The following is a 72,089-nucleotide window of genomic DNA, read 5'->3' as shown; positions in this document are numbered from 1 at the left end:
TTTTCAGAGGTATTTTGTGGAGCTTGTTTGCGAATTTGTAGCCCGAAGAAAAAGGTGGGGTAAGGCAACGAAAGTATATAGGTTGCGCTTCATCCCACTCTTTTTTGAATATGTTTTTTTCTTTTGTTTTTATCTGTTGTAGCTTCGTGCTCTCAAAATCATCCTCAAAGAATCAATGGATGTCAAAGGTCAGTTTAGTGAAATTCCGCATCACTCTGGAATATGTTTGGGAAATCAGTGTAGATGAAATCAGCCCCTGAAGATAAGCCACAGGGTTTAGAAGCAGAGGTTTCTTTTTCTCTGCTGTCAACACAACACGTGGGCCCACAAATAACTGTGCTACATTCCTGGATATTTTTGGAATTTCCATTTGGATGTTTCCTGTATTTTCTCATTCTGTGTGTTGTTTGTAGGCCACGCAGCTTCCTGGGACGCTGTACAACAAGTCAGTTTCTTAGATCATTTACTCTTCTCTTCTTTGCTTAAACCCCTCCACCACCACCACCACCCGCTCAGAAATCAACAGTGATTATTAAATTAGCTGCAGCGCGGAGCTTGGCTCGGCTCGCCAAATTGTCATTACGAATTCCTTTGATTCACTTTGACTGAAAGAGAGAAAAAGCTCATCCCTGCTCTGCGCTCCTGTGCTCTCTAGTGGCTTTAGAGAATCTCTTTTTTGGCAGGAAATTGAAAAGTTAAATTGTGTTGAACCTGCAACCTGCAGGCAGCTCGGTGGGACGCCTCTATCCCTTTAAACTCGGCATATATGGGGGGCAAGTGAGGGGTTTCAGAGCAGCTTTGTTGATGGGTTTATTTTTTTTTCCACCCCTCCACATTCTGGAAATTTATTTCTCTGTGTAGCCTTCTGTTTACATCATCCCTCTTCGCGAGCTTTAGAAAAATCTGTCTTTTCTCCTGCTTTTCAATGAAAGCCCATATTTTTTTCTCCTGCCGTGTGCCACATCCCCCAGAGCTCTCAGCTGTGTGCCCTATTTTTAGAGGAGCACTCTGGCAATTTAGCTGAACAATGTGCTGGAATCGCATCTTCGCTTCCATGTGATCTGGTGGGATGTTGAATACAGGCTCCGCATTTGCATTGTACGTATGCATCTCTGTGTGTGTAGCCTATATTTTCAGACATTAAGCCAAACTCCCTCCGGTATTGATACCGTAACATATTATTCACCATATGGTGGAAGCAAGGCTCGTAACATTTGGAGCAGTCTCACAAAACAAACAAAGAGATAACTACATGAAAGGATGCTTCTAGGAGTTGTCACACCTTTACCGTGCATCTCCCCTGATTTCCAGACTAACATATGCTCACACACGTTAAGAACAGAATGAAACAAGTTGGCATAAAGCAAGAGAAGCGAAGGAATCCCTTGAAATTAATTAATTTATGCACAAAACATGAATGAAATTGCAAAGAAAATGATGAGATGACAGTAAAATCAGTAGGATGTATGAGTGGAAAGAGATGAGAGATGAGATGAAACTTTTAAATGGAACAAAACAAAATTAATAATAGTAATAAAACTCTACAGGCTATGTACATATTTACATAAGAGGTAGACTTGCAGTATGTCAGACAGTACAGATGGGAACACAAAAGAGCTGAAAGCAAAAGCAAATGGCAAAAAAGAAAGTGGTTTGTGAATAGGAGCACATTCATTAAGATGGTTCTCATTTGCATTTTCATCATTTCATTTAAAAAACCTTGGATTGAGAATACGATGGAGGAAAAAAGCATGAAATGTCACGAAATAAACTTTAGTCATGGATGAAGTGTAAAAGTATTGGTGAAAAAGTTAGTGCAAATAACTGTAATGGAAACAGGTTTTTTTTTTAATGGGTGGACCAGTGAATGGATAAGGAGTAGGAATAGTAATTAGTAACTTTCTCGTTTTTAACCCTATAACGCCAAACGTATCATATTTGATACATGAGTTTTAAGCCCTCCACATGGTCTGTGTGATATTTTTTTTCTTGAAAAACCTGATGTATACAATTAGATACATGCAATACACAGATAATCCACCAGGGGGGAGGAATTCGTTCACCAGAGGCCTTTCCAGTGACACTAAAAGACTGTCATTAATGAGGAATGAGGAATGAGGAAGAACTTTGGCAGTTTTGAAAAGGAATTACCAATTTGTTAGACATGTTTGTGTTATATTATGTTTTTTTTTTTGTTCAAAAATAGTAATATTTAAGTATTGAGATCAGATGTATCAAATATGATACAAAATTGAAACTCATACATGGAAACTGATACTTGAAAAATTTTTTGGGTTGTTCAGAAAGACCAATAAAGACTCCAGTTTCAAGGAACTGGAATTTTCTGTCAGTTTTAATGTTTCAGGCTTTACAGGCTTAATAATCTACAAGAAATACACTTAAGCCATAAAGGCCCAAATATCCACCAGTGACCAAAATATCTGCTGATCTAAAATGTTTAATAACTGTTGATCCACTAATCCTATAAATACATGTAAATAATTGGTGTAAAATGCATTTTGTCATCTTTTCATGGTCATCAGATATGAACCATTCGGATGTTCAGAGGCTCCGTAGTTACCGTGGAAACACCGTCAGCTTCTACAACATTGATTCGCCAGTAAAACCCATGGACTTGGATCAATGACAGTGGATGGAGACACAGGGTTTATGTTCAGTTAATGATATATTTTACTGAAAAAATCATTTTTTCTAAAGTTTTCTCTGTTTTTGGTATGATAACCCTCAAATGTAATCTCAGCATGATGATTAAAGTATATGATCATTACATTAGATATAAGGAAATACCTGATTTTCACTGAAAAAAAAAATAGTGAAGATAATATTGTGATTAATAGTGATAAAACCCTTAAGAAAGGTTAAATAGAAAGAAAAATCCATTTGATAACTGCCACAGAAGTAGCACTGGGTCTGTATGGGTATGGGTTAACATCTCTACAACAATATTGCATTATAATGTCTGATGGGCAAATGTCTGATAAAGAAACTGATAAATAGGGGTAGAATTTACAACGTCACATCAGCAGTACATGGCCAAAAGTGAAAACCAACTTCAAGTTTACTATTTAACTGTTCCTATTTTCAGAATAGGCATAAGATGTTTATTCTACCTGGACTGAGACAATGAAATCAAGAGAGAAATCATCTCCATATTCTGTTTTAGCGCTGTGCCAGAGCTGGAGAAAAGACTATACTAGAATGTTAGAAAGCTCAGGGTTGTTTATATTTCATTGGTTCTGGGTGAACTGGAGCAGCACCTGTTCTATGTTAGCAGAGAAGGTGTATGACAGGAAGTGTGTGCAGTGACTAATACCTGTGGACCTAAATACAGCCACAGCAGTAGCCCACCCCCACCCACACCCCCGTCCACCAATCACCTGCTAGGAGGGGGGGAGCAAAACCCAACTAGAAGCACTCGGAGAGCGCAGACCTCCACCAAGGCTGATCAGTGGCCCCACCCCCCCACCCCTGATCACCACCAAAATTTAATCATTTCTTTCTTATCCCATTTCCAACAAACCCTGAAAATTTCATCCAAATCTGTCCATAACTTTTTGAGTTATGTTGCACACTAACGGACAGACAAACAAACAGACAGACAAACAAACAAACAAACCCTGGCAAAAACATAACCTCCTTGGCGGAGGTAACTAGATGGACCAGAGGACCATCACACTGTACGGAAAATGACTTTGTATCTGCTAAGGTGCACAATCTCAGAGCCACATGACTATATTAACACCCTGGTGAGGTTAATTAAATAGGAGCCTTGTTGTGTCCTATATATTAATGAAGGCAAGCTCAATTAACTGTGTAATTAGAAGTAGGGCTGGCATGTAAATTCACCTTCAGTGTATTGATTGTTGCTCTTTGATGCATGCGAACAGCAAAGAGGAGACAACACAATGATTAGGTATCGCTAAACCAACTTTTATTAATCTTTGGTACATTTTTTTTTTTAATTATACATTTACATAAACATGTACTTAGACATAAGGAACCACACAGACACAATACAAAAAAAAAAACAAATTATACAACAAACCTACAGACCTATTACACACAAAAAAAGAGAAAAAAACACAACAAAAAACAACAACAAAATAAATAATATTATCAAGTCCTCTTTACAATGCTCAAGGGCAAGATTCTCAAACTCATTTTCTTTCAGGGGCCACATTCTGCCCGATTTGATCGAAAGTGGGCCAGACCAGTAAAATAATAGCATAATAAACTATAAATAATGACAACTCCAAATTTTTGTCTTTGTTTTAGTGCAAAACCCACCCATTCAACTAGAAGCACTCGGAGACCGCAGACCTCCGCCAAGGCTGATCAGTGGCCCCCCCCGTGGGCCCCCCCACCCCCGATCACCACCAAAATTTAATCATTTCTTCCTTATCCCATTTCCAACAAACCCTGAAAATTTCATCAAAATCTGTCCATAACTTTTTGAGTTATGTTGCACACTAACGGACAGACAAACAGACAGACAGACAAACAAACCCTGGCAAAAACATAACCTCCTTGGCGGAGGTAATAATTATGAAAAGACTTATTTTAATAACAAAAAAGATGTGAATAACCTGAAAAAACTGACATTTCTTAAGAAAAATAAGTTCAATTTTCACAATATTATACCTCAACTTATCATTTCTACATGTGCATTATGGATCGGATCTACAAAGACACTAAACACTTAGTAACAGGCAGAAAATAGCTAAAATTGTGTTTAATTTTCTGTAGAAATTTCAGGTTTTTCATATTTGTTCAGGTTATTCACATTTTATTGTTACAGGATAGTTTCTAGATGTTAATGTTTTCATAATTTGATGTTATTTTTTGCACTAAAACAAAGAAAAATTTGAAGTTGTCATTATTTATAGGTATAATGTAATATTATTTTTTTCACACCAAAGAAAGAAGAAAATGTGAGGTCATTATTTTTTTTTGTAGGTTATTATATTATTATTTTACTATATTGGTCTGTATGTGGAACCGGAACTAAAATGAGTTCGACAGCCTTGACTGTGGAATTTTTGCACTTTGCAAATTCATCCCATGGGCCGCATTGGAACCTTTGGCGGGCCGCATTTGGCCCCCGGGCCACATGTTTGAGACCCCTGCTCAAGGGTGATTAAGAGTTAATATAATGTACACTAACAACAAATTTCTCCATCAAGAGGACATAGGAAACAGCAGGACACTTGTTGACAGTAGAGAAAAAAGGATTCCGTTGTTGATAAAACCAATTAATTTGTACACGAATGGAAAACTTAATCTTTTCCAACTTTAAAAAGAAAAGTAAATCATGCACCCATTGCACAAAAGTGGGTGGCAGAGGTTCCTTCCACTTAAAGAGAATCATACAACGGGCCAATAGTGTACAAAAAGCTATCGAGTCACTTTGGTTCATTTATTTGTGTATTTGGACCCTAATAGTTCATACAGTTTGAATTTGAACCCTCCAGGTGCTGCAAAACTATCTTTATGTTCATTTTGGCAAAAATCGAGTGGATTTCTACAACTAGTTGCGTCACAACATTTGCACATATAAGGTCAAGACTTTCGACGAACATTTCTCCGAGTACAACATAATTGTTTGTCAGCAGCAGCGGTTGTAGTAAAAACTGAAAATATGTCCAAACTTCGAGCCGATTACCTAAAATGTTCAGTTGTTGGTTGTATTAACGAACACAAGTGGCTGAACAAACAGACAAGGACGGTCAACAACCTGGAGAGGGTGGGGCATGAAGTGGCTGATTTGGATTTAAAGGGCCAGCGCTCAAAACCACCTTTCTGGTGTCATTACTCAGAAATAGGGCTGAAGATGGACCTGTGGAGTTGAATTAATGAAGAATTCAGACCCAAGCAGAGCATTTACAGTTTATGTAGACCACAGGGAAATGTTTGAAAATGCATAATTCCATTTATCTCACTCCTTTAAGGTTATAACTGTCTCTACCTGTAAACTATGTCTCTAAAATGAACAATACCCCTTGAAATTTGTTCCCCAAGAAAAGCTGTAAGTGTGCTTTCCCTCTGCTGAATGTGAATAAACACAGCAGGATTCTTTTTCAGGATATGCCAAATGCAAGCGAAGGCGGACACCGTACTCAGAGGAGTCCAACGTGGGAGGAAAGGTTTCTGATGAATGGGGGGAGAGCTATTAAAGTGACATTGACAAAAAGGTAGGAAGTGAGATTATCATCTGGAGGGGAGGGAGTGTATTAGAGGTGATAGCTTTGCCCTGCAGCAGGTGAAATGCACAGATCTGGGTGGAGTAAACGGCGAGCTGGGTCTTTAATCACCGGGTTGCCTCCACATGAACAGGGAGTTTAGAGCCAATGGGATTGTAGACGACTTTATATTTTTACCTGGACTTTCAGCAGTCCAGTACACTCGTGACAGCATTTCACAACACTTTCACACATGCTCAAATGTCTAAAGTTATCCAAGGACACAGGACTATGTATTTTTATCAGGGTTATTTACTGTTGACCTCAATTAATGAACGTGACACTGAAACAAATTGTGAAATTATTGTGTTGAAATTCAGTTTTTATTTAATAATACATTATAACCAGGCTCACAGTTTAAAGGGTCAAACTGCAAGATTGGTAGTGTAATTGAAGAAATGGAATGTAAATTGAATTAATGGTGTTTTCGTCATGCATTATGCATAATGTCACTGAAGTGATGGTCAGTGCTTGAGCTGTTTTCTAGTTGTTTTTTCTTGCCTTCTAAGAACCAGTTTGCTTTCCCATTGCTATTACATCATTACATTGCTGTACAGCTGTATTTTAGCTCCGTATTTCAAACACATTTTTCTTATAATTGGGTTATAGGTTAACTGGATTAGACAGACCAGACACTGAGCTTGTTCTGTTTTTTAATATGGCGGTTTTGGCTTTGACAGTCTCATCTCCAATCCTCGACATACACTGATGTAGCCCAGTAAAGATCTGGTGCCACTCTATAACCAGTTTCTCTGACTCTGAGCCAGTTCTTTAGAAACAAGAAAAGTAGGTTCCAGATTAGGCACTAGCCCTGAACTAGCCCTGGACCCACTTCAGTGAAAAATGGACACATATGCTGTGTTTCCACTATGTGGCACCGGCTCGGCTCGACTCAACCTGGGTACCAGATACTATTCTGGAGACCGTTTCCATTACAGGATAATACCGACTTTAGAGTACCTGGACGTCATAGTGACACGGCGTGTAACTTCCGTGACGTCTGCTCCGAGAGTTGTTGACAAACTTGCTCGTTATGTGTTGTCCAGTCAAGCTCACACTGAATTTTTTTGTCGGCCACCAAGAACAGAAATGTCTGAACCTCCTTGACTGACCACGGTGTAGTTTTGTGGGTTGCCATCATGTGAATTAGCCTACTTACTGTAAATTTTATTTAAACCTATTTACTGTAAACTTCCGAATTAGTTTTTTTTTTAAATGGCAGGTCGCATATTGATGACACAATGACGCAGAGACAACTCTCTGACCAATCAGTGATCTACAGTGTTTACATGTCATGTTTTAGTATCTCTTCCCCTGTTTTGGAACCTCAGCTGAGCAGATATAAAAAAACTAGTACCGGGTACCAGATTCCAGGTCCTTTTACATAATGGAAATGCAAAAAGGCCGAGTCGAGTCGAGCCGGTACCACGTAGTGGAAACGTGGCAATACAGTAGCTCCAAATGGACTTCCTCTTCCTTGTTCTGTTTTAAACTAGGTGGAATCCAGCATTAACCCTGCTACATCCTCCAGCAATATCAGAGAAATGTGTTCATTTTTTTAGCCGGTAAGAACAAGAACAAAGTTCGTTCTGGCCAGGACATTTCGAACTTCAGGAGGAAGTCAAGTGCTGAACATGTCGGAGGTCTTGGAAACGAGAAGAAATGTCTCTGTTCTCATGGAGTACCTAGCAGGCTTTAAGGTGCATTACCATCACCAACAGTATTTATATAATTGGACCAGGCAAAACAAACACTGACAATACAGAGAGCCTTTTGTGCTTTTCAGATTTTACGTGTGGCCATAGTGGAGGTGAAGGGTATTCAGTTGGCTGCATTCTGCAACGTTAGGTAGCGCTAAATACTACCCACTGAACCCTTAAGGGGGGTAATACTTTGCTAAACCCACTTTTATTAGTCTTTGGTTCATTTATTTGTGTATTTGGACCCTAATAGTTCATAAAGTTTGAATTTGAACCCTTCAGGTGCTTCAAAGCTATCTTTATATTCATTTTGTCAAAAATCGAGTGGATTTCTACAACCTGTTTTAATTCCTGCTTAATTTATTTCATATATAACTAGTTATGTCACAACATTTGCACATATAAGGTCAAGACTTCTGACGAACATTTCTCTTGAGTACGACATAATTGTTTGTCATCAGCAGCAGTTGTAGTAAAAACTGAAAATAGGTCCAAACTTCGAGCTAATTACCTAAAATGTTCAGTTGTTGGTTGAACTGGACAGAGCAGCACAGCCAACAACCTGGTGGGGGCAGGGCATGGAGGGGCTCATGTGCATTTAAAGGGCCAGCGCTCAAAACCACCTTTCTGGTGTCATTACTCAGAAATAGGGTTGAAGATGGACCTGTGGAGTTGAATTAATGAAGAATTCAGACCCAAGCAGAGCATTTACAGTTTATGTAGACCACAGGGAAATGTTTTAAAATGCATAATTCCATCTAAAAAAGCAAAATATCACTCCTTTAACACTACACACATTAGAAGCATTGAGCTGCCATTGGGAGCCAAAGTCAGATCTTCATCAGTATCGAGGTAAAAGAGAATTAACCCATGAAAACCTGTTTTTGATGGCAGGGCAGGGCCGTTGTGTTACAGTTTGTTTTGTGCTGGGAACTGATCATTTTTTGATGTTCACTAAATTAATTTCTAAGCTAAAGGTAACTAGTGTTGCTCCTGTAGAAAAGCACAAGAGGACGTGCGAGAACAAGAATTACAGCAAAGTGTATCATGGACGTAGTAATCTGAAAGTTCAAAAGTGTGAGCGGAGTTAACGTATTGCAGACAGACCTGTTTATATTTAGTTCTGCCAAAATATGGTTTGTTTTGGTGTTTTCTAACCTGTATTTTTTCATGTATTAAGCAGAGTGACAGAGGGGAAGCTTTCGTTTGATATGTTTCCAAGTGTCGCATCACCTTAACAACAGAGTGCCAACGTGTGCGTCAGTGTGTTTGCGAGTCGCATGAGCGCATGTGATGTCCTGCCACGGCAGATTCATGGATGTCTGTCAGGGAAGGTATAGTGCTATTCTGATTTATCCCATTTTAATCCAAAAAGCATGCATTTTCTAGCTTAAAGCACAGACACAAAAATATAAACTGTCACAACTTCCCTTTTGTGAGGCATCTTCTGTCTATATCCATATTTGTTACTGTCAGACTGGCACATCTGTGATGCAGACTGCTGCTTCTGTCAGGGAATCAGGACAAAGCAGTCAGCCGTTTCCCTGTAGGCATATATGTGCTTAGCTATTGACGATCTTTGAGTTTTTATATCAGTGTTACACACAAAGCCGTGTGTGTCAATGTGAGTGTAAGTAACGGGGACAGTATTTGCCTTCAGAGCATCGTTGATCCCCCTTGTGCTTCTGTCACAGTCCATCCTGTTTGTAGTGGATACTGGTCCTTTCTGAGCCAATCAAACGGCCGTTTACTTTGACGGAAGAAGAAAGTCAACAGTAAAATGACTAGTGTGTATCCTATGGCCAATGAGTGGCATCGGTGCTGATCACACATTTTTTATACATATTTTACAAATTAGCCATTTAGTGTTAGACAGCAATATCATAGATAGATAGATAGATAGATAGATAGATAGATAGATAGATAGATAGATAGATAGATAGATAGATAGATAGACTGATGTAAAATAATAACAGAAAAGAAAGAAATCTGACAAATCCGATAGACTGAAATGTCTAAACCAGGATTTTTTAAAAATATATTTAATTAAAGTAATTTAAAGTACATGTAAACACCATCAATTATTAGATTTTAATGGTCATCTGAACAGGCTCAGTGCATTTTCACATTAGTCCAAGTGTTTTTTGAAGAGGATAGACAGATTTTTTTTTTTAATATTATTGTGTTCATTGACTACATAATTAATTATTACTACATATATTATTCCAAAGTAATTCTTGAAAATAGATAGATAGATAGATAGATAGATAGATAGATAGATAGATAGATAGATAGATAGATAGATAGATAGATAGATAGATAGATAGATAGATAGATAGATAGATAGATAGATAGATAGATAGATTCTTTATTGTCATTGCATATGATTATACAATGAAATTTTGTTTGACAACAATCCCTGTCACAGCAGATAAAAGTATAAACACATAGAAAATAGACTTAAAGTATAAAAATATAAATATGTAAATAGTAAGTAAAGCTAAAACAGAATATATGAAAAATACAGAAATGACAATCTTTTGAAGCACAATCACATTTCATGGTCTGAAGCATCATTTTCTCACCACTTATGAAATAAACTTCTGTTTTTTCTCTAGTTTTTTTCTGGTTTCTGGAGGTTTTGACATGTGTAATGGTTTTGTGTTGTATCTGTCTAGAAATCTTACGTTTTTGCAGCATTTTCAACTATCATGACTATAGTATTGACAAAATCTAGAAGAAATGAACACTAGTGCATATATTCATGCACAAACAGCTGCAGTGTTTCCAATATTTACCCAGACTGTTGTATATTAGTTTATCACATCGCAGTTTTATGATAAGTCAACTCTAAAGCATCTGTTAAAATCAAACTAAGAATTCAGAAGCTGATGGACTTCCGGAGCTACAAAACAACACATTACATAAACTCTACAAACTAATGCAACCAAGCCCTTAAGTCTAAACAGAAGACACTTTTACACAGAGATATTGGAAAAAAGGTGAGATGGTGATCCCACCTTTTTTTCCACCATTGACTGATTTGCACAGCCAAGCCAAAGGAGTAACAGAGGTGACACAGGCTGGACTTTTACACAGCGGACCTGCGTTACAGAATCAATGGGGCGGTGATGCAGCACAGTGTATAGTGTAATGTATAACTTGCATGTTGGAAATACCCCAAGCATAGCGGTGTTGGCTCTCAAAACAACAATGGAGTCCCTAACCCTAACCCTAAAATGAGTTTGACACCGTTGCTCTAAAGCAAGAGTCTCAAACTCATTTTCTTTCAGGGGCCACATTCTGCCCGATTTGATCGAAAGTGGGCCAGACCAGTAAAATAATAGCATAATAAACGGTAAATAATGACAACTCCAACTTTTTGTCTTTGTTTTAGTGCAAAACCCACCCATTCAATTATGAAAATACTTACTTTAATAACAAAAAAGATGTGAATAACCTGAAAAAACTGAAATTTCTTTAGAAAAATAAGTTCAATTTTCACAATATTATACCTCAACTTATCATTTCTACATGTGCATTATGGATCGGATCTACAAAGACACTAAACACTTAGTAACAGGCAGAAAATAGCTAAAATTGTGCTTAATTTTCTTTAGAAATTTCAGGTTTTTCATATTTGTTCAGGTTATTCACATTTTATTGTTACAGGATAGTTTCTAAATGTTAATGTTTTCATAATTTGATGTTATTTTTTGCACTAAAACAAAGAAAAATTTGAAGTTGTCATTATTTATAGGTATAATGTAATATTATTTTTTTCACACCAAAGAAAGAAGAAAATGTGAGGTCATTATTTTTTTTTTGTAGGTTATTATATTATTATTTTACTATATTGGTCTGTATGTGGAACCGGAACTAAAATGAGTTCGACAGCCTTGACTGTGGAATTTTTGCACTTTGCAAATTCATCCCATGGGCCGCATTGGAACCTTTGGTAGGCCGCATTTGGCACCCGAGCCGCATGTTTGAGACCCCTGCTCTAAAGTATCTCGATAAACAGACTGAAATACGCAACTTGTGCTAGTGGGATTGATGCAACAAATCCATGGGTTAGTATAACACTGTCTGTGAATTACTGTAATTACACTGATAAACTGGCCGTTTAAAAGGAATGATCGCCGAGTAGAAACAATTTGACAGCGCTGCTATTTATTTTAATGACACAATCTGTCCAATTCCTCTGATGAAAAAATAATATGATGATGTTTTTAGCTTTGAAGTTAAAGCTGCAGGAGCCAAAATCAGGACAAAAAACCTCCACAGTTTGGAAATGCACACCGTCCTTGTCAATCTATACTTTTTACACAATCTCTGTTTTTTGTCATTTACATGCGGACAAGAGGGTCAAACATGTATTAATGTGGATGGGGCATTAATACGATATTCGAAAAGGTAATTCTATAGTTTTCCCCCATTGTCACTAAAAAAACTGAAGCACTGCAGCCTTGAGGGGATATTAAAAGTGGTCCGGACTCAAACAAACACTACTAGATGATGATACTTTAACACTGGATGACGGAAAAAAGAACTACTGGAGTCCATGAATAGTGACTTATTCAATCTGTAGATATTAACGGCTCATTCTAAGGTAGCAGAAACACGTTGGTTCTCATTTTGTGTGATTATGAATAAAAATCTGAATATTATATCCCATTTCAACATGTGTAAATCTCTCTAAAGTTCACACATTAGACCTTTCAACTATTTAACAGCATATAAATTAATTAAAATACGCTCAACCCTAAAGTTATACAGCAGTGAAATGCAAAATACAGATTAATTCAAAAGTAAAATAAATCCATATACAGCACATATAATCGTAAAACACTCACAAGGATCATTTTACGACAAAATGACTATACTTTAAGTACATGTAGCTGACAAGAATTGCATATTTTTATTTGAAGAACAGAGCTTTTACTGGTAGTGGAGTATTTTTACACTTAGGATGTCAACACTTCATCCACCACCAGATGCACAATCAAATTATATTAATATAATATTGATGGACATAGTGAAGAGGCACTTGGTACCAATTGAAAACCTCACCACCTTGGGCCTACAGGTGCTTTTGCTTCAAGTTCATTGTAAAAAACAAACCAAAAAAAAAAACAGTTTTGAAAATGACTCACAATAACAAAATAAGACATGGTACAAAAAACTGAACAGTAGTTATTGACCTTGTAGGAACCTTCAGTCTTCAATCCAGTACATTTCCTTTTCCCTTTGACATTTTTACATAGAGGCTGTCATCCCAAAATGAGAAAAAAAAAATTAAAAAATTAGATTATCTAGAAATAGAATAAAGTGAAAGGATAATCAAACAGGGTGCAGAGATAAAAAAGGTGAAAGACACAGGGCTATTCCACTGCACCCTGCATAATATATGTGATGTCCTTGTACAGAGCGGAAATTGTCTTTCTAAAAATATTAAAGGAATAAAAAGAAATGAGTCAGAACAGGCAGCTGGGAATAATTGCATGGACCGCACAACCCAAAAAATATAGGTTTTTTCTTTTGCTTTTCGTGAAACATTGAAAAAAATTGCATATTTAGGAGATTCGATCACGTCAAACTCCTCACTGAAGTTCGATATTTCATCATTATCCCCATGGTTTGGTTCAGTTAGGGGTCATATTTTGCTAAACCCACTTTTATTATTAGTCTTTGGTTCATTTATTTGTGTATTTGGACCCTAATAGTTCAAAAAGTTTGAATTTGAACCCTCCAGGTGCTGCAAAGCTATCTTTATATTCATTTTGACATAAATCAAGTGGATTTCTACAACCTGTTTCAATTCCTGCTTAATTTGCTACATTTTATAACTAGTTACATCACAACATTTCAAGGTCAAGACTTCTGATGAACATTTCTCCAAATACGCTGTAATTGTTTGTCAGCAGCACCGGTTGTAGTAAAAACTGAAAATATGTCCAAACTTCGAGTTAATTACCTAAAATGTTCAGTTGATGGTTGAACAGCACAGCCAACAACCTGGAAGGGGCGGGGCCTGAAGTGGCTCATGTGCATTTAAAGGGCCAGCGCTCAAAACGACCTTTCTGGTGTCATTACTCAGAAATAGGGTTGAAGATGGACCTGTGGAGTTGAATTAATGAAGAATTCACACCCAAACAGAGCATTTACAGTTTATATAGACCACAGGGAAATGTATGAAAATGCATAATTCCATTTTAAAAAAGCAAAATATCACTCCTTTAAGGTTCCCGTTTATGTGAATGATAATCTCACTAAAAGAACCAGCCTTTTCAGTAGCTTCATGTTGTTGTAAACCTGACAGATAATTGCACCAGTGCCATGCCAAGCTGCAAAAGTCACACTGACTCTGAAACAGTCAGACCTCTCACTGTGAATCCACACCTTTTGTATTATTCATTGACAGGGACACAAAAAGCTGTGTAAATTACTTCACAGATAAAAATATGTGTAAACCAATGTTATGATGCTCTATCCTGCCACGAACTCTATGACTCATTCCACATAAGTCCTTTATTTTAGTCATGATTTACATATGTTAATACTCAATAAGAAGGGCATAATAGAGACCTCGTTTACACCTTCTACTAAAAGTGTGATCTATGTCTGGATATGTTACCTGAGTGATAAATAGTCTCATCATGGCCTTTGCTTTGGTATTTTTAATGTGTTGTCATTTTCCCCTTTGAGATCGTATCTTTGTTCTCCTGATAAAAACCTGCATGAGTCATTTCAAGTGGTGGCAATTGATGTTATGATGTTGTCAGCATCATAATCTTGTTAAAACAAAAGCCACTTTTATCATGAGCATTTGCAGAATTATGCACCTTTTGCTCTAATGTTGAAGAGGTTCTATGTCGTATTGATCAGTGTATCTTTTGGTAATTGGATTCTCTTTTCAGAAACAAAAGAAAAACTAATGGTTAATTGATTTTTGTTTTTAAAATAGACAAATTAAAACTGAATTTCAAGACGATTTTCTTTTTCAGTGTCAAAACAGATAAACCAAATAAAAAAAAAAGTGATTTTTGTTTTCTTTTTCTAATAACAAAAAAGAAAGTTACTACCTGACAGAAATGGAAAAACTAACAGTTTGTTTGAAATCTGGAGTTCGTAGACATTTGTAGAGATAGTATGTCTACAATATCCAGATTTCGTATGAACTGGAAGATTTGTACAAACCCATCGTTTGTAAGAATATTTGTGACCTTGATGACATTAGTGCTCTTTCCTTGAAAATGACAACATCCGGTCTCAGAAAATAAAAAAAAAGGGTGTTTTTGGTCAGTTTTTCCCATTTTTGTTAGGTACTAACTTTGGTTTTTGGTATTAGACCAGGCCCAGATTACACCTTGGTGTTTGCTCTGCTGCTAGATTCAAAAGCGTTGCTAAGCAGCGTGTATCAAACATGTGACATTCCTGCAAATAAATGGCATGCTGTGTGGACAAATGTTTGAGCATATTGGAGGTATTTCCTCCCTTTGATGAAATGGAAGCTTTGCAAGTGTTACAAGTAGGGGTGTGTATTGGCAAGAATCTGGCGGTACTATACAAATCACAAGACTAGGATCACGATACGATATATTACAATACATCATGATACTGTTAAAAAGGCAATTTTTTGTTTGTTTCTTATTTTAAATGATTTTTTCCTGGAAGAATTTAATTACACCAGAAATATGCACAAATATTAAACACATTTTTATTTGATCAGAACAGGATCTGATGCTATATCACAAAATGTTCCTGTGTTAAAACTTAAATTATGTTTTACAGATATTACAGTTTAAGATCCTGTTCAAATGTTCATATTCTATTAGTTCATAACTAACATCATAACATTATTTTGTGCAATCCCAACAAAGGAACTAACATTATTGAATAAAAGAGTGTTAAATAATAAGTAAAAGAAAAAAGAAAACCAAAAATGAACCTCCACAGTATCTGCATTTGAATAAATACCAAAATATATTGATACACTACTTTTTAACATCAATACAGTATTGTGAAAAGAAATATCGCGATATATTGCAGAACCAATATTTTTTTACACCCCTAGTTACAAGTGGCCCTGGTGTCATCTTTTGCTTGAAATATAGACATACTTTGGAGCGTTTCTACCTCGATGCCATGTTGGCTACATTCTAAACCAAAACAATGCAGCGTACGTGTGACGTCATAACACATGTGCAACGAAGGCGGAATCAATAGTCGCTTTTCCATTGGATATCTGCGCAAAACTTTACCGATATTTACTAAATGTCAAAAAAACAGAAGTGCGTAATGTCGGTTTTTCCATCAAATCTCAAATGCGAGGATTTGTTTATTTATTATCGCAAGATGACACGAGAAGTCATTCCATAAACATGGCGATTTATAGATATATTCATTATTATTATATTTTACCCCTCTATCTCGTACTAAATTAAGAAATGATTGGGTTTCCTGGTGTGTCCACACATACCGCGACATGTTTCTTCTTCTTCTTCGCTTGTTGTAACGTACATCAACATCCGGTTTTTTAATTCACCTGACTCTAGTTGCGAAAAAAGGTCTCTACATTGCAGTTTATCGTGATATAAGATTTGCGCTACACCCAAAAAAAACACCTCTTGCCAGCACAAAAACTTTTAATTGAAAAATGAGACTTTTGGCAAAATTGTCATTTTTCCATTTGGTGTATTTTTATGTGCAAGTTACATTTGCTCAATTTGAGGGTCAATGGAAAAGCGACTAGTAAGCAGAATCGTTAAGCATACAGGCAAACGGTTCCAAGGAGCTAAGCTACTGGGAACCGGTTCTCGAAAAGAACCAGTTCTCGATTCCCATCCCTAATTGTAATGTAAGTTTCATGGCGTTCAAGGAGAAGCAGTGTTAAATGATCGCATCCATGTGACGACTCTGTTATTATTTGATGCTGAGGCGAGCTACAAATTCTAACCAAAGGATTGACCTCTGTTTATAAAAAGTGACATGTGTTATTTAATCATTTGCTTGCTGAGCTGTAGGAAAACTCAACCTTTACGAAACTGAACACAACCAAACAATTACCTGCTTCAACAATTGTCGTAGAGTTCTATATTACCATAATCAACATTTCATACAACAGTCCCATTTAACTTACATGCAAACAGACACTTCCTCACTCATCAATGCGTTGTTGTTTTTTTGTTGTTCTTCATAAGTGAGCGTGGAGTCATTTGCGTACCGTGTTCCCATTGTAATTAAGAAGCCAGAGCGAGCTGGTGTATTTCTGTACATGAATCATAGAGCTCATTAACACCCAGTGGAGCTATCTATGGACCGGTCTGCATATTTATGCACAGTAACTGCTGCTCCAATTCCCTCATGGACGCTCTCTGTTTATTCGTTGTGGTTATTTGACAAGCAGCACAACCTTGCAGGATACAGACACGTTATCTACCTCGTTTTTAGAAGGGGTTAAATATATGTTGCAGTCGGGTCCTGATCCCATTACATGATGCAACAGCGAGATCGAAAAAAAAAAAAAAATCAAGACTTTACCCGGATACAGAGGAAGAAATACACATTCACTGGATATCACCCAGTCACAGCTTTCCGCCTCTACATCGGAGACACTGATTCCCTGAAGGGAAGACAGGGAGGAGGAGGAAGAGGAGGTGGAAGAGGAGGAGGAGGATGTTGGTAGGCATACAGCACAGGCGGTGGGGAGGGTTGGTCAGGGTTTTCTTTAATGAGGAGAGCACCTTATTATCCAGGACTCATGCTGTTCATCTCTTACCTCAGGGCAGTTGTCTTGGGAAAGCGAGCAGAGGATGAAGGGTTAGCAAGAACCGTTAAGGCTGAAAGATACATAATGCATTTGATGATCAAATCCAGGTTAATTGTAATTCATTTAAATGATAATGGAATATTTATACACATCAAGCATATGGTAGTAGAATGCCCCAGACAAATATAATACCCCTCCTCTCTTCGTAATTCCTCCTTGGGCTTCATCTCATATTCTTTTATCTGTTCTTCTCAAATACAGCATTTAAAGTAAAAGTTGTCATATATGCATAACAAATAATTCAGTTATTTCAAATGTATGAGGTAAAGGCATCTGGAAACTGTTGTTCCTAGATCAGCTAAGAACTGAATTGTAACTAGGAATAAAGAACAATAAAATACATGACATTATTGGTGGCTTAGTAGGATTGCTATCAGGTTTTTCTTTGGTGCTTTTCTGCTTCAATAGTGTGTGCAACAAAGACTCTGTTAGCTAAGAAAAGCAGCCAGTTCCAGTCAATGGATAACCACCCCCCTGCACAAAAAAACTCCCAACACATACTTCATATAAGTAAGCAGCGCACACAAATGTTGCACAGAGAACCTGTAATACTGTGTATTCAAGCCACAAGTTAGCCATTAACCTTAAAGGATTAACTGTGACAACTAGTTAATCCTTTAATTATATTTAGTTGACCTACTTAGTTAAAATGTAGGGGACTGGACATCAGCAGGATAATACTGACTGTACTTTGGGCTCTAGTGACACACATTCATGTGGTTATTTTGAAATGGAAATTTTTGTCTATGTCGGTGCCTCCTGCGAGGAAATGTTTTTTTAAAAGAGATTTTTAAAAACCATTTCGGTGTGAAGTGTTTTTAGTGTTTATGTGATGTTATCTTTGCTAAGTTGCTGTTTGTTGATCCAAGACTAAGGCCCTGTCCATACGAAAACAGTTGTGGTCATATCTGCAAAAGTTTTGTATCGGATAGGCCTTTCGTCCACAGGAAACTGGCATTTTCAGTCACTGAAACTGCAAGTTTTTGAAACCAGGTCCCAGAGTGGATAGCTCTGAAATCGCCGGTTGTGCGTCTTTGTATGACCAAACTCCAAACTGCAACTTTTCTTTTTTTTTTTTTTCCTCTTCTTTTTCTTCTTTTATGGCTGCAACTGCAACTTTTTTAACACGATGATGTCTCTAACCTTTCACCTCGGAAGCAAGACGCTGCTTTAAAACAACAACAACAATGGTGGACTACAGAGTAGTGCTCATGCTACAACAACTATTGAGCTTATTGGAAATATTGAATCAAAATCTTCGGCTACTCTTTCATTACAATGCGCAACAAACAACCATAGCTAACAATATTCACTACACACCCTCGGATCTACCGCATTGAGGGGCAATCAGAAGGGCACCCTGGAGGAAATATTGGATCAGACCCGGAAGACCCAAGTTAGCTTAGTAAGCTTTATGCGCATGCTCCACGTCTTCTTCTCCATTTTTTGCGAGAGCATTACAACGCCACATACAGGCTTGGCATTTGTACTACATTGTTTTCAGGGGTTTCATGTGGACGCAGATATTTCTTGAAACGACTCTATGTTTACAGAGCACTTTTTGAAAATGACAAAGAAAAAGATGTCGTAGGGAAAGATGCGATTTCGTGTGGACATGGGTTAGACTGTGACAGTTCTGACCTTGTTTATTGGATTCCAAACAGTTTTTCAGTTCAGCTTTTGACAACACAAACCGTACAGAAAACAGAGGTGATTTGTGGATTTACTGTGGCTGTTTTCCATCTAAAAACAGAGCTAAGCTAACAGAGCTATAATGTAAACTATCAGCTGACATGGCACATGAAGATTATGCAACTGTTTTTTTGAGTGACTGTTAAAATAAGCGTCTGAGTTTTAGTTTGAAGAAGAAAACTTGATGATACCATAATACAGATGTGTATAAACAATGAGCCGCATAATTTATTTAGTGAGCGAAACTGTGGATACGTAGTGTTGATTCATTGGTGGTTTTAGTCCTAAGTGTGTTTTGGTACCAGAGTTTGGAATATTAATACTATACAGAACACTTTTAATGCAAAATTACAAGCTTTACCATTTTCTACTGTTGTTTTTAGAACAAATCTTTTCAGTTACTTTTTCAATATTAATAGAAGATGGTTCGTCATCATAATCATCATTATAATTTACAAGTTTGCCCATTAAAAGTAGTATTTTATACAGTAGCATAGCCAACCTGAGCTGTTTGTTGATGATCAGATAAAAGCAAAAACTGAACTTTATTGAACTGGTCTGGATCATATAGCATCATTTCAAACTTGTACATGTTCTATGATTCTGGTACGTGATGTTTTTTTTTTTTTTTTAATCTAATATAGTAACAATTTTTTTTTTTTAAATTATTTCTTACTATTTCTTATAGTCTCTCTTCTGCTCCACACATTCAGACATTTTCTCTAAATCTCTTTCCATTTGAATTATTCATATTTACCTTTTCCACCATTGCCAAGTATTTTCCAAATTTTTGCAATATTTCAAGATTTTTTTATTCCCCAAGTTTTCGTCACCTCCTTTTTTTTCACAAATTGAAAATGCAAATAAGAACATCTGCATGAGAACATGTTTTGCAGCTCCAATGACTTCCTTTTGCAGTCTGTTTTATAAAAGAAGCAATTAATCATTTAAACAATCAGCCCATTAATCAATCATGGCAGATCAGATGCTCACTGATGCTGAACACCATTCAGCGGCGTTAGATACTGTCTTTTTACCATCCTTCGGCTGATTGACTAATCAATCAGAAATCTAATGGTAATGTGCAAAATGCTTCAACAAAAACAAATAATAAATCAGTGTCAAAAGAAAGCTACCGGCCCGAAAATTATTTGACATTCAGGGTGTCAAAGCTTTTCTCTGAGGTTGTGTTACAAAGATAGCATGCAGATTAGGAGGTCCTGGAGTTCCTCGAAGATGGATTCACAGCCTGATTATCTCCTTGGAATGCACTGATTGACCCACTCTTTTGATTGAGTCTTTCGCTGTACGGTCACGTAGTAGACTGTCTGCATCCTCAAATACTTCTACATTATTTCTGTTCCTCAGGCAGACGCTGGTTGTTGTTAAGACTTTCTAGACGCCTCAGACTTGTGTTTTTCCTTGAAACAGTGCTGATTAGCAAAAACAGACAGAAGCTTGGAATTATTTTGGGAAATAATCTAGGCCATGGAAAGTCATTTTACTGTGACTTAAAGGATGCTTCCAAAGGCCATGTCTAATTATGACAGACCCAAGGTTCATGCAGAGTTACGTGGAAACCGGAGTCCAATTTGTACTATTACTGAGTGAACCATATACTGCCATGCTTTCAAGTTCCTGAATAGGGTCATGATACCCTAGGGTGCAATTAGTTCTCATTAGTAAAGCATGGGTCAGCGGTGGCATCATCCAGATCTTGCAGCATTCAGAGTTCAAAATGATAACATCGAAGTCACTAATCTGCATGTGCATAGTAAGAGCTCTTTAATTAATGAAGCCTCTTTAAAAAGTAATGAAATAACAAATGCTGGTGACATGTATATGCATGAGTAGGACTGTGCTGTTATGTGCACTACAGTAATGCGACATTTACAAAGCCTTAAATGCAGTTGGAACCGATGTGCCATGACAGCCCACTTACCCGGGTCCTCGAGTGACCTGGTCCATGTGATAGAATTTCAGACCCATGGGCCATCCGAGCTTCCCATGCCGCTTTGCGTTAGCATCATGTTGCAGCGCACAGAAACACCACATCTATGCAGTGATCTCAGCAGTCCTCAGAGAACCAGATGCCCAACGCTGGGTTGTACCAGCTGAGCCTGACTTCAGTCGCAGACTAGTTTCGACAGAACTTCTAAGAGTGGAGTTTGTACTCTATTCACATGGGAAGTTTTGCCCCAGTAGGAATAGTTAGAGCAGGGGTTGAAACTCATTTTAGTTCAGGGGCCTCATACAGTAGCCTGGCCAGCCATCCCGTTTTCTCAGTGTATTCATTAATGAGGAAATGGTCTGGAACTGCTAGGACCAATCACAAGTCTTGGGGGCAGGTGTTTCGCAATGCCTTATACGCATGACTTCCTTTTTGTCTTGAGTCAAAGTCAGTTCCAAGTTCGCAAATCAACGGTTGTCAGTTGTTTGATTCAAAAATAAGGATTGAATTACAGATTACACAATGTGATATAATGAATTGCGTACAGGTAATACGCTGCTTTTAATTGTTGTGTTATCTGTACGCATTATAAGCTTTCCGCTTATATGTTCACGCCACATAAAATATCACGTGATTAGCGGTTAGGGTTAGCACGATTAGTGATTAGCGCAATTAGCAGTTAGTGCAATTATCGATTAGGGTTTGTTTGTTTATTTATTTATTTATTTTGAACATGCAAAGAAACAAAATAAAACAAAATGAAGCAGATTAAGAGAAAGCCAAAATAACATTTAAATGAACAGAATCGAGCTTCAAGTACGTGCAAGTCTGAATTTACATGGTCGAAAAGGAGTAGGAAGAAGTATAAACCTCAGGGTTAGGCTTAGCAGTTATGGATATGTAAAGTGGAGATCTTGGCGTACATTGACACGCCATCAAATAACATTGAATAACACGTGAAAGGATGAAAATGCCTATGTATAGCACACCAAATGCAATAAGAAATGGCGTGATATATACAATGCGATTTCATGAGATCGGTCTGGATTACACCCTGTCCGTCTTTGTCAATAAGAAATCCGTCTGGAATCGCAGGGCTTGAATCCAAATATGAAGGCGGGACTTAACAGGTGGCGAGTAAACCAATCACAGATAAGACAGACGTGACGCTTTTATCATAGAAATTTAAGAATACAGGGTCTAATCTGTAATTCAATGAATGAAGGTCAGTAGGAGTGAATTATACCTGTTTTAAATCAGTAACGTGTTCTCCATAAGACACTGTTGCCCATAAAGTTGGAATAGAGTATCTTTACCTCCTCTTATGAAATGACTGTGGCAGTGTGAAGGGTTCAGGTATGAGCTTTAGGAACAGAAACATTAGTCATGGACAAATGGAAAAGGAACATTAGCTGGATTGAAATGTAGCTAACACTGGTTCAAGACAATAACTCTGAGGCCTGTTTGACTGTTATTTATGTGGACGTAAGGTCTGAAATTTGACCAAAGATGCCTCGAGAAATGCTTTAAAATGTCATAAATTCAGCTTCCTCAAACCTGCAGACACCCTGATAATGTTGTCACTGAAATCATCTTCCTGTCTCAAAGGGCTCGCAGCACTTGAAAGCAGCATGACAAGTAGCTGGTGTACGATAATGAGCATCTGCAGCACACGTGGATCTCTAACAGGCTGTTTTTTTAACACCATCTAAACTGCTACGCTTGTTTACAATGCTAATGGCACATCCGTCATTAGCGAACTCCATTAATAGCATTTTGTTTTAGAAGTTACAGCATGTAAAGGGGTTAGCATTCAGAGGCTCAGTTCTTTAACCGTTCCCAGTAAATGTATTTAAATATTTATATACAGTACATACCGGATTTCTTTTTTTTTTTTTGTGTTTATATTTCCTTTTTCACTGGTTTGTTGTTTTTCTACTTGTCTCTTCTCTGCACTTGCTTGTTGTATGTTGCTGCTGTTAACTGTGAAATTTCCCCACGATGGCATAAATAAAGTCATATCTTATCTAAACAATAATATATCAACTGGCAGGAAGACTTTATGCAGTGCTTCTCGGTTTATGTTTCTTGAGAGGATGATGTACTATTTGATTTGTTTTTCTTCTCTTTTGCTGAAGAGCCTAATCAGTGGATTCGCACAGACAGCTACAAACATCAGTGAAACATGGCAGCGACATTCATTCTGCTTTCTGTCTGAAAAAAAGTATTAATCAGACAGACACAAAAGGTAATTGCAGATCCCACTCACATTGAATTCTCAATAGCGGCTTCTTTGGCGCTGCGACTGAAAAGCTGCACATCCTATTTTGTCCTTGTAGCAGCAGTTCCTCCTCCGGCTTGTAACTTTTCAAGGCCTGTAAAAATGCAATTACAGCTAGTGCAATACAGTCCTCTGGAAAAAAGTTCTATGCAATCAGAGTGATATCTCACTTTATTTATGTGCGATGTTACATATATTGACTCTTCGACTTTACTCTCACTATTACAATGGCAGAGTGAGTAAAACAAGTGCATATAGATACAGGGACATCACATATTAGGGTTTTGATGCCTTGATTTAGCATTTTCTCCATCATCATCTTGAAGTCATAGAGCTCGAAGTGAACATTTTGGAAGAGCAATGTGTGACACCTGGGGCGCTGATATACATGACAAATTCATGGGGCCCAGTATGTGTGGGGGGCCCATAGAGCAGTGGAGGGGGCCCAGTGGATATAGAAGTTGTGAAAATTTTGTGTAAGATCCCCCATTTAAGAGAGGTGTAGAAGTTGGGAGGTCAAAGTTGAAACCATGTTAAGTTTCATTTTCACTGTATCATAAGTCATGGTGTTTATGGACCGCACCCCCACGTACATACCCCTCCCTTCCTGGTCAGACAGATTGAGAAGATGGTCAGTTTCTTTAGGGTCCACAACGATTATGCTTTCATGGGGTCCATAGTTGGCAGCGGTGCCCCTGGGTGAAACCATAGACTTTACAAAGGGGAAGGCTCCGATTGCCCCACAAAAGTAAAGCCAGAACATTTATACCACCCCTTAGTAGCCATAGATTTACTCAGTACTCAGAATAGGATATGATGTCATTAGAAAGCACCAAAACAAGCAGCATTTTGTTAGCCTCAAAGTAGAGCTGCACGATTAAGTGATTTTAAATTGAAATCAGATCATTTAATTAGGATAATGTTTAAAAAAGAAATTGAATTTCATCTCTCTCATGTCTCTGGGCCACGCGCCTTCAGGCTACCGTAGGCTTCTCCTCCGGACTACTGTAGGCTCCTCCTCCTGACTGTCAGAGCGGTCTCCACAGTCTTTGGTCTCCACACACCAGTACAAAAATGGCGTTTGCTAAGGAGAGTGAGAAGCTCATGGCTAAAAATAGCAAGAGCAAGTCGGTTGTGTGGAACTGGTACGGCTTTGAAGTTTCCAATGAAGACCAAAGACCAAACTCTTCCTCGCTAAAAACTCTGCCTGAAGGTCAAAGACAGCAGCACTGCCAACATATTTCAGCTCCTCAAACATCCTCACATGCTAGAGTGGGAGCAGTGCATTGCATTGCTGGCTGTACATGAAAACGACATGCCGACTTCTGGTGTCTTTTGTAGTTTTACCCAAGAAATCGAAATCAAAAGTAGAGTTTTTAGAGGAAAATATCAGGATTTTATTTTGGGCCAGAATCGTGCAGTTCTACCTCATAGGATAATTGCCTAAGTCATATTTTTGGTCAAATTGTGATATCTGCTAACTAACTAACTAACTAACTTACTAACTAACTAACTAACTAACTTTACTCTCCTAACGCTGCTGATTCATTTTTCATCATTGGCTATAATCTGAAAAAATGTGTAATTTAGACGATTATGCTATATGAGGCTAACGATTTTAAAAAACAGGAATTTCCTCAGTGGGAACGCACCTATATGGCAAAAACAAAAACTCCAATAAAATTTTCAGATTAAAATCATCATTCTTTGGATCATTTTGTTTTGATGTTTAATGCCAGTCTGTCCATTAAGTGCCTGGAATCCAATCATGTAGACTGATCCACTCGTGGTCCAAATTTCATCATACAAGCAACATAGCCGCTCCCATTTTTTTGTTTGTTTTTTTTTACACAATGGGGAAACTTTCTACAGCTGTCTGTGTACATCCTGCAGCATAATGATAACCTGTTCACTTTGGTTTACACTGAAGTGGTATGATGATGACTGGTGATTAGTGGAAGGTTTTCATCTAACTACTGGTCACTGAGTATAACTCACAAACAACATATTTACTTAATTATGACTTTGACAGCATTAGATAGATAGATAGATAGATAGATAGATAGATAGATAGATAGATAGATAGATAGATAGATAGATAGATAGATAGATAGATAGATAGATAGATAGATAGATAGATAGATAGATAGATAGATAGATAGATAGATAGATAGATAGATAGATAGATAGATACATAGATAGATAGATAGATAGAACATAGTACTGTTTACTGGACTTTGTACAAGATGAGAACAGATTAATCTATTGTTAACAAAATCAGTCATTTTAGTATGACACAATGTGGAAGATGACTTAGTCAAAACAACTAATAGTTTCTGTTTTAATTCTACTGTTTCATAATTGTGTGTTTTCAGAGAGTAAGTCTCAGTAAGAATATGATTAAGAAAACAGCTGGTCCACACAGCAGTGGTTCAATGACGTTTACAAGCCTATTATTTGCAGTCAGCGGCAGCGAAGACAGATTGGAGCGAAGATTTTTTGAATGCTGTGGTGGATTTTAATGGGCACTGTGGACATTTTTGGGAGAAAAATTGAAGCGTCTTGTGTTGAAGCACTTGCAGATGTTTTTTATTTTTTTATTTTTTTTATGAATCTCTGGAGATAATGAACATTTTTTCACCAAAGTATTTAGTAGAATATGTCTGTTTTGTACAAGAGAGGATTGATTAATAAACCCTTTTCTGGCCATTATATGGAGTCAGCTTTTTGGATAAATAAGAGAAAAATATTGAAGTTTTTATCCAACAACTTCTCTGGATCAGGATTAATTTTGGGCTCACTACTCAACTGGAGCTGCTGTTTACAGAACTATGCTTGGCGTGGATGGCCCTTAACTCTATAGGATGCGTCTGCGCTGGCTTCGACGTCAAGCCACATTTGTTTCCTAACCTCATCTTGAGCTCTGATAGATCACCACTGTCAAAACATGATGTAATATATGTGAATATGGTCTTGTCTCATCGTCATCTCCTTGCCCTTCTTTTGTCTCTATGCTTCCCTCTGATGTCAAGTGCTTCCTCAAGGGGATTTGTTGGTTTTCCCCCTCTATTATACTGTGACCTTCCAACGTGCAGTGCCTTGAGATGGTTATTTGTATGATATGGCAATACATAAATAAAATTGAACTGAAGCTGTGGATTTTGAGCATGTCATCTCTCGCGGTGATCAGTTTGTCAGTGTTGCTGAAGCATGGGCGAAAGAACAGCCATTAAGACACGAATGGGGATGCCTGGCGTGAGAGTGTAAGTCTTTTAGGAAGGAGAACACTAAATCAAGGACATCCCCAAGACTGCATTAGCTCTGACCTTGTGTGATAATGGAAGACTGTGGTGATTTATTTAAAAACATGTCGGAAGGCAAGTGACGGGTGTTGCATTAGGGATAAAATTCCATCCCGCGGCTACTACGAATGCATCTTGAAGGAACCGAGATGGCACTTGCGTAACAAGATTGAGAGATACAGAGACATGATTTTGCCAGCGTGTAGGAGCATTACTCATAACACATTTAAGATATTAAAAAATGAGTTTTAGAAAGCTACCATCTGTAAAACCTTCTGCAAAATGGCATCAGGATTTGAACTTTACTACCTTGAATAAGCAATTCAGAAGTGTCACCCTAGAAACACTATCTGCAGCTGTACTCGTGTCCTTCAGTCTTTGTACATCCAGTTCTCGGCTATTATTTAGACAGCCAAGGACAATATTCATCTGCTGTGAGTATGCTACTGTGTGAAGGACCAATAACTGAGGAATGGCATAAGAATCTCCGCTTTGATAGAATGTTAATATTCCACAAAGAGGCATGAAGGTGCAGCTGCTGGAACAAATGTGGATCCATGATTCATCACCGCTTGTCTTAAAAATACTCTCCCTTTTTGCATGACATTTTCTTTTTAATTTGCAGTATACAGTACTATACAATGCTGGAATGTAACAAAGTATTTGTGCTTCATTGCTGTAAATCTTTACGTATCTGTATTTTACTTGAATAAAAAAAAAAAAATGCATACTTTTGATTTTACTCTGTTACATTTCGGCAGTTATCTGTACTTTCTACTCCACTACATTTCTACAATTTATGCCGTTACTTGTTACATTTTATGAACACAATTTCCTCAAAATCTTGCATGTAAAAATAGTTACCCTTCTAATTGTGTTGTGTCATTGTTGTGGTTCTATTAGTGCCAATGATGGTAGACGGTGCATTTGGCCGAATCTCCGGTTCAGTTTGCGTGGAAAGTTCAAATGTCAAACTAATACTGTGAAGTCAATCGTGTTGAAAGGACAAGTAAAACCAAACTTTTGAGACACAATAAAAGCAGAATTTTTCAGCAATAGTGTCATGGCAGGAAAAGATTGTAAAAACGGGCTTAGAAGTCCGTACTGCATCGTGAGTAATCTGGTTACTGTGCAACCAGGAAAGTTGTGGAAGTAACGGCGACGGAAAAGAGACAGCAATAGTGTTAGTGCACTTCAGGATTTCAGTGATTTGTTCATAGTCAGCTCGGTTTTTTGAGCGTATAATTAGTGTGTAGTGCAGAGCGAGTCTGTAGTGACAGAAGGGCTCATATTACTCTGATTCTAAAAGCCCTTCACTGGCTCCTGGTCTCATTCCACATTCATTTTAAAATCCTGGTGCTGACCTTTGGAGCCCTGCATGGTCAGGCTCCCTCCTATAGACTTGTTATGTCCCTACACACCCTCTTGGAGGCTGAGATCATTGGATCAGAAGCTACTTATGGTCCCTTGTACTCGTTTCAGGACCCAAGGAGACCGCTCCTTCCAGATTGTTGCACCAAGGCTCTGGAATGATCTTCTGCTCTCTTTACGTTCTTTGGACTCTGCTGATGTTTTTAAGAGTGAACTCAAAACCCACTTGTTTCTCCAGGCGTTCTAACAACAGTAGATTAAGGGTTGTTATATGACCACAATGTTTATTTTAACCCTTTCATGTACGAATTATGAGAACCTTCATCGAAATTTTTTCCTGAGTGTTTTTATTCTTCTTTAGGCATGAAAAAACAATGCAATTGAAAATTTTCTTCTGAAAAATAAATTTAAAAAATAAATGAAATAAAAAATATTTTAAAAATTTTAAAAATACATTAAAAAAAAAACAATAATGAAAAAAAACAAAATCTTATGAACCTATTTTTCATGAAGTTGCAAAAATGTCCACTCAGCTGGACACCACACGTTTAATTTTTTAACACACAGAAACATGTATTTACTTAAAAATTGTGTGAAAACTATGGGGAGGGCTTGTGATTCTGGGGGTTTATGCTCAGGAGAGATCTACATAATGTTACCAATTCATGTCAGAAAAGATATGTAGTGTCTTAAAACTTTAATAAAGATATGTGTTTAAAAAAAAAAAAAATGACAAGAACCACAAAATCCATGAATATACGAGAGAACAGCTGTAGAATAGCTGTCCACTGTAGTGACCACTGTGCATGAAAGGGTTAATTTATATGTTTTTGTGGTTGTAATTTTATGTGTTTTCTAGTTGTATTTTATTGTCTTTTGTGAAGCACTATGTGACTTCTCTTGTCTGTGAAAGGTGCTAGATAAATTAACTTTGCTTGCTTGCTAGTGTAGTTAGGTTTTGTTTTGTGTGTCTGAAAAATGCTGCACGTTTACTGATCTCATTAACCCTATAACACCAAACATATCATATTTGATACATGAGTTTTGAAGCCCTCTACATGATCAGTGTGATATATTTTTTTCATGTATACAATTAGATACATGCAATACATGGATAATGCACTGGGGGGGAGGAATTCGTTCACCAGAGACCTTTCCAGTGACACTACAAGACTGTCATTAATGAGAAAGGAGGCAGAACTTTGACAATTTTGAAAAGGAATTACCAACTTGTTGGACATATTTGTGTTACATTATGTTTTTGTTTGTTCAAAAATAATAACATTGGAGCATTGAGACCTGATGTATCAAATACGATACAAAATTGAAACTCATACATGGAAATTGATAGTTGAAAAAAAAAAAGTTTTGGTTGTTCAGAAGGACCAATAAAGGCTCCAGTTTCAAAAGAACTGGAATTTTCTGTCAATGATTTAATGGTTCAGGCTTTACAAAGTTAACAGAGCATGTTTTTAATAGTTTTGCAAGTAAATCAGTGATTTAAAGATATATTGGGTCTTAATTGGTTTAACTTAATGGTAAATTAGTGATTAATACTTAGTAGATAACTTGTCATTCACAGAATTATAAGTTGGAGTACGTACAGTATTGCAGAGAGCACGCACAATCAGTTCAGTTCACATTTTATTTACAAATCATTTAAAAATACGTATGTAACTTGTATTCATAATTTACAGCAAGATATGATTATGTAAAAAGGGTAACACCAGAAGTTGTCCATAGCTTAAAAATGGGGTCCTAAGACATTAAGCAAACAATAAGTACACCAACCTTTAAAATACACATCTACTGTATAGTTGGTTGTAATTATTACAGCAGTGACATCAGCTGGTACTGTGCAATAAGACTTTATACTGAAACAAGGGGGAAAAAACCCACATGATCACCTTCCTAATCTGCTCTGTGAGACACTCCCAGCAGGTGGGGGCTCAGCATTTCCCAGATTGAGCCACCATGAAACCTCTTGCACAAGAGGGTCATGTAAGCGTGATTTAGAAAATAAATAACAGCGTGTATGTGTGTATGTGGATGAGTGATGCTGGCATGTTGAGTGGAACAAAATAAGTGGGGAGGCCTGCTGTGACCGTGGTGCGCTAACAGCAGAGACATTATGTCATTGAAAGGACTGAGCCGCTGATGACATGCTCTGGCGGAGTAAATCTAACGTTGACCGCAGCCCTGTAATCTGGTGGCATGTGTCCCTCTCACATGTTTATATAAGTGGAGCAAATGAGATTGGAGATGGTAGCGGAAGGCAGAATGAGGGGATGCATCAGGGACTGTAAAATATGTCTAGACACCCGAAGAGATGCCATGTGGCAGCTGTCACTGTGGTGATGAGCCTCACATTCCCACTGTGAACTTGTCACATACTGGTTTTTGGTCAGAGCATCACATTTTAGGGTTTAGACAATGCCATAGTTACAGTTAGTTTAAATTTAGATATAAAAACACTTCATTAGGGTTAAGAAATGGATCATAGAAGGAGCCAAAATAAGACAAAAATTAAAAAAAAAAAAAAAAGAAATTTAATGACATCACCTGACACATTTACATCCGTATGGTGTCCTGCATGTTGAAGTGGATGCCATATGGATACCCAAGGTGTCCCTCATCTGCTAGTTACATGTTTCTTTTGTCTGTTCTGGACTCATTAGTTAAAGCGTTAGTAACTCTGGTCCACACTCAGACAAATTAAAAAACAGTAAGATGAATTCCACATAGAGCTACTGTAGAAACATGGCAATGGAACATGGTGGACCTGGAATAAATGACTCCTTTAAAGACACTGCAAACAATGACTCTCCCCTTACAGGGTGGGGAAGCAAAATTTACAATATTTAGAGGCAGGGATTGAAAGACAGTGTATGACCAATTAGTTTATTGAAAGTCATAACAATTTATTTGCCACAAGAAAATTGACATAATAGAAAATGTTTTTATTCTATGTGTCCTCCTTCTTTCTCAATAACTGCCTTCACACGCTTCCTGAAACTTGCGCAAGTGTTCCTCAAATATTCGGGTGACAACTTCTCCCATTCTTCTTTAATAGTATCTTCCAGACTTTCTCGTATTAGTTTTGCTCATAGTCATTCTCTTCTTTCCATTATAAATAGTCTTTATGGACACTCCAACTATTTTTGAAATCTCCTTTGGTGTGACGAGTGCATTCAGCAAATCACACACTCTTTGACGTTTGCTTTCCTGATTACTCATATGGGCAAAAGTTTCTGAAAAGGTATGGATAATAGTGTTAGGTATGATTATGACATCAATATATGTTTGGTTTCAAAACAATTGACATAGTGCCTGCTGAGAAAAAACAACTAAATGTTCATTGTAAATTTTGCTTCCCCACCCTGTATATAGTAATGAAAACATAATCATGAATGTTATATTCCACTTCTGTGGTTATAAAGCTGCACAATTTTGGCCAAAAATAAAGTCTCGATTTTTTTTCCTCTTAAAACTCAATTTTCTGATTTGATTTCCATGATGGGTCCACAAAAGTTATACCAATGTAAGTCAGTGACAGGCATTAGTCATGTGTGTGTGTGTGGATGACGTAGGATGAATGATTCATATGCAGTTATATTTAAATTGGGGAACCATATGCGGAGACCTTGGGTCCGACCCAGGACAGGCTGGAGGGATTATATCTCTTGGCTGGCCTGGGAACACCTCGGGATTCCCCCAGAGGAGTTGGTGGATAAGGCTGGGGAGAGGGCTGTCTGGGCTACTCTGCTGAGGCTGCTGGCCCCATGACCCAGACCTGAATTGGAAGAAGACGGCACAGTACAGATCCATGCGTGGACAATGTAAGATGAGTGATCCTCATGCAGTTATATTTGGATTTGGGGATCCGTGCTTGTCTGTAGTGTAAAAATAAAATACGATTAAATAAGTTATTTTTTAAATGCCATTATTTTTCCTGTAATTAATTAAATAAAATGACTGCATTTAAGTCCTAGCCCTAGTAAATATCTAAACTTTGTGTTTGTCACATTAAGAATTTTTTTAAAATATTGCTTGGAAATGTGCTTAACCCTTTCATGCATGAATTATGAGAACCTTAATCAAGATTTTTTTCCTGAGAGTTTTTAATCTTCTTTAGGCATTAAAAAAACAATGTGATTGAAATTTTTTTTATGAACCTGTTTTTCATGGAGTTACAAAAATGTCCACTCAGCTGGACACCATGCGTTTAATTTTTGAAGCAAAGAAACATGTATTTACTGACATACTGTGTGAAAACTAGGAAATAAATGTTTTTTTTAATGTTGCTAATCTAATGTTTTCTCATATTTTAACATACTATAATAGTAGTTATTACTCACTCAAATAATGTGCAAAAAACAACAAAACACAATGTAAAAAACAAAAAGAAAAAAACAACAACAACCTGTTAATTGCAGTCTAATAACAATTAGCAATTGATTTACACTCAAATATGTTGCTACAGATCAGGTTTATCAAGAACAGGAATGTTACAGTAATGGTATGAATTGCAGTGTATTATGGAATGGTGCATAAGTATCCACTGTGTTGGTTGATATGCAAGTAAAACAACAAAATCCATAAATATACAAGAGACCAGCTGTAGAATAACTGTCCACTGTAGTGACCACTATGCATGAAAGGGTTAATGTAGTAATCTGGGGTTTTCAGACACATGTCTACAGGTTTTGTGTGTCCTGTATCTGTCTGTGTTTCTACTTTTTAGGGGGTACAAATTTAACATTGTGCATCAGCTGAATTACATCCAGTTTCATTTGTATAAAACCAAATCACAAAACAAAATGATCTCAATTAAAAGTAATGACCAGACAAATCACCCAAGAGCAAGCGCTTTACGACAGTTGGAAGGAAAACAGAAGAAAACACCTCCAACAGAACCAGGCTCGGGGGGGTCGTCCATCTGCCTCGACCAGTTGGGATGAGCAGAAAATGGAAAGAGAAAGAAAATAAAACCTTAGAAATACAGCGACAAACAGCGACAAACAGCACAAACACTGGTTCGGATGGATCACCAGTAATCACATCCATGTCCATGAACTGACTTCGGTTTAGGCCGTTAGTGGAGATACACAATCCAAACATCAGATGTTAATGCTTTAGCTTTGAATAGACTTTTGGCAAAATATTTCTCCTAATGTTGTATAAAGAAAACTGGTCTTTCAATGTATGGTGTGAACAAAAATTGCAAACCCTGATCAGCCATAACATTCTGACCACTGAAAGAAGTCTTAATAAAACTGATTATTTTATTACAGTGGTATCTTTTGCTGGGTTGAGCATTTAGTCCTCGAAGCTGATGTGTTGGAAGCAGCAAAATGACCAATGTAAGGAACTGAGCAACTTTGACAAACGTCGTATTGTAATGGTGATGACTGGGTTAGAGCATCTCCTTAACTACAGGTCTTGTTGGGTGTTCCTGGTCTGCAAAGGTATGTACTAACCAAAAATGGGCTAAGGAGGGACATCCCAATCCTAGGATTATTGAGCATCTGTGGGACATGTTCTGATCCGTGAAGGTCTACCGCTGTCCTTCTAGAACTTCAGGGATCACACCATATGACCGTACAAAGTGAAAGTGAAACTTAAGACTCTTCACTAATTCGTCTGTGTCTTTGCAAGTTTTACAAGTGGCCCTCGTGTCTTTTGGTGTGAAATATGGCCATACTTGGAGCATTTCTGCGTCAATGCCATGTCGGCTACATTTTAAACCAGAACAATGCAGCATAGTTGTGACGACATCACACACACGCAACGAAGGCAGAATCGATAAGCAGAATCATTAAGCAGGTAGTCAATTCCAAGGAAGTGAGCCACTGGGAACCGGTTCTCATAAAGGTCCAGTTCTCGATTCCCATCCCTAGGTGGTGATAATGCTCTGCTCCCATACATATTGGATTGGTTGAGATCCGGTTGTTGTTCTTTAGATACTTTTGGTAGGTACTAACCACTTTATATTAGGAATGAACAACAAAATGTGGAGATGCTCTGACCCAGTGATTTCCCCATCAGTTTCTCCCTTGTCAAAGTTACTCAGATCCCATCTCTTGACATTTTGCTGTTTCTAACACAACTTCCTGGTCTACATGTTGACTTGCTGCCTAATATATGTTCAACCCAGGTGCCATTGTAATGAAATAATCAATATTATTAACTCTTCTCCTTTCAGTGGTTGGAATGTTTTTACTGGTCTGGGGTTTGGTCCTATTGGAATGAGATAATCAACATTAAAACGACTTCTCCTACCAGTAGTCAGACTGTAATGGCTGATCGGTGTATGAATGAATAAAGAACAGCTAAAGTGTAGAAAACTGAACAAAAATTGTATATTCATTATGTTTAGTCCTGGATAGGCCTTGACAGTTAAAGTCCAGACGCGACAACTGATGCAGCCTCTGCTCCATCTGCTTCTATGAATGAGGTTAATTGAAAATCCTTCTCTGTATTTTAATAGATCATTGTCCAGTCTTTTTCATATATCCTCATGTAGCTACCTGCAGTTATGTGCAGAACATAATTACTAAAACATGCACATACTGTAAATACGAGAAAACATGTCCTTGAACACCCTCACAAAAGCTGAGTCCTTCATAAAAACATATTTGTTAATATAATACACAATTTTCTCCATGACATCATTACACTCCACCACCATCTCATGTCAGACAGTGTATGATGTGGTTTTGCACAGGATGTACAAGACGTAGTTGTACTAAGTATCGTTTTTTTTTAATGATGAATGTGATGAAACTCATGACACTTTACTGAGAAACATAATGTTCCCAGTCTGGAATTTGAGTAATCTGCTTTACAAAGACAGTAAATGAGATTCTTAACAGGGAATGCTTAATATTTAATACTGAGAGGGCATGCGGCTAGAGTTTTCATAAAGGCAGTATCCTTGGACTTCTATTCAGAAGTTTGGGGTAACAGGACAGACGTAGGACAGTCCTGGTTCCAGATGGGTTTGGCTCCAAAGTAGGGGTGGGCGATATGGCAAAAATATTATCAGGATTTTTTAAAAATAAAATCACGATCTTGATTTTATTGCAATTCTGTAAGGCAAGGCAGGGCGAGGCAGGTTTATTTATATAGCACATTTCATGTACAAGGCAATTCAAAGTGCTTTACATAAAACATTAAAAGCATTACAGCAGAAGCAATAAAAAGTATAGGCATGAGAGAAACAAACAAACAAAACAAAATTAGATAAATAGATAAAACAGATAAACAGATAAAACACATAAAGACTTTAAGCTTAAAAGAATAAAAACTATTCAAATGCAGCTGAGAACAGGTGGGTCTTTAACCTGGATTTAAATAAACTGAGTGTTTCAGCTGATCTGAGGTTTTCTGAGAGTTTGTTCCAGACACGTGGAGCATAGAAGCTGTTCTGACTCTGGGAACTGACAACAGACCAGATCCAGATGACCTGAGGGGTCTGTACATTGATTTTTGAGACTAATTTGCATATTTGCGAGGGGGGGTTGCATATCATCCAGTACATTGCCCCCACAACCCACGGTTGCAAATTCATTTTCGGGGGGCAGCTGGTACTCAATGATAAGGTGAGGGGAGCTCACTTTCACTTTCTCACAGGTTTATCTACAGAACTATATAAACCCCCCAATCATGGATTGAGGTTCACGAAGGGGGGGTTGAATAGCATCCAGCACATTGTCTACCCCCCCATCCCATCCCACAAATTTTTTTGGACATGATTTTCCAGCTGATGATGCTGTTAGTGGGACGTAGTTAAAAAAAGGTTGAGAAACCCTGTTGTAGACGATTCCACAATCTCTCTGCTTTGTCGGATTGTCAATACGTTCTAATCCATCACGATCTAATATCATCATATCGCACATCCCTAACTTACATGATCAGTACGAGAGGAACGGAAGGCTTTATGAGTTGTTGTGAGCATAAATTTTAAAGCCTAATTTCTGAATGTTCTGGGATGAATAATGCACCCGAGATGAAGGAGCAGGATGAGGCTGATTAAAAAGTTTTTGGTTTCTTGTGTGTTTCCGGTGATTAATGGCTCTTTTTATTCAGTAGATCCTACTCTGAATTACTGGAGATAATTAAAGAAACAAATGAGAAAGCGTCACCTGAAAATACTTTTATCAGTCCATATGCCAGAAAGATAAATAATGATTAATTTTGTCTCCAGGCAACAGTGAGAAAAACTCAACAAAACCTCAGCGTTGCAATCAACTCTTATAATTTTAATTCATTTGAGGCAGTGAGCATCTTGCCTTCAATGCAGATGGATCTGTTCCCTTCAAATAGACTTTCTTTTTAAATCCCCTGGCAGCAGTTCTGTGTTAACTTTCCATTTGGGTTTGACTTTGCCCTTCACTTCAGGAAAAAAAAAAAAAATCTTTGCAGCATTTGCAACTGAATGCTAATGCTCCTCATAGAAAATGACAGAACTGAGCAGTGGCAAATAGTGTTTAGAGCTTTTAACCTTTTCTTTTCCCCCGAATGTGGTACACATTTAATTTTCTGCTTTGGTCCTTCATGTGCTTTAATAAAAACCTCTGTCTAGTTAACATTCCACCCTACTGTCTTTCCTACTCGCTGTGACTTTCAGTTCTTAGTGTATTATCAGTTGATATGATTTTTTATGAAAGTTGGGAGAAAAGAACAGGGCATTTATGGGTCACTGGTGAATGTGGGATTTGTGTCTTCCTGTGTGACTCAGTTGTCAGTGTCACTCTGCTGAGTTGTCATGAAGACAGATATGGATCAGATGTGTTGATTGACTGTGTCAGTAAAATACATATGAAGTGTCAGAAAGTTGTTAGCTTTAGGCATTATCCTGCGCAGTGAAGGCAAACGGTCTTGTTTTTATCCATGTCCATCAGTAAGTGATGACAATAAATCATTATGAAAGTTGCTATTTATATTTACTAAGTGAATATCAGGAATAAGCCAGCTAAGTAGAAAAAATGACTTTCTGCTGCTAAATACACAGCCTAGACAATAATCCGTTTCAGTTCTTTAAACCTATAACTGATGCAGTGAGGAGCTTCTCATTTCTTAATCAACCATCAGTTTTTAGAGCAGTGTTTAGAGCAGTGGGGTCACCTGGAATTCAAATGGGGTCACCTGAAATTTCTAGTCATTCATAAAAATAAAAATAAAACATTTACTATTAAAAAAATATATGGTGAGTTGAGAGAGACAATCACAATCCATAAAAGACATGACAAACTGTGAAACTGAAACTGAAGCACTGTGGTTCTGTTTATCTTTCAAATATTCATTGATTCATTGTGGTCGGTTTCAGATGCTGCAGCTCTTTCGTAATTCATAGTTTGAGTTATTGTTTGTTCAGTATTAATTGTCAGCCTTGTAAATCCAAGCTGGACTGACTGTACATATCCTGACCAAGGAAAATCAAATTCTCACTTTGTGCAGTAATCTACACCTGGCTTTTCTGCCTCCGTCCAGAATAATATACATTATATAGAATAAATGTCATCTAAAATTAATGTTTATTTGGAGCATAGTATAGCAAACTATTACATGATCAAAAACAAATTCATTTTAGCCCCCCCAAAAATGTCTCCGTTTTGAATGTCTGGGGTCACCAGATATTTGTGATGTTAAAATGGGGTCATGAGCCAAAAAAGGTTGGAAACCACTGTTTTAGAGAGAATAAAAACTGGACTGTGTTTCAATGGAAAAAGGTCATGTGGTCTGATGAGTCCAGGTTAGAGATGTAACGATTAGCTATTTTGGTGCTACGATTATCGACAGAGAAATAATCGCGGTTTCATGATTAGTACAATTATTTTGCGGGGGTGCGGTCCGTGCCGCATGTACCTCACAACGGGTACGTGCAGACTATACGACCATACAGGGTGGGGAAGCAAAATTTACAATCAACATTTAGTTGTTTTTTCTCAGCAGGCACTACGTCAATTGTTTTGAAACCAAACATATATTGATGTCATAATCACACCTAACACTATTATCCATACCTTTTCAGAAACTTTTGCCCAGACAGCCCTCTCCCCAGCCTTATCCACCAACTCTTCTGGGGGAATCCCGAGGTGTTCCCAGGCCAGCCAAGAGATATAATCCCTCCAGCCTGTCCTGGGTCGGACCCAAGGTCTCCGCATATGGTTCCCCAATTTAAATATAACTGCATATGAATCATTCATCCTACGTCATCCACACACACACACACACATGACTAATGCCTGTCACTGACTTACATTAGTACAACTTTTGTGGACCCATCATGGAAATCAAATCAGAAAATTGAGTTTTAAAAGGAAAAAATATCGAGACTTTATTTTTGGCCAAAATCGTGCAGCTTTATAACCACAGAAGTGGAATATAACATTCATGATTATGTTTTCATTACTATATACAGGGTGGGGAAGCAAAATTTACAATGAACATTTAGTTGTTTTTTCTCAGCAGGCACTACGTCAATTGTTTTGAAACCAAACAGATATTGATGTCATAATCATACCTAACACTATTATCCATACCTTTTCAGAAACTTGCTTTTTGAGTAATCAGGAAAGCAAACGTCAAAGAGTGTGTGATTTGCTGAATGCACTCGTCACACCAAAGGAGATTTCAAAAATAGTCGGAGTGTCCATAAAGACTGTTTATAATGTAAAGAAGAGAATGACTATGAGCAAAACTATTACGAGAAAGTCTGGAAGATACTGTTAAAGAAGAATGGGAGGAGTTGTTACCCGAATATTTGAGGAACACTTGCGCAAGTTTCAGGAAGCGTGTGAAGGCAGTTATTGAGAAAGAAGGAGGACACATAGAATAAAAACATTTTCTATGATGTAAATTTTCTTGTGGCAAATAAATTCTCTTGACTTTCAACAAACTAATTGGTCATACACTGTCTTTCAATCCCTGCCTCAAAATATTGTAAATTTTGCTTCCCCACCCTGTACGTCCCTTTGCAAAGTGAAAGTGAAACTTACTAATTCCTCTACATCTCCTGCTGTTGTGACGCTCATTTACCTTTTTACCTCCAGAAACTCAGCTAACTTTCATTTCATTTCATGCAGTTTTTTTTGGGATCAATAAAGTGTATTTACTGCATCAATTCACAAGTTAACCCTCCTGAAGCTTGTATGACAGTCTGAACTGATAGAGAAGAACAGCCTTCCTCTACAAAAGCTGTGCAGCCAGATTGTTGTGAATGGGTTACACAATGGTAGCCTGAAGCTGCGTGGATGACAATAGTAAATGCAAACTCTATGGAAACAAAAGTGAGCCCACATCGAAAATATATTTATGGTCAAGATAGTTCAGAAATATGTCCGCCCCCTGAGACAGACGGTCAGCTGGTTCCTTCTCTGTCATTTTCACTTGTGGAATGTTGAATGCAGCGCTTGTGTAATGTTACTTTTGTTCTGTGTGGGAAACCCATATTGGCGTGTCTTTGGTTCCACTCTTAATCTACTGTACTTTATGAGACGGTTTTTGGCTGCCTTGACAATCAATTTACCGTGACGTTTAAAATTGCAATTAATCGTAACACCGTGACATCGTTACAGCCCTCGTCTAGGTTGACCCTGTTCCAGAGTGTATGTCTTAGTCCTGGTGCCTACAGTACAAACCTGTGGGGGCAGTGTTACGATCTGGAGATGCTTGTTTACAACGTTATGTGTCCATAAAATTTGGTCAGCTGAGATTGAATATACTAAATAACCAGATCTGGACATCAGTGGATTTTTTTCTTCACTGATGACACAGACATATTCCAAGATGACTACACCAGGATTCATCAAGATCAGATTGTGAAAGAGTGGTTCAGGAGCAGGACACATGGTTTGGACATCACAGAGTCCAGACCTAAATCTCATTGAGAATTACTGGGATGTGATGGAGAAGACTTTGCACAGTGGTCTGACACTGCCATCAGTACAAGATCTGAACAGAAATGTATGCAGCTCTAGACAGAAATAGCCTAAAGGTTGTAGCAAAAAAAAAAAAAAGGTGGTTCAAAGAAATGTGTGGGATGTTTGTTGGTTGAGCTGTGTACATGACCAACACTTCTAGAAGGTCAGAAGTGATGATTTTACAGGGATTACTATTGTATGAGCCCAAGGATGTGTTAATGCTGTATTTCTAGGTCAGCTGGTCATACCTCAGGAATGGTTACAATATGTGGCTAAATGTTTTCTTGTGCTCAAGGATGAACTGAAATGAATTTGTGACAAGGTCTTGTTGCGTTCAACAAGACTTCATATCTGTTCTGTCTTATCAGCGTGATATCTGAGGAATGCCATATTTGGCTTAAATGTTCACTCTGGCTCAAGAACATACTGATGAGAGTTTGGTTACCAAAGATCCAGGTCATTTTGACCTGACAGAAATCATTTATGGCCACAGCTACTGGTAACTACTGGTAACTGAGAGAACTGAGTGAACAGACTGTTATGCAAGGATAGAAGATGCATTTCAGTGAAGTCATGATTCTTTGCTCAGGAAAATGTTCCATATGTGGCATTTAATTATTAACAGAATGTTGCTCAAGACAATGGGTCTCATAAGGTAGTAGTAGAATGTAACTCATGTACAACATCCTTACTTCTTGCCAATAAGTAATGAAATATTAATGAGGGAAAGACAGAATTGTGCCAAATATTGAGGAACTCATTTGTATCATCTTCATAATGGCATAAAGTCTGTCATAGAATTGGGGGTTTCCTTTGCGTGCATTACAAACTGCTACCAATGATCCAGAAGCCACATCATTACCTAATGTTTACAGCTTTGCACAGTGGAAAACTAGAAAAGCACTCGGAGAGCGCAGACCTCCGCTAAGGGAGATCAGTGCCGCCCCCCCCCCCCCGATCACCACCAAAATTTAATCATTTGTTCCTTGTGCCAGTATCAACATTGGCTGAAATTTTCATCCAAATCCGTCCATAACTTTTTGAGTTATCTTGCACATGGACAGACGGACAGACAAACCAATGCTGACAAAAATATAACCTCCTTGCCGGAGCTAATAATATTAAAGGAGTGATATTTTGCTTTTTTAAATGGCATTATGCATTTAAAAACATTTTCCTGTGGTCTACATGAACTGTAAATGTTATGCTTGGGTCTGAATTCTTCATTAATTCAACTCCACAGATCCATCTTCAACCCTGTTTCTAAGTAGTGACACGAGGAAGGTAGTTTTAAGCACTGGCACTTTAAATGCAAATGAGCCACTTCACGCCCCACCCCCTCCAGGTTGTTGATCATGCTTCTCTGTCCAGTTCAGCCACTTGTTTTCATTAATACAACCAACAACTGAACATTTTAGTTAATTGGCTCAAAGTTTGAACATATTTTCAGTATGGACTACAACCGAATGTTATATGTGCAAATGTCGTGACGTAACTAGTTATAAAATGTAACAAATTAAGCAGGAATTAAAACGGGCTGTAGAAATCCACTTGATTTTTGCCAGACGACTTTTGGACGTTCAGAGGCTCTGTAGTGAACACGGAAACACCATCATCTTCTACAACATTGATTCACCTGTAAAACCCATGGAGTTGGATCAGTGACAGTGGATAAACACACTGGGTTTATGTTCAGTTAATGGTATGTTTTGATGAAAATGTCAGTTTTTATTCAGTTTTCTCTGTTTTTGATTTAATAACCCTCAATTTTAATCTAAGGTTTTATGAACATCTACATGATCAGTAAATGAAATATTGGGAAAAAAACAGATTTTTACTGGAAAAAATGCAAAATACAGAGGATTATTTCATGATAAATGATGACAGATCACTTAAGAAATGTTAAATATAGAGACAAAAATCATTTGGGAACTACCACAAAAGTAGCACTGGGTCTTTGTGGGTTAAATATGTGAAATCAGAAATACTATATATAGATGCTTTTAACAGTCAGGTTTTCAGCAAGTGTTAACATAACATGGAATTAAAATTTCCTAAAATGAAACTGTCACCATTAATGAATCACTTTGTCTGCAGGGAAGCAGAGCGTCAGTGGAGTTTTAGGTGAGAAACCAATTATCACTTACAGAGTTACAGGCATCATCATTTAGGAAGTTTAGTTAAGATAACGTGACAGTTCATCTGGAAAAACAAAACAACCCAGATTAATGTTACGTCATAAGATCCTCCATATCAGGGCCCATATTAACAGTGTTTGCATATAGGACTATGTATTTTTCCATCAGTGCATCAAATCTTTACTGAGAAATCAAGAAGAGATGGTTTAATTTTGATATAGACTAAGTGTATATTTTTTGGGGAGGGGTGGGGTTTTTATCTTCACAGAGTCAGAGCTGAAACCTACAACTTTGGTCATTAATAAATACTTCATAATGAGTATAAAGAGACGATATGCAAGTAGTTGATGGTAAATACGTACGTTAAAGGGGTCATATTTTGCTAAACGCACTTTTATTAGTCTTTGGTTCATTTATTTGTGTACTTGGACCCTAATATTTCCAAAAGTTTGAATTTGAACCCTCCAGGTGCTACAAAGCTATCTTTACATTCATTTTAGCAGAAAATCAAGTGGATTTCTACAACCTGTTTTAATTCCTGCTTAATTTGTTACGTTTTATAACTAGTTACATGACGACATTTGCACATATAAGGTCAAGACTTCTGACGAACATTTCTCCGAGTGCGACATAATTGTTTATCAGCAGCAGCAGTTGTAGTCCATACTGAAAATATGTCCAAACTTCGAGCCGATTACCTAAAATGTTCAGTTGTTGGTTGAACGGGACAGAGCAGCACAGTCAACAACCTGGAGGGGGCGGGGCATGAAGTGGCTCATGTGCATTTAAAGGGCCAACACTCAAAATGACCTTTCTGGTGTCATTACTCAGAAATAGGGTTGAAGATGGACCTGTGGAGTTGAATTAATGAAGAATTCAGACCCAAGCAGAGCATTTACAGTTTATGGAGACCACAGGGAAATGTTTGAAAATGCATAATTCCATTTAAAAAAGCAAAATATCACTCAGTTCAGTTCAGTTAACTTCAGTTAAAAGTACGGATGTGAAACTCTCAGTATTAGTCTAACATTGATAAACCCTGTAAAACTGGAGAAATGATAGTTTTAAATTGATAGTACAACAATATTCAATTCTATATTTATGTTCATATTTCCAAATTATGTTTGAATTTTTCATGTTCCAAAACAGTACATTAAGCATGTTTGCAGTTTTTATTGTTAAGTTGATGATTTTTATGTATGTTTTGGTCCAATATGTTAATAAAGTAGGTTAAAATGAAAAGTAATTATCAGTTCAAGAAGGTCAAGTTGTGCTAGAAAAGAAATATAAACATGGCTAGGGTCAACATTTTTTATGTGGTATATAAAGGCAAAATTAAAAGTGTTCTAAGGCGGCCAAAGGAGGCTCAGACCCCTAAGGATTTATTTCACATGAGCAGTTGCAGCAAACTTTTTTTTTTTTTTTTAAATTAGTCCGTTAGTACTTTTGCTTTGGTTCAGTGATACATCTACATTTGCGTGAAGTGAAAAACTGAACCTGGTTTGTGAGATCAGCAGCTTCATTACTCAGATGTGTTGCAAATGAAAAAGACAAATTCTCATTTTATACTCTTGAAATATTTGTATATTATTATTCAGATAATTAAGTCCTTATTACATTTCAGAATATTCTGGGATGAGAGCAGCCGTAAAAAAAAAAATTCATGTCCAGGAACTGAATTCATTGTCACTACTCGTAGTTGAAAAGGTGGGAGCTTTGAAAGGACAAAATGGAAACCGTGGCCTTGGTCTGTGAAAAGAAAGGAAAAAAAAAAAATACATGACGCAGAAATATAACAGGATTCCACACTGAATATGTCCAAATGGTTTCTTTTATCTAGTGTCTAAAACCGCCTGTGTTTCTAGTATAGAAGTCAACCTTAAAGGACGCGTGCATATTTAGATAATCCAAACACAGGCCATTGTCATGTTAAGGCTTACCTTGGTCTTTTTTTATACATCTTATTTCATGATGCTGGTGTGAGTGACTCACTCAGTTCTGAATGGCAGGCTGGGTTTATAAACCTCCGCCAGCCCCTCAACACATGAGTTTGGAGGCCACTTGTCTCTTCAGTGTGTCACGTATGCACATGCAGCAAAGACCGACCGCCTCAGCATCCTCACTTCTCCAACTGGAGGGCACGGGAGCGTCAACACACTTCTTCATCATGAAGTACTTCTTCCTATTGCTCTTCTCACTGCTGTTGGTATCTCGCGGATCTTCGGCCGTCATCACAGGGGTAAGTGGAAGCAAACAGGTAGATGGTAGATGGTAGAACTCTGCATTTTGGGACAATGGAGGGACTGTGAAGTTACAGAAAGGTGAATTTTCAATGAGTTTTTTACTCTTTAGAGAAAAAAAAAGACTTTTAGAAGAAACTTTTAGAGGTGGTAGAAAAAAAATTAATTAAATTATGAGAGTTTAGGGCAAAAAGAATATCCCAAGTGCCTATATTAGCTGAATTTTACCTTATTTACCTTAACTTTATTCAAAATTTATTTACATATTTTCACATTATTCAACCATGTAGTGAAAAAGTTAATCTAAAGAGGATTAAAAATCTTACCACGCATACAATAATTATATATTTTTTGCCATGAATATAGACTATTATTATTAGAAATAACAGGACAGAAGGCAGTTATTTATCCCTGTACAAAACGTAAATATGAAATATATATTAGGAACTTATTCTATGGAGGATTTCTCCCACCCGAACCAGAACGTCCCTAATTCCTTGCTCATAAATCACCATAACCTGCTAATAAAACACCCAGCCCTGTCACAACAACCCCGTCACGCGTTGCTCCTGATGTGACATGCAGCCATAAAACAGAAAGTGATTTTCATCCACGTCTGTCACATGAAATCACTGCCGTTCGTCTTCATTCTGCTCCATTCATCTCATCCGAAGTGAGGGCTGCCACTCCGCCTCACATCCTGACGTTCAGAAACAATCAATCACCAGCGGTCCTGTGTGTGCCGCTGAGATATGATATGACTAATAATGTAATAACACTGCCATTAATACAGGCCAATGGAACAGCGGATTGCACGCATTTCCCGCCTAATTAAACGCCGACTATCAGCCACCTGCCTCTTCCTGCTCATGTAAAAATAACACAATTGAATTTAACTGTATTACGTAACATTGCATGCCGATAGACTTCAGAAGAAGGAGTTGTTCTGCCTCTTCTGCTCGTCCATAATCATTCACAGCACATTCCTTCAGTAGACTTGAAGTGGATTATTTCTACGTTTTGGTTCGAAAAGAGGGAATCGAAGGGATGGATGGGGTTTAATGTGAAGAGAGAGAGGATCTTCAGGTGTAGAGGAAGAAGGTCAGGGAGGAGGAATGGAAGAGACACACCTAGATATGGGAAATAGGATTGTAGAGCTTTAATGTCGCTTTTGTCTTTCACTGTTTTTGTCTCTTACATCGTTTTTTTTTTTCGCATTTGTCATTTTTGTCTTTAGTGATATTTTTATTTTACTTTTTTTGTATTTTACATCAAAATGAAAGAATAAAACAAGTGAAGTATGAATTTAATTCCAAAAAATAAATGTTGTATCATCTCTGGACCCTAATTTATAGAGAAATGTCATGGATTAACGGCATATTTGCAACGTTTCTGCCTTATAGATAGATAGATAGATAGATAGATAGATAGATAGATAGATAGATAAAAATGTCTTGAATTAACTACATATTTACGTTTCCATGTTATCTGTGTTTTTATGTCATTTTTTTGTCTTACATCATTTTTTTTGCATTTGTGATTTTTGTCTTTAATGATATTTTTATTTAGCATTTTTTACGTCTTTTTTTTTTTTTTTTTTTTACATCTTTTACATCAAAATGAATAAATAAAAGTGAACCGTGGCATTAAATTCTAAAAAATAAATGTGTCACCTCTGGACCCTAATTTATAAAAATGTGTAATGAATTAATGACATATGTACAACGTTCCATGGTGTCACTACTTTTACGTCATTTTTGTCTTTCATTTTTTTTGTCTCTTACATCATTTTTTTGCATTCGTCATTTTTATCTTTAATGATATTTTTATTTAGCATTTTTTACCTCATTTTTTCCCCACATCTTTTACATCAAAGTGAAAGAATAAAACAAGTGAATCTAGATTCCAAAAAATAAATGTTATATCACTTCTGGACCCTAATTTATAAAAATATGTAATGAATTAACGACATATTTACCATGTTTCTGCCTTATTGCTGCTTTTATGTCATTTTTGTCTTTCACTGAGTTTTGGTCTCCTACATAATTTTTTCACATTTGTCATTTTTGTCTTTAACGATATTTTTGACCTCATGTTTTTGTTTGTGTTTACATCTTCTTTTCTTAATTTCCTGGATTTTTTGTCCTTTACGTCATAATTGTCATATGCCGTTGTTGTCTTGTTGCATCTTTTAGTTCATTTCTTGTCTTTTTTTAATGTTGCATGTGTCATTTTTTTCTTTTGTGTTTTTTATTTTGCATCTTTTACATCATTTTTAGCTTTGACACAGTTTTCTTCTTGTTGCCTCTTTTTTTTGCCCTTTATATCTTTTTTTTTATCTTTTACATATTGTTTTTCTTGTCATTTTTCTTCTACTTTTAGTCAGTTTTTTGTTATTCGTTATTATTTTTCAATTATTTTGTCTATTGTGTATTTTTTGTCTTGTTGCATCTTTCTGTCATTTTGGTTGGACTTTATTTTGACCCCAGTTTTGTAACACAGATCTATGTACACCGTGTATCTTATCTGACATTAACCAATGGGTGATTAATCCATAATTATGACTCCAGAGAGCAGATAGAAGGTGTTCCTTTTTTTTTTTTTTTTTGCTTTTTTTTTGCTTTATGAGAAAAAAAACCATCTGCTTTAATACAGCCTCGTGTCCTTTTTACTGAACACATGATGCTTAACGTTAAAAAGGACCAAATCAGCCTCATTGTACATAGAAGTAAACACTAATTTTATTCTGTGGGAAAACAACTGACATTTCAGGCTGTTTTTATTACTGTAAATTCACCGCGTCCGTGACCTTCTGACGTGAACAGTGTGTTAGTGTTAACCTGTGGTCCTTTGTGTATGTGAAGGCCTGTGAGAAGGACTCTCAGTGCGGAGGAGGAATGTGTTGCGCGGTGAGTTTGTGGATCCGCAGCCTCCGTATGTGTACGCCCATGGGACAGGAAGGAGAAGACTGTCACCCGATGAGCCACAAAGTGAGACCCACGTCTGATGTTATGTACAGGGTTCCTGCGGGGTCTTAAAAGTCTTGAATTTACAAATCTGGGTTTAATACCTTACAAAAAAAAGTCTTTAAAATGTGTTAAATTTGATATAGTAGGTTTTAAGTTATATTGCCATAAAGTTGCTTGCTGTATTGTGTTAAAGTGTATCTGAGAAATGTCCAAGATGCAAAGAAAGTAACGTTGGTCGACTGCAATTTATACTGAAATTAGGAAACAATTATAGTTGACTTTGTTGCCCTCTATGAGAAATGACTCGGAACAGTGGGAATGAAGGCGTTGGAGTAAATAAATACATTTTCCTACATTTTAGGAGTCACACATTTTTGCCAGTATGGCCGTGAAATAGGCTGTGAAATGGACATTCAATTCTGTTCTAAGTAGTCTCACTGCAAAAATCTAAATCTTACCAAGTGTATTTTTCTCATTTCTAGTCAAAATATCTCATCACACTTAAAATAAGACATAATCACCTAAAGAGGAACTTTTCAGTGAGATATAAGAGCTTATTTTTAGACAATAGATCTTGAAAATCTTATTTCAAGAAATCTTACCAAGATAAATTTCACTTCTTCCATTGGCAGACTTTTTTTTTTTTTTTTTGCTTGAATTAAGCAAAAAAAATCTTGAATTAAGCAAAAAAAAAAAAAAAAAAGATTTTCCAGATCTATTGTCTAAAAGTAAGTTCTTATATCTCACTGAAAAATTACTTATTAGTGATTATGTCTTATTTTAAGTGTGATGAGATATTTTATCTAGAAATGAGAAAAATACACTTGGTAAGATTTAGATTTTTGTAGTGCTTAAATAGTTTTAACCCATAAAGACCCAAACATCCACTGGCAACACAAACCATCTACTGATCTAAACACTTCAATACCTGTTGATCCACTAATCTTATCAATAGATGTAAGTAATTGGTGTAAAATGCTGTTTTTCATCTTTTCATGGTCACCAGATATGACCCATTTGGAGGTTCAAAGGCTCCGTAGTTACCGTGGAAACACCGTCATCTTCTACAACATTGATTCACCAGTAAAACCCATAGATTTGGATCAATGACAGTGGATGGAGACACTGGATTTATGTTAAGTTAATATCTTTACTGAAAAAGTCACCTTTTCTGCAGTTTTCTGTATTTTTGATTGAATAATCCTCAGCTTCACTCTGAGCTTTTATGAACATCAACATGATCAGTGAATTAAATGTTGGAAAACACCTGATTTTCATTGAAAAAAAAACAAAAAATACAGAGGATAATATTACAATAAATAGTGATAAACCACTTAAGGATGCTTAAATATAGAGAAAAGTTCATTTGGGAACTGCCACACGTGTCACACTGGGTCCTTATGGGTTAAATGTAACTGGTAGAAGCCTGTTGGAACCCTGTATGTACTGTGTGTAATAGAGTTGTACTTGACGAGTGCATTAGCGGAGGAATGACCCAGAATGCGGTCCCTGAGCACTTGTCTTTGCTCCTTCAGATTCCATTCTTCGGTAAAAGACTCCACCACACCTGCCCCTGCCTCCCTAACCTCGCCTGCATCACCATCGAAGAAGGACGATCCAAATGCCTGTCGCCGTACAAGTATCCAGACTACTACCTCTGACGGCCTCCGTTAATTACACCATTTGCTACCTGCACTATTTTATCTGCCTTGAAAAGCCTGTTTCCATTTTGGTTTAATGGAATCATTTTAATTAAAGAGGAATATTTAATAACGTATTGGTTCGGTTCAGGTTAAACTGAGCTTTCTCTTTGTATTTCATACTGTATTATGACTATTAGAAGAAACCACATCCTATAGTTTTCTTGCCATTTTGGATATTTACTTACATTTGCATATTAAATGCTTATTTCTACATGTCTGTTATAAAAAGATATGATTTTTTGTGTCTCATATTGAATCATTTCTCTGATTTGATATCTATTTTAGTCAAAATAAACATGGAAACAAGCCGTCTGTCGTTCTCTTGGATCTCATTAGCGTATTGGCATTGACAATAATCCAAACTTAAAATGACAGATTGTGCTGTTTTTACACTGGGCTTCATGTCTCGGTTGTTGTTGCAAGTTTCTGGTGAGCTTTCAGCTGCCCTCTAGGGAAACATGAGGAGAAACACATGTGAAGAGTTATTCACTGAAAATAAAATGACACGCCGAGGGAAAAAGAACAAGCTGGGTTATGGTTTCCTGGCAGCGTTTTAACCCTCTTACGAAAAAAAAGACAAACAACGAGAGCATTTTAATTTGCGTTCAGTGACGAGGAAGATGGGTCTTTTCTTACATTCACCTTGGCAGCGTGTCTTCACAGGGATGGAATTAATCACTGTCAGGCTATGATTCACAGCATTTGTTTCAAAGCCCAGAGCTATAATTAGATTTGTCCAGTGTGTAAAGCAATGATTCACATCAATCTTACCACTACTACATCACTTTAGGAACGGAGATCTGTCTTCTGTAGCTCTAGACGGGACAGCGTTCAATGATCTGTGATCAAGCAAAACCCCAGATAATGGAAGTTTGAAGAAAAAAAGCTAAGTTAATGGGAGATGATGATTCACTCAGTAATGTTATGGAGCCTCAATCTGCAGGACGTTAACATCTCAACATCCTCTAGATCACAGAAACCTGATATTAGGTTCATGATGTATGTTTATATGTTGTTGCCTGTTCTCTCTACGCCATCAAAAACATGTACGATGAAAGTCTGGAGCGACTTCAGTGGCACCTCACTCCTCCTAATGTATGCTATGTGCTAATGCTAATGCTAGGTACTGTGTGTGTACAAGGCTGGATAAAATGCAGAGACTAAATTTCCCCTGCAGAGATAATAAAGCAAGTTAACCTTTTAATGATAATTGCTAATGCTAATGCTAGGTGCTGTGTGTACAGTCAGTGTACAAAATTATTAGACCACCCTTGTTTTCTTTAGTTTCTTGTTCATTTTAATGCCTGGTACAACTAAAGATACATTTGTTTGGACAAATATAATGATAACAAAAATACCTCATGAGAGTTTAATTGAAAAGCTGATATCTATCCATTTTCCATGTTTTTTTGATAATAACGAAAATTACTTCAGTTCTTACATCAATATCCATGGCATTGTACTGACAAAAACAGTGCTTTTAGGCATTCCATGTTTTCTTTTCTGTCTGTTTTTAGTCACATGATACACACAGGAGTTAGTACTTGTACTTGATTGCATAACCATTGTTTGTGATGACTTTTGATGGTCTAATAATTTTTTCCATGACTATATAAAGAGTCCTGCCTCCTCCACTGAAACCATATTTACACATATGTTTGTCAATTAAAAAGACAGTTTTACAAGCCAGGAAAATTGCAGTTTCTGGCAAAGATAGTAAAAGAAATGTGTTTTTTTTGTAAAACAGCTGAATGGACTGCATCTCTTATTATACATGATACATGCCACTAACACCAAAATGGCCGCTGATTTGCCATATTTTATTTTGTTTTTCTAGACTGAGGTGAGAAATGTGTTTAAGAGGTGAAAATATGTCCAGTCTGGTTGTGTTGAAACTGCAGTGACATCCTCAGACTCTGGACAGATCATGGACAGAAACAGTTATGATGACGTCACCTCTGTGACTTTCAGGTGTGTATTTTCAGTCTGATACTAAAACAGTTTTACAACAAACTGACTTTTAAACTGACAAACATCATGTGTAACTAGTACATAATCTAAAGTTGATCAAAAAATGACCTCTCTCTCACCACTGACGATAATACAGTATATAAAAATAGGAACAGTGTCTCTGTACCTTACCAGTATGTTCTATCAAGAATCAATAAGTTGAATTTACAAGGTTTTGTGAGTCCTGAGGTCTTGATGCAGGAGCGCAATCTCCCAATAGAAGCGGGTGGCACTTTCACTGGAGAATAATTCAACTAATTAGTGCAACAACAACAAATCGATTATAAATTAATCCAAATCGATTCTTAAACGAGTTAGCAACAAATTTGGCAGTTGGGTCTTGAGCATGTTAGTATTGAGGCATGCCCACACGCTGTGTAGTGTAACAGGAAAACACAGAGGAGCATGGCTGAGGCTTCGGATGCCGGGACAGATTTTTAAAGCTAGGTTTACATTATTTTCGCGGTTTCCACGGCAGCCCTGTTTGCCCGAAATTTCGTAACAAAACTTTATATTTATGTAACAAAACTTGAATATGGAGAAAAAAATGGCCAAAATCCCACAGCGCACTATGTTTCGGGCAGACGGAGCTGTCATGGCCACCGGGAACATAATGTAAATTTAGCTTAAGGTAGCCTAGGTGTCATGATAACTGTAGCCTGCTAGCTAGTTAGACAATATTGTTGTAATTATAACATTTTCATCCATCTGTGTTTATCAGGCCACCAGACTAACATTACCGATCATTGACTAGAACTAATAACTTTAGCCCGCTAGCTAGTTAGATAAAATCATTGTAATTATAACATTTTCGTCCATCTCTGTTTATCAGGCCACCAGATTAACGTTACCTATCGTTGACTAAAAATAATAACTTTAGCCCGCTAACTAGTTAGACAATATTGTTGTAATTATAACGTTTCCATCTATCTCTGTTTATCAGGCCACCAGACTAACGTTACCTATCGTTGACTGGAACTAATAGATACAACACTAGTTTGATAGCCTATAACCGGAGCTGGTTGAAGACTATATCTTGCTAGTCTCTAGCCATAATAAGTCTAGGTAGCGGGCTACCACTCGCTAACTAAACTCAAAGCCATTTTGGGGATGTAATCATTATTGGCTTGTCTGCAGCCTATATTGCTTTGGGTTAAATACCGATCTTTGAGAATTGAGTCTTTAGTGTTTATCCGATGAATCAATTAGTTATTAAAATAATCTACAGATTCATATAGTTGCAGCCCTACAACTAATTCAATCAAATATAAGTCCATATATGACTTCCTATCAGTGCTCAACAGTAACTATATTGATATCGCTAACCATTTACACAGTCTTAAACCATCAAAATATGGACCATTATAAGTAAAGGCAAACTTTAATATTTCAAAAATTCGTAAAAACCTACATTTCTCAAAACTGTGAACAAACTATGCAGAAATTGTCCCAAAGAAGCTACAGTACATGAGCTTCTTTATGTTGTTGTAAAGTGCTATATAAATAAACTTTGATTTGATTTGATATGAAATTTGAAATTAATCGACAAGATGATGATGAAGATGACACCCAACACAGTGCCTTTGTGATAACTCATGGCCTACTGGCTGTTGAGCTAAAATAAAAATAAGGGTTCATGGAAAGGGCAGAACTTCACCGAAAATTCAATCATCTGACTTTGCAAAACCAGCCCAACCCAACCAGCTATTTTCTATAAAAAGCTACACTCTCACTGTATTTTAGCAAAAATCCAAACACAGTCAAAAGGTCAGAAGTGTAGCAGAGCGCTTAGAAAAACTGAAAAGGTCAATATCAGAGCTATAACAGTAAACAGTCACATTCCCCAGCTTCACAGCACAGCCTGCGTAGCCCGAAGATACACGGTGTAACCAAAAATACCCCGACCTGCAAATGCATCACATGACGGCGTGTGCAGGTGAACAGGTTTCTGCAGCAGCGGTTACAGTCCCACAGACGGTTAGCAGCAGGCGTGTTGTGATGCTAATGGTTACAGATGCAGCCGTGTCAGGCAATGCCGAGGGAGGAGGGTCTTGGTGTTGAGTGACAGGCGGTCCAGAGCTCAGGAAGTCCACATACATCACAGTGATTAAAGCGTAGAATGAAGCTCAGCCTTAAAACCTGCAGTTTTGTGTAATTGAGACCAGTGTCAGTGAATGCAGCAGCAATTAGCTCAATCAATAGGCTTCTGCTGGGCTCATGGAGGCGAGGGGGTTTGACGGAGATGGATTAAAAAGTCAGTGGCACACCGACAATCTATTGAAACTAATGTTTTAATTGTATAGTCTGTGCTGGGGAAAAACGAACGCTGGAGATAAGCAGCAATTATTGGCTTGTTTTTGTGTTTGTGGTCATGTTTCGCTTCTATTTAGACCAGGTAGAATTGGATTTACAGCAGAGTTTTCAGGGATGTAAAACACCAGTTGGCAAAAATGAAAGAATAAAACAAGTGAATCTAGTTTTTAAATTCCAGAAAAATAAATCTTGTATCGTCACTAGACCCAGATTTATGGAAAAAAAAGACATGAATTAGCTGCATATTTATGTTGTTGCTGCTATGTCTTTAACAACATTTTTGTCTCTTACATAATTTTTTCGCATTTGTCATTTTTGTCTTTTTTTTTTTTTTAATGTTGCATCTTTTATGTCATTTTTTTTCGCATCTTTTATGTCAAAATGAGAGAATAAAACAAGTGAATTTTGTCTTTAAATTCCAAAAAATAAATGTATCATCACTGGACCCAAATTTATGAAAAAAAAGACATGAATTAACTGCATTAATGAATTGAATTAACGACATATTTACAATGTTTCCATGTTATCACTGATTTTACGTCGTTTTTGTATCTTACATAATTTTTTCATATTTATCATTTTTGTCTTTCATATTTTTATTTTGCATCTTTTACATTGTTTTTGCATCTTTTACGTCAAAATGATTGAATAAAACAAGTGAATTGTCTTTAAAAAAAATGTATCATCACTGGACCCCAGTTTATGAAAAAAAAAGACATGAATTAACTGCATATTTATGTTTCTGTCTTATCGCTGCTATTATGTCTTTCATGATATTTTTATTTTGCATCTTTTACGTCATTTTTTCACATCTTTTATGTCAAAATGAAAGAATAAAACAAGTGAATTGTGTCTTTAAATTCCAAAAAATAAATGTTGTATCACCTTCTGACCTTAATTTATAAAAAAAATGTCATGAATTAACGACATATTGACGTTTCCATGTTATCGGTGGTTTTACATCGTTTTTGCCTTTCAGTAAGTTTTTGTCTCTTACAGCATTTTTTCCACATTTGTCATTTTTGTCTTTAATGATATTTTTATTTAGCATCTTTTACGTCATTTTTCTCCCACACCTTTTACATCATAACGAAAGAATAAAACATGTGAATTTTGTCTTTAAATTCCAAAAAAATTTATGTTTCATCACTGAACCCAAATTTATGACAAAAAAAGACATGAATTAACTGCATATTTATGTTTCCGTCTTATCGTTGCTTTTACGTCATTTTTATCTTTCATGATATTCTTTTTACGCATCTTTTATGTCATTTTTTTTCTCGCATCTTTTATGTCAAAATGATTGAATAAAACAAGTGAATTGTGTCTTTAGATTCCAACAGATAAATGTTGTATCGCCACTGGACCCAAAATTTTAAAAATATAACATATAACATTTTTACAACGTTTCTACCTTATCGCTGCTTTTACGTCATTTTTGTCTTTCACTGTTTTTTATCTCTTTTCTCTTTTTTTCACATTTGTCATTTTTGTCTTTCATGATATTTTTATTTTGCATCTTTTACATCATTTTTTTTGCATCTTTTATGTCAAAATTAAAAAATAAAACAAGTGAATTGTGTCTTTAAATTCCAGAAAATAAATGTATCATCTCTGGAGCCTAATTTATAAAAATAAGTCATGAATTAATGACATACTTACAATGTTTCTGCCTTGTCACTGCTTTTACGTCATTTTTGTCTTTCGCTAAATTTTTGACCTCATGTTTTTGTGTGTTTCCATCTCGTTTCCTTAATTTCACATATTTTTTCTTTTTAAGTCATAATTATCTTGTGCCATTTTTGTCTCATTGCATCTTTTACTTAATTTTTTTGGTCTTTTTTTATGTTGCATGTGTCATTTTTGTCCTTAATGTGTTTTATTTCGCATCTTTTATGTCATTTTTGGCGTTTACAAAATTTTCTTGTTGCCTCTTTTTTTCTCATTTTTTTGTCTTTCATAATGCCTTGTTGTTTTTCTTCTACTCTTTTGTTATTTTTATTTTTCATTTATTTTGTCAGTTGTGTATATTTTCTGTCTTGTTGCATCTCATGCTTTTTTTTCATCCTTTCTGTTGTTTTCATCCTGTTTTATCTATTGCACCATTTCTAGATTTTTGTGCCGGTTTTGGCGTGTTTTATCTTTTGCTTCATTTTTAATCATTTACATCTTTTTGTGTCTTGTAGGTCTTTTGTCTTTTACATCGTATTCATCTTGGTAAGTATTTCACTAAAGTTTTGATCAATTTACATCCTTTTTTGTCTTTTACGTCATTGTATTGTATTGTCATGTTTTCTGTTACTTAATTTTTTGTCTTGTACATATTTATTTTCTGTAATGACATTTTTGACCTCATTTTTTTGTCTGTTTACATCTTGTATCATCCTTTATTTCCTGTATTTTTGGTCTTTTACTTCATTGTTGTTGTCTTTTTTTTCTGTTTTATTTCCCTACACTTTCATATCTTTTGTCTTTTGTGTCGCTTTCATCGTTACATCTTTTATTACAGCTCTGATCATTTACATCAGTGTTTGTTTTTCACATCATTACATTCTTTCTTGTTGTTTCTGTCACGTTGTCTGTTAGTGAATTTTTACGCTGCCCCCCGAAAGGGAGGCAAGGGGTATTGTTTTTGGTTTGTTTATTTGTTTCTTTGTTTGTTAACACTCTAGTATCAAAACTATTTCTTCAATTCATACCAGACTGGGTTTATAGATTGCCAGTGACCCAGAATAGATGCCATTACATTTTGGGAAAAGTAGGTCAAATCTTTTCTGAATTTTTAAAATCTTTTTTTCTCCCATTTACTTATAATGGGTGAAATTTCATGTCTATAAAACATCTTTTTTTTTTGTCAATTTACTTCAAACTTGGCACATATACAGAGGTAATTGATATACTGACATCAGCACATGCATAGACATGATGACATCAGCTGGATCGATGCCAAAATAAGCTACCATATGTGCGAAGGGTGGGGTTTGTTGTGCCTGGCACTTGTTTTGTTCTTTTTTTGTTTCTTGTATGTAATGGATTATTTTTAATAACATTTCTGCCTCACACTTTTACATCACTTCTGTCTTTTCTTACTGTGTCCTTTACATCATTTTGGCTCATTAAAGTCATATTTCTCTATCATGTTTTTGTCTTGTCACATCTTTTTTTTGTTTTTATTGTTTGTCACATTTCTCTTTTCTGTCATCTTTTACTTGATTTTTTTTTTTGTCTTTGCATCATTTTCACCTAATTGAGTTTTTATGATATGAATCTTATTATGTCTTTTATCACCAAAGTCTGTTCTCTGCATTTCACATAACTTTGATAAGGTCAACAGTTATGAACTTCTCCAAATAACACTCTTGTTCTACCTTAATTAGGAGTATAAATTTGCATATGACATTATTCTTATGTATTTTACTCTAATATTTTGCAAACAAATAAAAAAAGATCTGCAACCCTGACAATCAACTCTGTAATTATTATCAGGGTTAAACAAAAGAAGCATGTATAAACTTAGAAATAATGTGATCATAAGTTGAAAACTACCAAATGTCCCCCAAAATATATGTATTTTCCATATATACTTCACATTTGAATACAATGTAAACACACATATCATCCATTTATCAATATAAATATTCTCATTACATTATTTAATCTGAAAAATCTGCACGAGATTTAGGATTTGGCAGGCAGAACCTGCACAACCGGATCATCTTTGTCAAAAACAGACGATAGAGTCCGTCAACATATCGTCCATTTCTTGTTTATTTGCTAAGAAATACAAACAATGCAAACATGATTTTTCAAAGCACCAAATTTTGAACATTTTCCAAGTTCCAGCGTCCACGTCTGTAGAAAAGAACACGAGATCTCATCGGTACCACGTGATCGACCCGTCAACACAACCCATCAATGAACAGTAGGAATCGCAAAATACCTCCAAAGTGAGTTTTCTTCTTTTTTTTTTTTTTTTCTTTACATCTCGTTTGACACAAAGCTCTCTGGGAGATTATGAAATATACAACATATCTGGTTAAAAAAGTAGAAGGGGAAGAGAGAGAGAGAGAGAAAAAAATCTGTACAGTATTTACAAATGTGACATAGTCCTCACTAAAAATATACTGAGATCTCATTTTGTGGTATCCAAATGATTATTAGTAAGTGGGTCACAGATGCCAAGAGAGCAACTGATCAGCTGACAAAACAGTTCAGTTGTGTTTCTCTGCAAAAGGCAAAAACTCCTCAAACGGTGCCGGGATCATCAAAATATACATACAAAGAGCCAAAGTAACATTCAATTACAATACTGTAGATCAGGGACGGCAAAGTCAGGTAGGTTCAGGTGGGTTCAGCCCAATGTGGTCTTAAATAGGGATGTAACCATTGGAGATTTTGGTGCTACGATTAGCGTCAGAGAAATAATCACGGTTTCACGATTACTACGATTATTTTGTGGGGGGTGCGGTCCGTGCCGTACAACAGTACATCCCTTTGCAAAGTGAAAGTGAAGCTTAAGCCGTGTTACTGAGGGTACGCTCAGACAGCAGGTCTTAACGCACAATTCTGATTTTTTTTGTGCAAAATCTGATTTTTTTGTGTGCTTGTTCAAATTACACATTAAATACAACTTCTATCAATTTTGAGTATGAACTGAATGTGACCCTGAAGTGACCCACATGCACAAAAGAGGTCCTGACGTAATACGTGACCATGCAGGCAAGCTCTGTGTTTACGGAAGTGACACTCCTGGGACACAGGATTGTGACGTTTGTCGCATTTCAATGACGTAAAGGTCGGATAAATGCAACCTGGCCGTTCAGACTGAAGCCACATTGCAAAATATCAGATACGTATTGGATTTAGGACCACATATTAAAGTGGTCTGGGTCGGATTTGAAAAAAAATCGGATTTGTGCTGTTCAAATTGTCTTTAACGGATCGGACACAGGTCACATATGAGCAAAAAAATCGGATTTGGGCCACATTTGCCTGCAGTCTAAACGTAGCCTAATTCCTCTACATCTTCCACTGTTGTGATGCTCCTTTACCTTTTCCCTGCCTCCTGAAACTTCACTAACTTTCATTTGAGGGGCCAGGACGTTTGTTTAAGAGGACCCACTTGCCCCCCCCTTAGATTCGTCCCCATTCTACAGGCGCATCAGACTATTTTAAATGCAGTTTGCCTTGTGATCAACAGAGCGTGTTTACTGCATCAATTCACAAGTGAACCCTCCTGAAGCTTGTCTGACAGTCTGAACTGAAGGAGAACGGCCTTACTCTACCAAAGCCATGCAGACAGATTGTTGTGAATGGGTTGCGCAATGGTAGCCTGAAGCTGCGTAGATGACGGTAGCGAACGCAAACTGTATGGAAACGAAAGTGAGCTCGCATCGAAAATATATTTACCAGACTGATCTCGTGAAATTTCGTTGTATGTCACTCCAGTTCTTTTGGCATTTGGCGTGCTATATGTACGCATTTTCATCCTTTCGCGTTTTTCAACACCATTTGATCGCATGTCAATTTATGCAAAGATCTCCAGTTTACATACCCATAACTGCTAACCCTAACCCTAAACCTAGCCTTAAAATATGTACATATAGCACGCCTATTCGGACGCATTTTCATTCTTTCACGTGTTATTCGACGCCATTTGATCGCGTGTCAATTTACACCAGTTTACATATCCATAATTGCTAACCCTAACCTTAAACCTAACCGCTAATCGCATGGTATTTGATGCACATACACGCGGAAATCTTATAATGCGTACAGATAACACACCAATTAAAAGTGGTGTGTATATTTACGTAATTCATGATATCACATTGATATTTATAGCCAAGACAATTCGTAAATACGTTCGCCCCCTGAGACAGACGGTCAGCTTGTTCCTTCTGTCATTTTCACTGGTGGAATGTTGAATGCAGCGCTTGTGTAACGTTGCTTTCGTTCCGTGTGGGAAGCACATATATGCGTGTCTTTGGTTCCGCTCTTAATCTACTGTATTTTATGAGACCGTTTTTGGCAGCCTTGACGATTAATTAACCGCGATGTTTAAAATCGCGATTAATCGTAACACCATGACATCGTTACAACCCTAGTCTCAAATGGATTGGACCAGTAAAATAATGACACAATAACCTATAAATAACTCCAACGTTTTCTCTGTGTTTTAGAGTGAAAAATGTAAAATTGCATGTATGAAAATGTTTACATCCACAAACTATCCTGTAAAAAATGTGAATATCATGAACAACCTGAAATTTCTTAAGAAAAATAAGTGCAATTTTAGTAATATTATGCCTCAGTTTTATCATTTACACATGTGCATTATAACTTAGAGATCACAGTGGATCTACAAAGGCACAAAACATTCGGTAACAGGCAGAATATTGTTAAAATCGCACTTACTTCTCTGAAGACATTTCATTTTGTTCATATTTGTTCAGGTTATTCACATTTTTTATGAAAGGATACGTCTACCTGATTTTGTAATTTTAATTTCTGGCACTAAAACGAAGAGAAAAATTTGAAGTTGTCATTATTTATAGGTTATGATAGATTATATACAATGTACTGATCGTTAATACACCAAACATGTATTAACAGGCAGGATATTGTTAGAATTGCACTAATTTTTCTCAGGAAATAAGTTGTATATAGTTATTCAGGTTACTCAATTTTTTTTTATTTTTTTGTAAAATACTTTCATGTAATTTTCCTTTTTTACACTGAAAAGAGAACATTTTGGAGTTGTCATTATTTATAGGTTATTGTGATAGATTATATACAATGTACTGATTGTTAATACACAAAACATGCATTAACAGGCAGAATATTGTTAGAATTGCACTAATTTTTCTCAAGAAATGAGAGGTTGTATACAGTTGTTCAGGTTATTCAAAGTTTTTGGATTTTTTTGGAAAATTTTTTTTTGTAATTTTCCTTTTTTACACTGAAAAGAAAGAGAAAATTTTGGAGTTATTATTTATAGGTTATTGTGATAGATTCATGTACTGATTGTCAATACACAAAACATGTATTAACAGGCAAACTATTGTTAGAATTGCACTAATTTTTCTCAAGAAATAACAGGTTGTATATAGTTGTTCAGGTTATTCACATTTTTTGGATTTTTTTGTAAAATATTTTTATGTAATTTTTCTTTTCTACACTGAAAAGAAAGAAAAATTTGGAGTTGTCATTATTTATAGGTTATTATGATAGATTATATACAATGTACTGATTGTTAATACACAAAACATGCATTAACAGGCAGAATATTGTCAGAATTGCACATATTTTTTTCAAGAAATGACAGGTTGCATATAGTTTATGTTATTCACATTTTTTGTAAAGCATTTTCATGTAATTTTCCTTTTTTACACTGAAAAGAAAGAGAAAAATTGGGCGTTGTCATCATTTATAGGTTATTGTGATAGATTATATACAATGTACTGATTGTTAATACACAAAACATGTATTAATAGGCAGAATATTGTTGGAATTGCACTAATTTTTCTCAAGAAATGACAGGTTGTATATAGTTGTTCAAGTTATTCAAATTTTTAGGATTTTTTTGGTAAAAAATGTCATCAGTCAATCAATAACAGTTTATTTATATCGTGCCAAATCATAACAAAAGTTATCTCATGACGCTTTACATATCGATTGGTCAAAACCAGACTCTAAATGTCATGTATTTTTGCTTTTTTTTTTTACACTAAAACAAAGAGAAAAATTGGGCGTTGTCATCATTTATAGATTATTATGTTATTATTTTACTGGTCCGACCCACTTGTGGTCATATTGTTCTGAATGTGGAACCTGAACTAAAATGACTTTTACGTCCTTGACTGTTTATATCTTATATCTTCAGTGTAATTTTTGCATTTCACAAACTCATCCCACGGGCCACAATTGGACCCTGTTTGGCCCACGGGTCTTATGTTTGACACCCCTGCTGTAGTGAACTAAAAAGGTTGAGATATTAATATTCAAGAGGAACATGAAGGAAAAAAAAAAAAAAAAAAACAGTGTCCAAGGGCAGGATATGACATGACACATCCTGCGTTGGTCATATCCTACATTTGGATTGAAATTCACCCATAAAGTTCATGCAGAGGCTGAAATAAAGGTGGTGTTTAACCCTCACAGTCCTTTTGTTTAACCCTTTGCAGCCTGGTCTGATCCATGAGTTCACAAGGTTTGGTTCAAGTACATCTGCGTTTTAAGTAAAAAGGTGAATATGAGGCGGTTTTTCCTCCAAACAGCCCAGTTTTTTTGGGATGTGTGTGTGTACATTCTGGATCAGGACGCCTGTGTCTTTGGCAGTGTGGGAGTGGGGGATTGTGGGGGGGCGCTCAGATGGCACAGTATGGCTCCATGGGGGTCTGGGTCCCCAAGCAGCAGGGGAAACAGGCTCTGAGGCGCATCCGGAGCTCCTTATTGAACAGGAAACTGACGATAGGGTTGGCTCCAGCCTGCGCAAAACTCATCCACACCGCGGCCGTCAGGTAGAGCTGCGGCACTGGGGCCCCACGCACGAAGATCCGCACGTAACAGGCGCATATGTACGGTGCCCACAGGATGAGGAAGGTCAGAGTGATCATGTAGTACATCTTCCCGATCCGTTTCTCCATCTTGAACTCATCCAGGACCAGCAGCCTCCTGTTGCCGGGGTGCGTGGCCTGCCGGATGCCCACCAGCGTCGGCGGCGTGGGTCCGCGTCCGAACCCGGCGATCCAATTGGCGGCGGCCTGCCCGGTGGCTCCCGGCCCGTGGAAGGTCCAATTCTGGCTGATGGCCGGAACCAGCTGGGCCGGCTTCATTTTGCGGTGATCGTACACGAAACACAGCATCTTAATGTAAACCACATGCGTCGTGCCCACGATCACGGCCAGCATCAGCATGAAACCCAGGGTGTCGTTGGCTTTGACGTAGCGGTGCTCGAAAATGCACTGCTCCTCCTCACGGATGAACTTATAGGTACCCACGTCGAACACCGGTGGGAACGCCATGGCCACGGAAAGAGTCCACACCATGCATATGACCGCCACGCACGTACACAGATTCATCCGCTTCGAGTAAAAGCGGTGGTGCGCAATGGCCATGTAACGGGTGACGCTGACGCAGAAGAGCAGAAAGGCGACGTGGAAGCAGAAAAGCACCGACATGAAGGCGACGATCTTGCAGCTGAGCGCACTGTAGGGCCACGAAGAGCCGCCGCCGATGGATGCCATGACGAAGGGGAAGCACACGGCGGAGCGCACCACGTCCGCCGCGCACAGGTCCAAGAGGAAATAGTACGGAGCCTTGTGCAGGGAGCTGTCCTTAAGCAGCAGCAGGGACAGAGCCGCGTTCCCCAGCAGACTGATGGCCATGATCAGCCCCAGGGAGGCCAGCTTGACCGCAGAGGCCGTGGACGCATAGTTGTGGAAGGACGGGCTGCTTTCCCCGAACGCGCTTGTGTTTGCCATGGATGCAGCCGCGGCCGTGCGTATTCCCACATCAATTCAGCCGCACTCCGACTGTGGGCTGTATCCCAACACAAAACCAACACAAATCCCACCGCTGCCCCTTGAGTGTATATATTTATATTTTTAAAAAAATCACTCAGGAATAAATCCACTCGTATCCATCCCCAAAGCGCGGCGATCCAAACCACAAATCAACTAAAAAAAACAAACAAACAAACAAACAAAAAAAAGCCTTTAATATTTCTTCCTTTTCTTCTTATCCTTCATCTCACATGTGTCCCGGTTAAAACGCATCCGTGTCGTCGTCGTCTGTTCCACGGATCCGAGCCGCGTCTTTGGGTTTATTCACCATCACGGAAAGCATCCGTTCGGTAGACAAGCGGCTCGGAAAACACATCTCAATTTGCACCGATGGCGGAGGTCTCCCGTTCGTCTTGGAGAATAAAAAAACACACAGTGTAGCGCGGAAGCATAGCGCAATTACGCATCCACATCCTGATTAACGCCGGCTAAAATAACACTCACAGGCCCGATATAGCTCACAAAGGCAAACATGTTTGTAAAAAAAAAAAAAAAAAAAAGAGGAGCAAAAAAAAAAAAAAAGAAAGAGCTTGCGTGGAGGTGGTGGAAGGAGGCTGGAGGTGGGAGCGCTTTAGGTTTATTGGTGGAGCTGCTGGAGCATATGCGACGCACGTCCGCCTGCATGGAAGCAGATGAACAGGCCTGGGATCAGCCAGGAGGACGGTCCGCCGGTCCTGGGCTGTTCCACTGGAGGGGAGAGGTGGACACGGTGACAGATGTCCGCCAGTAACACCGCACAAAGCACCGCTCCTTCATGTCTAATATGGATTCTGCTGAACAGAGGCTTTTACTGCACATTCTCAGATTAGACTGAAGATTAATGACCTTTAATACATAGTCCAGGGCAAAAGTCTTATTCCACCTTTATCTGTGTTGTTTTTGCAGGGTTTACATGATCACACATATTTATTTATTTTTCTGTTTCCTTAAGATACAACAAAGAAATACAGGAAATATGTGCACAGCCCTTGATAGATCAGTCTGGATGCAGCAGTAATTCACTTTTCTTTTTTTTTTTTTTTTGCATTTATTTTACATTTTTTGACATGCTTACTCAAATGTGCTAAAGTAGTTTTCTGAAGTTTTTCATTCAAATGTTGAAAGAAATTTCCTTTATTCCCCTCCTCAAGAACATCCCATATGTGTTTTTGCTCATTTCTGATAGAATAGAATAGAATAGAATAGAATAGAATAGAATAGAATAGAATAGAATAGAATAAATCTTTATTGTCACTGGTACAGGAACAATGGAGGTCCAGCTCTGTTCAGTTTTGCAGCAGGACTGACTATAAAAACTATCACACAAAAGCTATACTGGAAATATATACTGAAAAATACTGTTAATATACAAAACTACAAAGAAATACTGAAATATACAGAAGGTCAGCACTATACCACAGATATACAGTTATACAGTACTGTGCAAAAGTCTTATTCCACCTTTATCTGTGTTGTTTTTGCAGGGTTTAAATGATCACACATATTTATTTATCTTTCTGTTTCCTTAAGATACAACAAAGAAATACAGGAAATATGTGCACAGCCCTTGATAGATCAGTCTGGATGCAGCAGTAATTCACTTTTTTTTTTTTTTTTTTTTTGCATTTATTTTACATTTTTTTGACATGCTTACTCAAATGTGCTAAAGTAGTTTTCTGAAGTTTTTCATTCAAATGTTGAAAGAAATTTCCTTTATTCCCCTCCTCAAGAACATCCCATATGTGTTTTTGCTCATTTCTGATAGAATAGAATAGAATAGAATAGAATAGAATAGAATAGAATAGAATAGAATAGAATAGAATAGAATAGATCTTTATTGTCACTGGTACAGGAACAATGAAAGTCCAGCTCTGTTCTGTTTTGCAGCAGGACTGAATATAAAAACTATCACACAAAAGCTATACTGGAAATATATACTGAAAAATACTGTTAATATACAAAACTACAAAGAAATACTGAAATATACAGAAGGCCAACACTATACCACAGATATACAGTTATACAGTACTCTGCAAAAGTCTTATTCCACCTTTATCTGTGTTGTTTTTGCAGGGTTTAAATGGTCACATATATTTATTTCTCGTTCTTTTTTCTTCAGATACAAGAAAATACAGGAAATATGTGCACAGCCTTAATAGATCAGTCTGGCTCTCCTGGTATAGAGGCAGCAGTAATTCACTTTTATTTATTTATGTATTTATTTTACATTTCTGACATGCTTACTCAAATATGCCATCGTTGTTTTCTGACGTTTTTCATCCAAATGTTGAAAGTATTTCATTCATTTCCCTCCTTGAGAACATCCCATATGTGTTTGTGTTCATTTCTGATACAATACAATACAATATAATACAATAAACCTGTATTGTCACCCAGGCCCGGCCCTGTTCATGTGGGGGCACTAAGCAAGACAAGGTGCCCCCCCCCCCCCCCCCCCACTGTACCATACATCCATAAGCACAAAATAATTTCACTCTGAATTACAACACTAATTCATGTCAAAAGCTCACTGGCTATACATACCAATGTGTTATATTTGAAAACAGTGACAGTAAAACAATAAAGACTGTAATAAATGTTTTCTGACTTTGGTGCAGGAGGCTGGGGTTTGTATCCTGGTCAGGGTGTTCCCAGTTTGTGATGCACTCACCACCTGTCTGAAAGGCCATAAGGGGCTGGTGCACTGCAGCAGGTGAAGTGGCAGGAGGTAGGCCCATCTAAAACCACTGGTCTTAAAAGGGTTAAAATCCCACTAGTTGTCTTACTCTGGGACCATACAGCAGTGGAGTGAGCCTGGAGAGTTAGAGGAATAGGAAAGCATCTTCAGTTTCCCTTTGCACCCCCCACCAACTGCAAAGAAATACTGAAATATACAGAAGGCCAACACTATACCACAGATACACAGTTATACACTACTGTGCAAGTCTTATTCCACCTTTACCCTTGTTGTTTTTGCAGGGTTTTAAATTTCATATTTTTCTTCAGATACAACAAGAAAATACAGGAAATATGTGCACAGCCTTCAAAGACACACGATAAACTGAACTAAATGTGTTGTAAAGGTTAAAGTCACTGTTTAGTGTGACCTCTGACCCCATAACCTTACTTGACTTATACATTACTAGCGCGTTGACCTGTGGTGAACGACAGGTTCTAGATCCTCTGATCCAGTTCATTCCTTTACTTTCTTCACTTTCTTAGTAAATTCCACTGGCATTTTCAGTTGAATAACCTCTCAGCTGGCACTTGAAATTTGACACCATGGCAACGTGGCCCTATTGTTTATCTGTTGCTAGGTAACCCACTTCAGTGATGATTCTGTGATTCTGTCATAGCAAGGTGATTGGCCATTTGGAGGCCTTTGTATTCCAAAATTACTAAGGGGCCGTTTACACGGCATAGGATTCAGTCGACTCCGGGAAGATTTCATCGCGGATTAGCCTTCTGTTAACATGGAAACAGTGCCTAGAGTGCCTGAATCCGGAAACTTTTGATACCAGGGTCCAGGGTGGAATGTTATCGATACGCTCCGCATTTCAGCTCCGTGTTAACGCGAATCGGAGCGTTCCGGGGTAAAATATGACGTCACCGCATGAGCGCGCAGCCAAGAACCGCCAGTTAACCCACTCCAGGCCAGTTGGTGGTGGTAATGCGCCTCCAAGCTGGTTTGCCAGCCTCTGACACAATAAAGCTGCAGAAAAAGAAGGAACAACCACAACAACAATGGCCGGTTTCAGAACAACATACGTGCTGCTAACTGTGCTCAGTTTGCTGTCGCTTCTCCACCAAAAGTTAGACTTACTGCGTCTACACTCTTACCAGCGGAGACGCATTTCTTATATTCGCCAATGCCTCTTCTTCTTCTTCTCATTTAAAGGCTGTGCTAAACCGGAAATCGTTTGTGCGCAGGCGCGTGTTTTACCGCCACTGTTTCACTACAGCTCTATATCGCCAGCTACTGGTCTGGCATGGCCAATACAGCGTATTCAGCCGTTCTCGCGGACTCATGTTAACGCAGATCATTATCATAGCGGCTTCGTCTTAACGCGGAATGATTTTATAACGCAAAGGAGAAATCTTTGCGGAATTAGATCCTAGTGTTGCCGTGTAAACGTATCCTAATATCTCCCAAAATTTTGGTCCTATCCTATCCTGTTTTTGCCAGTCTATTCCTTGACTTAAAATACATAAGTCTGCCAAACTACAGCAGTCAGCTCTGTATGGATTTTGTGTGATGACTGAGATATACACACTAACAGAGTCCACTTCCCTTTTATTGTATAGATACCAAGATTAGATAATTGTTATTATAGTATTATAGATCAAGTGTAATTTTAGGAAAACATTCTCTTCTTAACAGCATGGTCAGTGTTTTCAGTGGGTAGCATGCATAAGTTAGCTTTAGTTTGGCTAATTCATTCACCACTTTCATATTTGGTCCAAATATGGTGAATCATGGATATAAAAAAAGCAAGATTTCAACAGGTAAAATGCCAACCTTGAGCTTCAAATTATCTCTGGTGGCAAACATAGCTAGTTTAATCTCTATAATTTACAGTTCCAGTTTTTTAAATGTCAGGAATTTTGAGAATGTTAAGTAAATGTGCGAAACTAGATCCATGATTAAATAACATAATGATATAAGGATGACATACAGTACTGTGCAAAAGTCTTATTCCACCTTTATCGCTGTTGTTTTTTCAGGGTTTAAATGATTATACATATTTATTTCTTTTTCTCTTGTGTTCAGATACAACAAGAAAATACAGGAAATATGTGCACAGCCTTAAAGACAGACAAAAAAATGAACGAAATGTGTTGTAAAGGTTAAAGTCACTATTTAGTGTGAGTGCAGTATAAGAACACTTAATGAATTTGCAGATAAATTATAGGGTTTGATTTTATCTCTGTCATCCACTACAGCAATGAAATAAATGCATACTTTACATCAGAATTAAAGTGATGATCGACTCACTGTAGATGACATTTTTATTAACCATAAGCCATGAATCCTCCATATTCAGAGGCTCATTGTAGTGCTGTGGTACTGGAGCAGGCCACTGTCAAGATCATTTACTGAAGGATTCATCACACAAGCCGCTTTTCCATTGACCCTCAAACTGAGCGAAAATAACTTGTGCATTAAAATTTACGTAATGGAAAAACGACAATTTCACCAAAACTCTTGTTTTTTGATTAAAAGTTTTTGTGCTGGCAAGAGGTGGTTTTTCAGGCGTAGCGCAATCAGTATATCACACAAAACTGCAATGGAAAGACCTTTTTCCGCAACTAGAGTCAGGTGAATATACAGAAAAAGATGCTGACAGACGTTACAACAAGCAAAGAAGAAGATTTTTAAAAGAAACATGTCGCTGTATGTGTGGACACACCAGGAAACCGAATCATTTTTTAAATTTAGTACAGGATAGAAGGGAATATATGATAATAATAATGAATATATCTGTAAATTACCACGATATTTACGTTTGTTGCCATGTTTATGAAATGACTTCTTCTGTCATCTCACAATAATGAATAAACAAATCATTGCATTTGTGATTTAATGGAAAAACCGACATTACACACCTCTGTTTTTTCGGCATTTAGTAAATATCGGTAAAGTTTTGCGCAGATCTCCAATGGAAAAGCCACTACAGTCGACTACTTCTGTTTTTTAATACTTTTACACTGACTGCCTGCATGTTGTCTGATTTATTTGTCACCATGTAAGCTCCCTCTTTCCTAATAAGTACACTTTACATTCAGAGGCATAATTTCAGTTCCAGTACAGGGCTACAGATCAAACAGGCATGTTTTATAGTTTTACTAGATCACCAGTTGATCGGCCATGAGCTAATATGGAGACGCTGTGTCTGACGTTGTTAGCTTCAAACATCTCTGATGAAAGTACAGGTCAGATTAATTTCAAATTTTATATGTATCATCCTTGGGACAATGTCTACAAAGTTTTTCACAGTTTTGAGAAATTTAGATTTTTTAATTTTGACGAATTGTTTGAAATATTAAAAATGTGCCTTTACTTATAATGGTCTATATTTTAATGGCTTATAACATGTAAATGGTTACATATATTAATATAGTTACTATTGAGCACTAATAGGAAGTCATATATGGACTTTCATCTGGGTCCATGACCTTTGACCTCGAGTGACCTTTAAGGGTTGAACTGAAGGTCAACAATGTCTAGATTTTAACGGTCTTCTCTGAAACTACTGGTCGGATTTACTTCAAATTTTATATGTATCTTCCTTGGGACAATGTTTACAAAGTTTGTTCACAATTTTGAGAAATTTTGAGTTTTGAATTTTTGACAAATTTTTTGAAATATGAAAAATGTGCCTTTACTTATAATGGTCCATATTTTGATGGTTTATAACATGTAAATGGTTAGAGATATCAATATAGTTCCTATTGATCACTGATAGAAGTCACATATGGACTTAGATTGAATTATTTGAGTTCTCCTCCAGTGAAAGTACCACCCACTTCTGTTAGGAGTTTGATCTCCTGCATCCAGACCTCAGGACTCTTACATAAAACAGAACCTGACAACCTCACAAATTCAACTTGGTATTGATTTTTGATCAACATCCCACAGACATACAGAGACATTGGTCCTGTTTTATTTCTGTAGTTTATGTTTGTAACCTATTGTGTTTGTGCTTTATCATCCAGTCTTTCCATAATGGGCGTTACATACTTAAAGTAAAATAACCCTTTCCTATGTCACATAGTGCTGGGTTTCTCTGTATTTCAGTGCCTTGTTAAATTCAGATTTCTGTTTACAGAGACAGTAGAAATGGTCTAAACTTGTCTTGGTCTTTTTTCAGGTGGTCTTGACACCTGTCAATAAGCCAATAACATAGTAACTTTGTCCGTATTAAATGTAATACAGCCAAAAATGTAATAACTTGGCAATAATGTAATAAGGTATTGAGCCAATAACAATGCCCACAATAATTAAATAAGATCCCTTGAAAATGTAATATCTGTCGCAGTTAATGTAATAATACCTAAATAGAAGTGCATTTCTTGAAGTAAAAGATTTTTTGCAGAAAACCAGAAAACCTCCATATTTCTTTAAAAGGTGTTATAGCAACAAATAATGTAATATTGGCCAATAACACAATGATTTTGGCCATTTTTAATGCAGTAAAGGCAATAGCATAATAAGTTAACAGGTTATTGGCCTAGTGTTAAAACAGAATCCTCTAAAAATGTAAAAACTGTAGCCGATAATGTAAAAATACATAAATATGACTGCATTCCCTGGGAATTTTGCTGTTTTTGTGCTGTTTGCCTTGTAAAAAGTGACAGAAATGAATTAAATAATATTCCTCCACACATTAAATTCACCATTTTTTTTAACAATCATGGATGTTAAAATAATTTTAGTTCAGGTTCCACATACAGAACAATATGACCTTAAGTGGCTCACATCAGTAAAATACTATCATCATAACCTATAAATAATGACGACTCCCAATTTTTCTTTGTTTTAGTTTTTGGGGTTTTTTTTAAAAGGAAAATTACATGAAAATGTTTACATTTACAAACTCATTCATTCATTCATTTTCTGAACCCACTTTATCCTCACTAGGGTCACGGGGGTCGCTTGGACCCTATCGCAGCTACTTACAGGCGAAGGCGTGGTACACCCTGGACATTTCGCCAGTTCATCGCAGGGCTGTCATTTACAAACTATCCTTTCATAAAAAAGTGAATAACGTGAACAACTGTGTACAACCTGTAATTTCTTGAGAAAAATTAGTGTAATTCTTTTTTTGAGATATTTTCTTTATTTCAGTTTGACATGGGCTTTATGGCATGAGAACACCGGAAACATTTTTTTCCATTAATACACTTCTTACATGCACAGACACACATACAAAAAAACATTCACATACATAATAAGAAAGAGGGAAAAAGTAAATAAATAAATAAATAAAAAAGAAGAAGGGGGTCACATAAAGGGGAGGGGAAAGTGGACACTGGGCATTAAACTGTCCTTGTATTATGACTATGGATCACTGACTCATGTATGAAAAATGAGTGCAACTCTAACAGTATTCTGCTGTTAATAACTGTTTTGTGTATTTGTAGATCCGCTGTGATCTGTACATTTTAATGCATATGTGTAAATGATAAACTGAGACATAATATTGTTAAAATTGCACTTATTTTTATGAAGAATTTTCAGGTTGTTCAGTTTATTCATATTTTTTTAAAGGCTAGTTTGTAGATACAAACTATTTCATAATGTAATTTTACTGTTTTCACTCGAGAAACATTTTAGAGTTGACATTATTTTTAGGTTATTATGTTATTATTTTAGTGCTGTGGCCCCTTTAGGATCATATTGGGCTGGATGTGGAACCTGAACTATAATGAGGCTACAGGTTTATTTGAGTTGACGTAACCTGTGTCATGCTGCCACTGAAGCAGCTGACTGTCACGTTACAGAGGGAATAAAAACGCCTACATGACACAGGAAGGTGTGCAGAGATATTCCCCTTCTGATGCACTTTGAACTGCAGTTTCTCTCATGTGACAAAGCACAAGGCTGTATTTTCTGCTGCAGTGATTCACTAGCGCCCCCTGCAGGTGACTGTATGTAGCTCCACAACATCCACAAGTCTGAGATGGTTCATAACAACACAAACCTGGGGCTTTTCATGTCTCTAATCCAATAAGTGTCTGTGGATTTATGAAGATTTACATAATGTTAAAATCTTGACTTAAACATATGGACAGATTTCTGTGACAACAGAGCTCAAACAACTTTCTTTTTAGAGCTCGTAAAATACTTAATG

General features: G+C 37.1%; 2 protein-coding genes across 2 annotated transcripts; one reads left to right on the top strand and one right to left on the bottom strand.

Annotated features, from left to right (window-relative positions):
• Positions 1-44,498: 44,498 nt before the first annotated feature.
• Positions 44,499-49,627, top strand: prok2 (prokineticin 2). Its single transcript, XM_030135495.1, has 3 exons — positions 44,499-44,693; positions 47,559-47,684; positions 49,199-49,627. The coding sequence occupies exons 1-3, from the start codon at positions 44,499-44,501 to the stop codon at positions 49,322-49,324; spliced, it is 447 nt and encodes a 148-aa protein (XP_029991355.1). The 3' UTR covers positions 49,325-49,627.
• A 12,357-nt stretch (positions 49,628-61,984) lies between these two features.
• gpr27 (G protein-coupled receptor 27) lies at positions 61,985-64,063 on the bottom strand. Its single transcript, XM_030135491.1, has one exon. The coding sequence runs from the start codon at positions 63,172-63,174 to the stop codon at positions 62,059-62,061; it is 1,116 nt and encodes a 371-aa protein (XP_029991351.1). The 5' UTR covers positions 63,175-64,063; the 3' UTR covers positions 61,985-62,058.
• Between the last annotated feature and the right edge of the window lie 8,026 nt (positions 64,064-72,089).

The sequence above is a fragment of the Sphaeramia orbicularis genome, chromosome 5 (genome assembly GCF_902148855.1).
Source record: "Sphaeramia orbicularis chromosome 5, fSphaOr1.1, whole genome shotgun sequence".
In the NCBI taxonomy this organism is placed as follows: Eukaryota; Metazoa; Chordata; class Actinopteri; order Kurtiformes; family Apogonidae; genus Sphaeramia; species Sphaeramia orbicularis.
This window is presented reverse-complemented; position numbering and strand designations above follow the sequence as displayed.

Bases quoted from the DNA above. Each gene is read 5' to 3' on its own strand.
- prok2 (XM_030135495.1), top strand. From the start codon at position 44,499: ATGAGTTTGGAGGCCACTTGTCTCTTCAGTGTGTCACGTATGCACATG. The intron at 44,694-47,558 runs GTAAGTGGAAGC...GTGTATGTGAAG, and splicing joins CTTCGGCCGTCATCACAGGG to GCCTGTGAGAAGGACTCTCA. The intron at 47,685-49,198 runs GTGAGACCCACG...TTGCTCCTTCAG, and splicing joins GTCACCCGATGAGCCACAAA to ATTCCATTCTTCGGTAAAAG.
- gpr27 (XM_030135491.1), bottom strand. From the start codon at position 63,174: ATGGCAAACACAAGCGCGTTCGGGGAAAGCAGCCCGTCCTTCCACAAC.